We start from the raw sequence: 72,089 nt of genomic DNA on the forward strand, positions 1-72,089 counted from the left end.
GTCAAATTAAGCACATTTTTTTTTAAAGTTACATACTCTTCAAGTAATTTTAATACTTGTAGACTGCAACATGTCACAATATCAAAAGCAGGGGTAAGAGTCCGAGGAGTCTCGGATTACTGCCGATCGATCACACCCGCCGTGTGCTTCTTGTCATGATCGAGAAATATCGGAAGAATCCGTCCACAATTCAATGCGTATAAGTATTGTGGAAAACGTCAGTCTGACAGCATTTGATTCGATGATAAATTGTGTTTGCCGACAAGGTCATTGTATCGGCCATAGCACTCATGAAATAATGACGTTGAACAAGACTATTGATATTCCTGTTTCATTAACTTGTTTGTCAATAATTTACTAGCACATCGTTTTAGAAAATGTATTTACATACACCATGCTCCTGTGTATCAAATCTTGCTGCATAAGTATGGGAAGTTGACGATTGAAAAGTTTTGAAAGTCATCACGTTTATCATAAGCTTGGTTGTTAGTTTAACATTAACGTCTTTTCAAGTAAAATATATCCAAATATGAAACAGATGTGTCAGACTATGTGGTATCTTTTGTTTTATCTAAAGCTCACCGGGATTTATCGTATCGATATAAAAATGGAAATAACCATTGCTAATTGACATTTACGTCCACAATGTCGAGTTGGAGGCCAAAGCAATTTTTTTTTCTTTTAATATATAAGATTTTGGACAAATTCTGCTTCATGTGAATACAAAATGCGTCTGCCATTAGTGAAATTGGTAGCCATGAGAATTCAATAGATTATTGAAAGACCTGGTCTCCAAAAATAAAAACCACATAGATACTGTCAATCAGAAACCCAAGCATCTTTTTGATGCAGAGTACTTGTGTGTGCAATCAGAATGTTTTTTTAACAAAATAATTTTGCAAATGTCCAATGACAAGGAAGGTATAATTGAAGAGTTCCATTTTTATTAAAGAAGCAGCTATTCTTGACTTGAAATTGATTTTTTTTTTTTGGTTGTACTTTACAGAAAAAAGCCATTTAAATTTGACGTTAATGATAAACTAACAACAAAGCTTTATGATGAACGTGTAGACTTTTAACGTTTAGATCAACTTCGATTCTATACGCAATTTCTAAAACGGGGTAAGTTATTGATAAACGTTGATGAAACAAGCTAGAATATCAACAGTTTTGTATAAAGTCATCATTTCATTAGTTCTATAGTCGATACAATGACCTTTTCAGCAAATACAATCTATCATGAAGTTAGACGCTGACTGACGTTTTTCATGCAAATTATTTACACACCGAATTGTCGACAAGTTTCCGTTATTTCCCAATTATGACAAGGAACACAACAAGAATCACATGGTGGGTGTGACCAGAGTCACCAGACGGTAGGGTGATGCTCACTACTGGCTCCTTGGTACTTGATTAAACTACTGATGTTTAAGAGGTCCTCGTTTGCTCTGCTCCTGATTTTTATTGTTTAATGGACTTTTGACTTGAATACCGTTCGTTATTTCCATATATGTCATGAAATACCAAGAACTTTGAGCATTTTGCTAACTTTATTCAAATCATTTAAACAATACAAAAATGGTCATGAAAATCAATTCATTATTTCAATATTAAGGAGATTGATAAGCATGCAAAAAAAAAAAAGAAAATTAGATTATTCACAAATTTTTGTACTAATTCAAAAGTAATGTTTCTCTTTAAAAGTAACTGTATTCATTCAAGTTTATTTGACAAGATTTTTAAACACGAAAGTATTCCTTAATATATTTTATTAATTCATTTTATTTCTATTCTAAGCGACAGTAATGAGGATTGTAATTAATTTGTGGTCAATTGGACTAACAATTTAAACGGTCTTTTTGAGTTCTCCCACTCTAGCGTACGTGATGTCACGCAGATCCTCCTCCTGGGGATATAAACTTATCCTGCCGTCTGACGCTGATGCTGATGGAATTCCATATCCCTTTCTTTCTTTGGCGTACTTCTTTAAAAAGTCCATGGTTGTATCATACCCTCTCTAAAAGAAGTACATACATGTAAATACTAGTATTTGAGCTTGATTACAGTTCGTTGTCTTTGTTATTTCACCTCTGTCCCCTTTCTTGATATAAGCCAGCCTGTTGATTTTATAATAAACTGCATACCCGTATAATGAAATTTTCTAGTCGTCTTTATTTTTTTTAATTAAATATAATGGAGCTTAGTCCTATTTCTTTATATTAGTTGAGAAGATGTCTAATGTCGTGTGCTTAAATTTAAATAATAAAATCTTTTTTCTAACGTTTGTTACAACGCACTTTGAAAAATTACGCACTTTGAAAAAATTTTTCAAAGTGCTATATAAAATTTGGGACCAAGCTAACGCACTTTGAAAATTCTTGCTTTTTTTTCAAAGTGCGTTAATATCGACCATATTAACGCACTTTGAAAAAAAAATGTAAAGATTGATCAATATCCCTTCAAATAATCGGTATGATAAAAAACAGATTCTGGTTTGATAATTTTTTCATGATAAAGTCACAGTAGGACCTGAGATATTGACGTTTTAAATATTTAAGGTTTTGATAAAATGAAAGGGAAAATTAAAGGGTCTTGAAAAAAAGAGTGACGATTGTTTAAGTTCATTAATTCGTTTCTTCTTTTTGTTTTAATTCTAATCTTTGATAAGTAGAAGTAAAGGTGTATAGGGGGCACTAACAGAGGACAACTTCAAGCAACTTAGCATTTATCATAATAAAAAGGGGCCAATTTGATTGTTCAAAACTATGAAAATTCTTTCTCTCTCATACGTTTTACTGTACTTAAAAATTTCTTGTTTTCATCTGTTTTAATTAACTCATTTATTATTGAAAGTTTTCAACGTCATACCAGTTAGGTAAATACATAATTATATGAATGCTATGAGTATAGCATAGACATCGAGACTGGACGAAGGGCCAGGGGAGGGGATGGGGGGCTAAGCCCCCCACTTATTTTGGAAAGATATATACATCGTATAAGCATTGAAAATGCAGCGTACCCTTTTTAGGTTTATTGCTCCCCTCCCCCGTTTGTTACCGACACCTATGTATTGGAAAGATAAAGACTTGGACTGAGATATCTTATACCCGTCTTCTCTTCTTTCCACAGGAGTAAATCAATTCATTTTTGTGGTTAGGGTTAGGCTTAGTTTTTTGAAAGATAAATAAGTAAAATAACAAATAAAATCTTTCCATGACTAAAATATTATTTTTTTTCATTTTTATATTTTGCGTAATTTACATTCTGAGCATGTGAGTCTGATCCCCTCTTTTGTATGTGAAATTTATTGCCTTTGATTTCGTCATTTTAATAAATGACATTATTCATCTCTAAGAGCGATTTTTAGTCAACTTTATATATAGTTAGCAAAAACTAGCTGCGGTGAGCCTGATGAGCATTGGAAGACATAAATATTATTTTTTTTCAAAGTGCGTTAAGTGTCTCCATGGTAAAATATATTGATGCAGAATCTTAACGCACTTTGAAAAAATTTTTCAAAGTGCGTTGAGTTGGTCCCAAATTTAACGCACTTTGAAAAATTTTTTCAAAGTGCGTTGATAATGTCCCAATTTTAACGCACTTTGAAAAATTTTTTCAAAGTGCGTAATTTTTTCAAAGTGCGTTGCCACAAACGTTATATTGATTGCGTTTGTGTTTATTGTTGTGTATTAGATATTTATCCCTGCATAATAAATCTTCGTCCTCTTTCTCTTTATATAGTTTAGATGTCGTCTATTTATTCTTGCTTTCTGATATTATTGAGAATGTTTCTATATGCTGTCTTTTCATACCTGAATAATGAAATCTTTGTCTTCTTCTTCGATATCCATTGAGAATGTTTCTATATGCTTTGTATTTATTCCCACAGTCCTGTCAAGATCTCCTTTCTACAATAGACCAATGTGTCAATTTCTTTTTCATAGAAAAAAAAACAAACAACATATAATTAGGTAGAAGAATATTATCAGCACAAATATTGTACGACCTTTGGTTGTGCATGCATGTATAATAACTGAATTCCAAGACGCATGCATTCAAAATCTGCATATAAAATCTAAATTGGTTTTTAAGATCAAAAGCTTTTGTAATTTGCATTTGTATTGACTATGTATTTTATTAATACCTTTAAGTAGACTCTGTCGATCGTTCTACTCATGGTCCCAAGTACAGAGGAACCAAATGATAACACTCCGTCTATGTCGTTTGCCTTGCCTAGAAACTTTCCATGAAGTATATCATACCCTATCCCTTCTAAGAACTTAACAAACTTCTCGTTAGTCTGGAGAAATAAGTGTACATTACATACTGATAGAAATATATTTGATCAGATTATAACATGTACAATTGCTTGTTTTCTATTCATTGTATGTATGTTCATTTAAGAAATAAATAAACTTCAATGGGAATTGAACTGGGTCGGTCACGTGATCAAATCCTTCGGCCTTCACAGGATTTGATCACGTGACCGACCCACTTCAATTCCCATTGAAGTTTATAAACTTGTTATTTATTACTTATATATACATTTGAGACAGACGATTGAATACTTTCAAATTTGAATTATTGCACTAACCGTCCGTCGTAGATTTTGAAAAATGACGCAAGGTGTAAATCGGCTTGCATGGCGGTTACGCTTCGAATTCATTAGGCTAAGGAATCTATTTCGAAGGGAATATTTTGTGAAAGGCTACTTGTGATCAGTAATAGTGAACATAATGTTGTCTTGGAATATTTTATTCGTGAAAAATGATAATCGATCCTGAAAAGACACAAGAAACACGTCCGAAGTTTGATGATAAGAGGTTGGAGGAATTTCGGTCGCTGGAAAGGGATGGATGGATCCGATGGATTGAGACACTTGTCCGAGCCATTTAATTTGCAGTTTGATCAAAAACTTTCCACGGTTTCAGTATCTAAAGGCATACTTATAGTAAAACACTGATAAACACGGAGACAATGGCGACAGCTTTACATTGAACTACGAAAACGCCGAGGTGTTTGGCAGCTGTTCATGGCATGATTGCAAATATGTTTTCCAACAGATTTGCACATTTATCGTGAGTAAAATTTAAAGATAAAATAAAAGTTTATCATGAAAATTTAACCAAAGGTCTTTCCAAAAAATAAGGATGAACGTTAGAGACTGTGCAGCTGACAAAAGTGAAGAAAAATGTAAACAAACGCTAGGCTCCTAGTTTTCTCTATGTACACGGGTTGAATCGATAGCCCCAAAACTGTATGAAATACTTGTTTACATTTAAAATAAAATAATTATCATTATACTTGCTTCTTTTATTCATTTTTGTACATGAAAAGCAAGTAGAGCTGGTCATTTTATAATTTATTTATCGGTAGATATTATTGCGCCGTGTGATTAGGTCACGTATTGACCTCTGACCTCTGACAAACTTCATACAGAATTGAAGATATTTTTTCTCTGTATGTTTATATAATGGAGAGATACCACAAATGTATATTTAAGTTTGTATTTTCACGTGGAGACGAGACGTTCCTCAAATATCTGTTGTATATATCTTCGTAAATGCCCGGTACTTAATTTTTTTTAATGACTTATGATTTATAAACTGGTTTCGTATCGTCTGTCCTAATTTGCTTTAACTGATATTTAACTGAGTCATTGAAATTCTATAACGGTACCACCAAAGTAAATTATAAAAAAATCTCATTATATTATAGGACGCACAGATCACAGCGGGTCTATCACAACCTTGATTTTCCTAGGCATGAGTTCATAATTTTTTAATATTATCGTCATTTCCTTTCCGGAATTTTTAGTAATTATCAACTTTTCATTTCCGACATTTTTTAGTTTTCATTTCCGACACTTTTCAGATAGTACCATTAGATACAGATTTGAAGACTTTACCTATGAAAAATGTAAAGGAATACAAATCATGAAAAAATCATTGAAACCCAATTTCTAAGTTTTTGTATATTTATCAATGAAACGACTGTGAAAATGGAAAATGCAGGCAACTATCTAAATTAAAGTTCGAGTGATTGACACAATGTTAACTCTGTGCAGATGTAAAGCAGAAAAAGTTCTGTGTAGAGCAACATAATAAATGCGTTATCAAGCGGAGTAAAAACTCGAGTCGAGTACATCAAGTGTCTTGGACATAAGTTTGGTGCTGTCACCGATATTTATTTTACGATTTCGCTGTAGATATATCAATTTAGATTGCCTAATTATTTATGAACGTTTTCAGCGGTAGTGAAGTGGAAATTATAAAGACGGAAGGATGAATTGCCGTTATCTTGACTATGTGTTTGCATCCGATACATTCATTTGATATTTACAAACTTCATCAATTTGCTTTTTTTCGCTTCCTTCAAGTTCGTACATTTCCGATTTTAGTGCATATTAACCGCAAGCTAATATTCTGGCAAGTTTCTTAAATACTGGACATGCAAACAAAAAGATTTTGCATACTAGTATTAGGTTCCCCTACATATCTTTTTTTCCCTTTGGTATTTAATATACATGTTCATTTAAAGAAAATATAGCTTGATGCTTACAACGAGGCAAGAAAAAAATATAATAAACTTTAAAAACTACCCAGCCGCTGTTATGGGTATCAAATCTTTTTAAAATATCTTCAACCAACACGCCTTTTCCAAATAACGTCTCCCTATGTACTTTTGTAAACTTTTCCTACAATAGAAATAAAGAATCGGTTTATTTTATTTCATTTCATCCTAAATGTATATAATATTTTTATAGTAGCAGTACTAGTAATCATTGAAAAATAGTACCAACATTTATTCTATTTTAAAGAATAAGGAATATTTATGAAAAAATAAAATTAGAATTTTTTTAATATCAAAATGAAAATCAATTACGTATAGACATAAAACTCAATGTTTTTGCAACGTGGGAGATAATTATGGAGAACAGCAATTTTTCAGATACTTAATTAAGGACAGATGATACAAACAAACTTATGTCAAAAAAGTTGGAAATAACAACTTGGGTCATGTTTAAATGAGTAAAATGAATAATTTTTACCGAGTAGTTTTTAATTTTTTATTCAAAAATCCAAAGAAATGGGATTTGAAGTGAAAAATATTTGTATAGATTAATAAGGATGGTCTCAGAGGGGTAGACTTTTGAACATCACAGAAGGTTTACAATTTCTTTATATTCTAGAAATTTGTTATTGGGATCATTTGCAATGAAATTAGGCCAAAAAATATATACCGATCCAGGCATCCATTTTTTGTTTGTATCATCTGTCCTTAAGCAGAAATAAATCCTAGTAAAATCAGATTATCTTAAAAGACTGATACCTTGCCTATAAACATACCACTAATTATCTACATATGTATTGAACGGAACTCACGTCGTTTAGGATTTCACTTAATGTCGGTATTGGTATAGCCTCGTTTTCATTTACATTTCTCTTCCTCATAGCCTACAAGAAGAAAATACCTTTAGGCTGTGTAACACCACTGGGCGTATTCGAAAGTTAAAAGTTCACTCATCGTCAGTATATTTTATTTCCTCTATCAAACCACATGACGAACTTGTATCAACCGTCTGAAAGCTTCTTTTACACACATTTCTTCATTCTTCAACTGTTGGTTTTTCTGTGCTTTCCTAAAATGGAGATAATGAACGGTATTCAAGCTCAAAAGTCCATAAAACAATTCAAAATTGGACCAGAGCAAACACATACCTCCAAAATAAAAAGAGATAATTCGGTCCAACTGCTCATACAGATGTAAACTGAGAGAGGACTTGATAAAGGAGTAAAGAATATTTTGAAAACTAGCTCTTTTTTACAATTGAAGTAAGAACTTTTTTGTGCGCAATAGATATATATTTTTTTCAATGAATCACTGTAGCTCTCCGGTCTGTCAATATATTTTTTTTCGGAGAGCTACAGTTCTGCAGTTACTGTATATAATGACCTTACAATTATGATGAAAAGCATCAGTCAGCGTTTGACTTAATGATAAATTGTATTTCCTAACAAGGTTATTGTATCGACCATAGAACTTACGAAATGATGACTTTAAATGAAACTGCTGATATACTTGTTTCAGCAACTTCTTAGTCCATAGTTTACCTCGTCTTAGAAATTGTTCATACGTAGAACATGCTCTTGCGTATCGAATCAACTGAGAGATATAAACCACGTATGCAGGTGATGAAGGTATATCACTATATTGCTGCATAAGTATGAGAAGTTGGCGATTGAAAAGTTAAAGTCATCACGTTTATCAAAACTTGCTATATTTATAGATTCGTGTAGGTTTACATGTAGGTATCGGCTGCGCCTCGGGAAATAAACCTACTCTTGGGGAACTGGGATCTTGCCGACTCCATTTACTAGTACTTTAACTGTATATTGTCTATCTAAATTACTGAACACAGATGGTTGGTTTTCATTTTTCCCGTCAATCGCTCAGTATGTCCATAAATGAGGCAAAGAGAAATGTACTGCGACACTGTTAATATTTAACCAGGGAACAATAAAAGAAGTAAGCACGGTAACTCCCGATTCCCGCCTACAATTTACTACCATTTAATTCAATATTGATGATAATTTGGCCATAAAATCTTTGTTTAATACAAAGAACAGTTCAATTGTAATTGATTAATTATTTTAATTCCAGTGCTAAATACATGTAGTAAAATAACCCTAATTCCAGCTCTTGAAATAAGGAGAGTAGACGATACATGTATTTTCTACTGAATTCGGGCTATAAAGCATCACGAAATTTCTGAAGTAGTCTTAAAAAATGTGTATAAATTTTTCTTCGATCTTTTCTAATGTTTTATGCATATAAAACTAAGCATATATATTAGTAAAATATAAAGTTTCAGTTGTAAAGCACTTGGAAATTGCTGAAAAAATTAGCAATTTTGTCGTTTTTAGTATATGAACATATGTCCCCCCCCCCCCCCCCCCCCCCCCCCCCGAATCACAAAAACCTTTGGTATGAATTTGTGAAATGAAAGTCCATATAATACCCGTAAAAAGAAATTTTTATTTCACCGGGGGGGGGGGGTAAAATATTTTCCGTTTTCCCTTGATTTTTATATTGAAAAACGCGAGTTTTACCAAAATATTAGAGTTATCTAAAAGAAGTAAGTTTACTGAAAATCCATATATATATATATATATATATATATATATATATATATATATATATATATATATATATATATATATATATATGTCAACATGATCAATATACATGTAAATATTAAAAATCATTCGAATATCTTAACTTTTGAAAATTGACTTTGAGGTAGTCAACTATCGTTCGCAGTTCATGAGACTGAAGCAAGCCACTTACTTGCCCTCTGGAGTATCCGGATATTTGACTGCTTCGTATCCCGGATCGTGTCCGAAAAATGACTTCAACACATCATCATCAGAATCACTAAACTAAAAAAGAAAAAAATAGAATTAATACAAAGCATCAAATTAGCCGCAAAAATTAAAATTAAGCATTATAAAATTTTATAACTTTATTTGTAGTCTTGAGCGGAAAAGGCGCATGATATTTTAGGTTGTCATAAATCGAATGCAGACATGTGGCGCAGTGGTAGAGCGTCTGCTCTAGGGTCGCGGGTTCGAATCTCACTGTGGGTGGTTTAGACCGGTACTTTGGATGAGACTGGGCGAAATCCCGTGTCGAAGTATAGGTGTTGGCACAAAAATAGTACTCCTTACTCAATGGTCTTTAGAACCGAGAATTGGTCAAAAAATGTATCTCTCCGCCGCAAGCGTCTCCATATGATACATGTAGGAAAACTTCTCGAGAGAAATGTTAAACAACAATTAAACAAACAAACAATAAGAATGCGAAAATTACAGGATAAATACATGTAGAAATGGCTCTGGCTCGTCAGCTTTATAGAAAAGTTCGCGCAGAACCAGGGTCTTACTTCAAGACTATTCGTAATTGATTATAATTCAATTTTTATAACATATTAAAATTCAACAATGTTGATTATTCAACATTCGATGAAAAAACTGCTCAAAAATCCACAAAGAAGCAAGATTTATGAGGGACTATACCTTGTGGTGGAAGGTTATTTAGCAGAAAATTCTGCAAATCTGCACATTTATTAAATTGAATATCTTGGAACTTTAGTCTCACATACTTTTACCCGGGGAATATTTTCCGTTATGATATGGTACGAATATATAATAAAGGTCTCAATTTATATTTTTAAAACAAATTTTACACCTTCCCTGAACAAACTCGCCGAAAAATGAAGATATGTTAAAGAAGTCAAGATAAAATTTACACGTTTTTTTGTTTTTGTTTTTTTTTTTTTTGTTTTTTTTGCCTGAAAATCACATGGTTTGACCATTATTTCAAAATTAACATCACTGACCCCAACTTTTTCTTTCGTTATTTTAAACTACTCGATACTTTTGACTGATCAGCACTTAAGTCGTAAAAAGTTTGGTACAAGAAAATATTTTATTGCCCATTTAGATTTTTAATAATACCCCAAATATATTACTTTTTCGTGCAAAAAGGTCACACAATAATTTAGCGCATTAATTTGCAAGATTTCTTCAATGGCAAATATTATTCAAACTATTTTACGTAAAATAAGATGATATTTTTTGCCATTGTTACATCTAAAATATAATAAAGGTTAAAGTAATTTATCAAAAAGTTAAAAAAAAATTAAGTGCAAATTTAAGTGCAAAAAGGCCAACTTAATTGTACTGTAGCTCATTAAGATGCACACTGACCCCTCTACTTTCTCTGCAATTTTGAGTCATAGTTTATGAGTACTTATCCAAAATATACTTCTCAAAAAATCCTTGATTTAACATTTCACGAGTGACATACCTTATTTGTCAATCGATAAAAATGAAAAAAAAGGCATACTGTATGTAATACCGGTATGCCATCAAATGATATGGTATATTGTGATTTTCTAACCACTTGTTGGATTCAAAAATAACAATATGACACAATTTATAATTATTACATATCTTTAAAAATGTCTTAACTAATAGTTCAAACCTATAATGAGTGATCTTTTGCATTATGTCAAAATTCCAGTTTAATCTAGTATGTCTTGTTTTGTAAGATAAAAATTGCTGGACAATAGTATACCACTACAAATCCTAATGTTTTGTTTCTATCTTCGTCTCGTAATCTGAATCTGTCCGTTTTTCCGACAAAGGGAGTATCAAAGAATTCTTGCAACTTGTTGAAAAAAGTGTCTTCTTTTTCCATCGACAACCACCACCCTAAAAATGAAAATAGATTTATTTTACTCTATTAAATAGCAGTATTATCAAGATATAGTCTAATGATGTGACAAACGTAACGAAGCGCTTGACCATGTCAAATTTCAAATGCTAGGAATAAAGGAGATGGTTGCATGGCATTTTAAAAGTTTTAACAAAGCAGTGAAAAGGGATGAGAACATATGAACAAAAATGAGAGAGAGAGAGATCACCAAAGGTTAAAAGTATAAAGACTTAACATACCATCATAGCAGTGAAGTGGATAATTGGATATAATGCCACCGTCAGCCATGTAGCTCTCCACTCCGTTTTGTTTGTAAATCACAGGTTTAAAAAATCCTATAAAAATGTACACAAATTAATCTTAAGTTAATTTCGTAACAAATACCTGCATATTGCATAACAGCTAAGCAAAATCTTAAAATCAGAAGTGGGATCAGGTGCCATGGCGGAGTGGGCATATCCTGCCGACCGGTCACACCCGCCGTGTGCTCATTGTCATGATCGGGAAATAACGGGAAAATTCCGTCGACAATTCAGTGTATAAATAATGCACTAACAATTAGTGTGAAAAACGTCTGTATTTGACTCAATGATAAATTGTATTTGCTGACAAGGTCATTGTATGGACCAAAGAATTTACGAAATGATGACTTTAAACGAGACTGCTGATATCCTTGTTTCATCAACTTGTTTGTCAACAACTTACTTCCTTTTAGAAATCATTCATACGTAGAACATGCTCTTGCGTATCGAGTCAACTGAGATATAAAAACTCCATATGCAGGCGACGAAGGTAATTTCAAGAAATAATTAGCCTATAACCTACCGGTTTAGGTTTGTTTCACAATACCTCTTAACTAACCTATTAAACTTAGATACTATATACAGGACATAGTTGCATTGCATTTACTTACCTGGGTAGCTATTCGACATACGCACGGCATCTCTGATAGGAACGTTTGGTGTTGTTTTTACATGCATATATTCCTCCTCCTTGTTGCTGATATTGGTAATGACAACGCAGAGTTCTTTCTTTTTCTTCATAAACAACTACAGGCAAAAATACTTTAAGCATATAACTTAAAATACAATTGCGAAATTTATTGTTTGCAATATTTTCCAGAAATTATTTGTTACGATTACATTATTCGCTGTAAATCTTTGCACATTGATTAAATTAGCTTCCATAACATAACTTTTACGTTACCTCAGTAACCTCACATTACTGAGATTTTACTTTGGAAGCATCTTGTACAGCAATTAAATCGTTCTGTTATTGCAGCCCGGAGGACCGGGCTGCTCTATACATACAAGTTTAAGTGTTGGTATGTGGGGATTGAGGTGGGAGAAGTTATTCAGAATTAAAGGTTTTCTAAACATCAAAAAGATTGTTAATCAGAATGTTTTTCCATTTATAAATAACGATATACACAATATATTTACTTCCATAAAGTGAATCTGTAAAAATATATATGTTTTTCATATTTAATATATAAAGTTGCGTATCATTTACTATCAAAAAACGACAGGTTCCTTTTTTTTTTTTTTTGTTAGAATATCGAATTTTACTTATCGCATAAAAACGTACTTTACACAGTTCGTGTTTTATATTCTTAAAGTTATATACATTTTTGAAAATAGGTGATGCATGTGTCTGGTTTCAAGTTATATATTATGCAGCCAACATTTACTTGAGGAATTAAACGGTATCTTTTTTGTTCGATTTTCATCCGACTATAAGTTTTCAAAATATTCTCGACTATCGTATCATCATTTACACGTATGTCTTTTATATATATATCGAAGTGGTTTGATGAACAAGACTCATTTCCATTGTTTACTTTATTTATTTCCCGAGCGACAATTGATGGTTACATCAATGTTTTCTTGTTTATAAAAGAAACAAGATTTCTCACGTCTAAGAATGTAGCGTCCTTGTCCCCCAATTTTTCTTCAATAATTTTTCCGTAAAAGTTGTATTCATTTTCAAAAGGCTGCCATCCATACTGCGACAGAATATTACAGGGCATGCAGCATCGAGGGGACTCTAAAAATAATAAATAAATAAAAATATATCTATCAATTTTCGTATTATTATATCCGAACAATTTAAATATACAACAGTCGGATTAGATTTAATTTCTCTAATGCATTCATGTTTATGGAAATATTGGCTCACTTCTTTAAAATATTTATGTGTGAAATGTTAAAAAATTATTGACCATAATGAAAGGTTGGATCTCTCCGAATCATCTTTTCCATTTCTTCTACGGAACATTCCAAGGCTAAAAGCATTGCAACAAAAGAGCCCGCGCTTACTCCAGCAAATCTTTCAAGTTGCATCAAAATGTTTGCGTCATCCAACGCCTAAATATAAATTATTGATAATGAAAATTATTGTTGTTATTTACATATAATAATATTATAAAGTATATACGAGGGTTGATGGGTAATGAAATACAAGGGGTTGATCCAAAAGTTCGTGGAATTTCTTTCTAAATTTATCGTGTTTTGATGAAATCAAACAATAAGCACATTTATACTAGTAATATAGAGTCATAATGCAACAATACTGGAAAATTTCACCACGTTCCAATCACCTGGCCACACGAACTTTCTGAACATGGATAGTTGATTCGTCGAAAACCACGACCAAAGTGTACTATCTTCTCCCATTCTGAGAGAGCTATACGCGGACTCCGGACCGTGGCTTTAGACGATGGGACAGTTGTAAAACCCAGGGAAACCGACGTAACGTCAAGGTAGAACACAATAGATAGACCAAATTTTTCCTCAAATTCAATTTTTCTGAAACTTTGATATTTTGTTCTAGGATACAAAATCTCTCTTTATATATGATAAGAAAGAAATTCAAGCACTCATTTTTTGCCCACTTAGTCTGAAATATGGCCTATCAGATCTTTGAAGAAGACTGTGAAACTATGATCAGACATTCGACTTAAGAATGAGCCTTATTTTAGAATTATCAATTGATCTATTGCAAATTTGTGTAATACTTTTAATAAAGATAACCTTTTTGTTACTTTGAATCAGTAATTCACATTGATACTGGAAAATTTGATTAAAATATTAAGTAAAAATAGAACATACATAGCGTCGGAATTAAAAATTCACATGTAAATATCCGACAGTTGTTTTTTTAAGAGAAAATGTATAATTCAATTTTTACAAAAAATGAACTGAATGATTCAAATGGGTCCTAGAATAAAATGTGTAAAAATAAAGAAAATTGAACCAGTGGTTTCAGATATTTTGGCGATTAAAAAAATTTCAATGGCAAAAAAACTAAAAGATTCAGTAGATGACGTCACAATATTTGTCCTTTGACCTCATAAAGAATGAAGACTCCTTATATATGTGTCCAAATATCAGCCCTCTATTATTTATGGAACAAAAGTTACACTGCATTTTATAACAGACTGTTACTTGCTTGTTGCACTTACATGTAGATAGCGTACCGGTAATTACATTACAGAATGTAAGCTCCCAAGGGACCAATATATAGGATTCTCTGATTTTTTTTCCCCACAAAATATGACGCAAACATGCCAAAACTTATTATTTTTCTTACAGGGATAAGTATGTCACGTCACGTGATAAGCGCATCACACCATGTCTAATTCGACTTAGTAATTCTACAGAACGTTGCCTTTTCCTCCATTTTTTTTTTCTCAAGAAAAACCAGGGTACACCGACTTTATTTTCATATTACACCATATTTCAAAAAATATCCTATTTTTCAATATGATGTTTCAATATCAGTAGCAGCGTCAAGCACAGTACATTAGCAGTCATGTACATTCAAGCTAAATTTGTCTACAAGGAAAAATAGACCCTCCAAAGGGACCACAACTTTAATCAACCTCCATGGAAGTTCTATATTTTTCTTAAATTTCCCACGCCACTTTAAAACCAGTTACTTAATAATGCATTTTTCTCCAGCCTGCAACTATAGTATACACGTTTAAGTCAGTGTTCTCGAGATTTTCACAAAATTTTATGAATTGGCCAAAATTTTACACCGTCTAACAATTTAAAAATGAACACTAAATCATCAAATAATAAACTAAATATCCAGTTATTATAACTCAGTAAAACTCTCAAACAACGGTTTATATGATGTCAAGTAATCACAATAACGACATAATTTTCGTTTAATAAGCTAATTAGTCCGGGTTTTTTTTTTTCAATTCACGTATTAAGAATTAAAAATGTAATAAACAAGTAAATATCTCCGCATTTTCAAGCATCTATTTCCATGGCAACTGTCATAGAGTTACCATCATAAATATTTTCTTTTTAAATTATTTTAAAAAATTCAATAAGTGTCTAAATTCTCATTTGTAATTTTAAACCACTTTCACTTCCAAATAAATAAAATATGAAGAAATTCCACGAACTTTTGGATCAACCCTTGGATATGGAGAAAACGAATGTGGTATTCAAGCTTAAAAGTCATTCAACAAAACATAATAGGGGGAGAGCAAACACGGACCTCCAAATCATCAGAGGTGAGATCAGGTAAAATGTACAGGCACCTGACCTGATACTTATTTTTCTTTTAATAAAAAAAATATACCTCCTCCCTAACAATAAACGTTTATTATTAGGTAGGGGTTATTTTTCCTTTTATTAAAAGAAAAATAAGGAACGTCAGGTACCTGTGTTTTTCACTTGTGTTTTTCAACAAATAAACTGTGTTGAGGAAAGATAAGCGGGTCTTCTGCAATTTACGTCTAATATTCGCCCCAAAGTATTTCTTCTGAACTTATCTATGCAGTCGAAATAGAGAAAATAAGGAGACATCAGAAAGTTTTGAAGAAATTTAAAAAATAAATTCACAGGGCTGAACTATCCCCTTCGCTCTGTGGCCGATAAGTCATTGTAGCTACAGACGCTTTATCCCTAAAACACAGGATGATTTTGTAATGTCGGGTTTCAGGGAATGTGTCAGTGCCTTTTTAACCATCCCTTTAAAAAGTATTCTAAGGCGTTAATGTCATGCATGGGTACAAAGACTTATGACATCCAAAACAATTAACGGAAAATACTTTGGAGTTAAAATATTACATGTTTATAAACTAACTCTCCTGATTTTCAGACTTTCAGATTTGCATTCAACGAAAAACTAGTGGAAAATCCAAAAAAAAATAAGTATTGAGGAATATTAAAAACTTAAATTACTGATAGAGTTAGAGTTGAAATGTTTTTACTGTTTAAAAGATTGTAAATTGATGAATTTACAATACACTGGCAGGAAATTGTTCAAAATTGTAAGAATTCAGAATCATTTTTATAAATATATACATGTAGTGTAAAAAAAAATCAGTACGTCCTTTCATAATATGTACATGTACCTTGATAACCCCCATATACGACATAGTTTTAACCCCTCCGCCTTCAAAAACAACATTTTCAAATGGATACTCCTCTGCTGCAGGGTTAATGTTGACGTCTGGTCTTCCTTCAGCTGAAATACAAGTCAGATATAACTATCTCAATAAAATCTTCTGTCTTCAACCCTGATTATTTAATTTAGAGCTTGATCATAAATAAATGCTAAGTAGATGACATGTCCCTAAGAATTGAAATAGTAGGGGACGTTAATAAAGTAGAAAGGACCGGGATTTGGGATTCATCTCCTAGAGATTAAAATAACATCATTATAGGCGGAGAAATTCCAACCATTGACGTGAGAGATATCTTTAAATAAAATTTGTTAGCTAGAAATATACATCAAGTGTACAGTGTATATTCCAAAGAATTCAAAGGTCGGAGTTTGTAATTGGGGTTATGATGTTAAAAAACTAAATTCTGAAACTTAGTAAACTTGCTTTGTGGCAACATGCATGATCAACCGGTAATATGGAAAAGAAGTTGACAGTGTGAGAAGTTTTAACACAACAGAAAAGCTTAATTCAGCCTTTGGCTTAGATGAAATAAAACTAATTATTAGTTATTTTTTAGATCTATATCTGTAGACTTTAATCCTCGTTGACAAATTTTGCAATAAACAAAATGTGTTTGTGGAACATTGATGCCCCCCCCGTATGGCAGCTTTAAGCGAGGGTTGAAGTCACAAGCCAGAACGTTAAAACTGTTGGTATCGTTTTAAGTCATCATCTCGTAAGTTCTATGGACGATACAATGACCTTGTCAGCAAATACAATTCATCATTAAGTCAAATGCTGATTGACGTTTTTCATACTAATTGTTAGTCGATTATTTACACCATGAATTGACGACGGAATTTCCGTTATTTCCCGATCATGACAAGGAGCACACGGCGGGTGTGACCGGTCGGCAGGAGATGCTCACTCCTCCATGACACCTGATCAAACCTCTGATGTTTCATCTTCGCTAGCCAAGGGTTTCTGATACGCTACTCTCCTCAGCTGATGTTTCGGAGATACGTGTTTGCTCTGCTCCTATTTTGTATTGTTTTATGAACATTTTAGTTTGAATATTGTTTGTTATCTCCATACATTTCATCAAAAGGAATGTTTTATAACAAGGATTACACCTGTGAAATATCAAAGTTCTAGTACTCTAAGACTCTAAGGTCAAGTTCAAAAATATTTATACCTATTTAAAGGTCTTTTCACAATGAATATACATGTGAGATAAAAACCCCTGGCATCAGCTGTTATGGCCAAGGTAAAAGTTTTGATATTTTTGGAAAAGTGGATCAACTTCAAGATCAAGGTCAAGAGGTCAAATGTGGTGACAGTACCCTCTGAAAGGTCTTATCACAATGAATATATCTGTGAAATATGAAAGTCATAGTCCCACCCACTGAAAAGTCATGGGCAAGATAAAAGTTTTTGTGGACAAACAGACAGACAGGGTACGGACAAGTCAAAATCTGTATACCCCTGAATCTTCGATTACGGGGGCATAAATATATGAAAATAACGAAATTAAAGCATTTAAGCGCAAAATGTCAATTCAAACAATACCTACCAAGAGTAGAGCAACACGGGACTCAAAAACATCAGAGGTAAGATCAGATGGTATAAAGGAGTGAACATCCCCTGCTTTCCGTGTGTTCGTTGTCAACATCGGGAAAACAACGGGAAAATCCGTCGATAATACATTCGGTGTGTAAATGAAGGTCTAATTAGTATGAAAAAAGTCAGTCAGTATATTTTACTTAATGATTGATTGTATTTGCTGACAAGGTCATTGGATCGACTTTATATAGAACTTACGAAATGATGATTTTTATAAACGACACTGTTGTTATTCTTGTTTCATCAACTTGTTTGTCAATAAATTGCCTCGTTTTAGAAATTGCTCATACGTGCTCTTGCGTATAGAATCAACCGAGATATATAATTCCCATAAATGCGTGTATTAAAAATATAATTGTTCAAAAGATCATAAACAAGAGGGCAAATAATTAAAATAAGAAAATAATAACTAGAAAAATTGTTTCTTGATTACTGTAGTTGGTTTATATGCGACAAAGTTTTGTTGTAAACACACCCTATAGTATTATCGTACCTGCAACACAATCAATGCCATCCCCGAAGCCTCTCTCCGCTCTCTTTAGGGAATGTTTTACATAGCGGGATCTCTCGTCGGAAAACTCACAGACTGATTGAGACCCTCCCATTTTCCTCAGAGATTAACGTCACACAATAACATCAGATCATTCTTGGAGATGTGTCTCCATGCCTTGGACCTTTTCAGATGTTCTAGTCTATCCTGAATAATAATGGGTGTCGTTATTTACATGAATTCAAGAGCCGTGATTTGAAAATCCATATATAAGGATATTGTAAGTCTTATATATAAACGGATGTAGCATGTCCTCGCATCCTTGAATGATATTCAGTGATTTAAAGTTCAGGCAATATATGAATATTACATGTATAGATGACGGAAACTAACATTGAATTTTTCATCAAAAGAAAATCATCGTCAAGCAATGTAATGTTTGACTTTTGTTGATCAGCATTATTTTAGATGAATATTTTCCCCCTTTTTTATGTGATGATTGGTTATGATCAAATTTTGACCTTGGCAGTTGGGGCTTGGGCATATACCTCAAATGATATTTTTAGGGGTTACGTACATGTATCTTGTTCGCGTATTAAGTTAGAGCTATATAACGTTTTATGGCGTATTTGAGCTATAAGAAAAAGGTTGTGTTATAATATGTTACATCAGGGTTCCTTTTTGTTCCTGGTGGAGCATAGTGTAGATTAATTTACATGATATTTGTTATTTATGTCCAAATTGAATTTTTCAACGATTTTGAACTTAAATATCCCCTCGTTTTTTTAATTAATTTTTTTATTGTGTGGACCTGTAATTTTTATCCGAGTCGATAAACATACTCAGTATAATTAAGAAAATTTAAGCGTAAAAATTTCCAAAACTCTATTCTAAATCAACTTTAAGCACTTCAAAATAAACAACCAAAACAATATTGGAAATTAATCAATGACCTAAAGGATGATAATAAAGATAATTCTGCAGCAAACATAGATCCTGAAACATGGGTTAATCATTTTCGCAATCTTCACTCTGTGTGTGATAACTCTTAATTTTATGATACAAGAGCTAGATTTAATTTTGGCTGACATGGAGAATAAACCATCCTTTAATGAATTGGATTACATGATTACAAATAAAGAAATAGTTGATGCAATAGCAAATTTAAAAAAAAACATGGAAAAGTCAAGGGACTTGATTTGATATCTAATGAAATGTTAAAACATAGTCAATCTTATTTACTTTCCTGTATACGTAAACTTTCTAATAGCTGTTTCACATATGGTTTTTATCCTCAGGCTTGGTGTAATGGGCACATATATCATGTAGTAAATTTTGAATTTACTAGGGAGAGGTAAATGTAAATTATGCATTTACCCCCCTCCCCCTAGAAAATTCAAAATTTACAGCATGATACATAAGTCCAATTTTTAAGTCTGATGATCCAAACAATCCTTCATATTATAGGGGTATTACAATTACCAGCACTCTTGGAAAGTTATTTAACGGTGTTTTGAACTTTAGACTAGATAAATTTCTTTAAGAACATAATTTAATTCACCAATCTCAAATGGGTTTTACAAAAAATGCAAGAACATCTGATCATCTATTTGTTCTAAAATGTCTAATTGATAAATACTGTAGCACAAATGAAGGAAGACTCTATGCATGTTTTGTTGACTTTCATAAAGCTTTTGACAGTGTTAAACATATAGGATTAAAGCTAAAATTACTTCACATGAATCATGGATCTAAATATTATGATATCATTTAATAATATATAATAAGATTAGTCAAGCATGTGTGAAAATTGGAAGATTCTTCTCAGATCCATTTCAAATAGCTACAGGCGTTCGTCAAGGGGATAATTTGAGCCCCTCCCTATTTAAAATATTTATAAATGATTTTTCAGCATATTTAGATTCATGTATTGATGAAGTATCGCTTCACACACAAACTGTTAATTGTTTTATGTATGCAGATGACATTGCTATTTTACAGACTGTTAATTGTTTAAAGCAATATGAGCTGCATGTTTGACATCGGAAAAAAAAATTTGCAAATTTGTAATTAACTATTTCAATGACAGAATAATAGAACATTTATAAACTTCTGTTGTTCATATTTGCTATGGAAAAACTTTTTATAAGCTTTGATTGAAGCAAAATTGAATTATTGTCGTCCTGTATAATAATGATTTCTTATATAATACTGTGTATTCGGTTGTACAGAAATATTTCTTCTGAAACATTTTTAAACTTTATTTTGGTCTTGTTAAATATCAGATCATTAAAAGCATATTATAAGTTAAGAAAGGATTTCATTGATTTGAACCCTGAGATTAAAACCAGTATACATGTATTTGACTCTACCATTAAACCAATTCTGCAGAGGTATGGGGTGCAAGTAATATAAATACTAAAAGATTCCTAAACTGCCAAAATTTAGCAGTTGAAGACTGCTTTAAAAATCTACCCAGTGAAAGAATAAATTCTGTAAATATATTCTCTGTGTTCATAAGAAAAGCACAAATTGTGCAGTATTGTCTGAATTGGGAAGGTTCCCCCTGCATTATGATATTGTCAGGTTGTTGATTAAAATTTGGTATGGATTTGAAAATTTGTCCATAGAATTTCCTTTACTTAAGGATGCATATGAATGTAGTAAAAAACTTTTTGTGAATGGCAAGAGCTCATGGTTTGCATTTATACAGAAATTAAGAAAAATACTAAAAGATGAGGTTATTTGTTATGGGAAATATAAATTTAAGTCATTCTGTCATAAAACTTTATTAGATTATTATGTGAAAAAATGGTATACAAGTCAACAAAGTTATGCTGATGGCAAATTAACCACATATGTGAAACTCAAACAAAATCGAGGTTGTGAGAATTATTAATCAGTTGTTAAAAATTTTCATCACAGAAAATATCTACGTAAATTAAGAATTTCCTGTCACAGATTACAAACTGAAGTGGGAAGATTTACCAATATTCCCCGAGAAGATCGATTATGTAATAGATGTAATTCTAACAGCATAGATGATGAAGCTCATTTTTAATAACATGTAAAAAAGAAGATGGGGGATAAGGCAGTCAGAATGCCTATAGCGACAGATATTAAGAAATCATATTTAATAGGTGTATTGAGTATTTAAATTTACCTCTCATTGTTGAAATTTATGAAATTATGAGAAAAAAAAACATTTCCTGAGAGAAAATAAATGTCTTTAAAAAATTTCAGTTATAAAAATATTAGATCGAACCCCCAGCAATAAAATACCGAAGTATCATACTGCTTTGAGACTAACGCGCTAACCACTATGCTACATGCATGGCTCATGATAATTAGGAGCATTTAAATTGTGTTTGTGATATGACCCTTGACTTATGGACTTGAAGTATTTCTCGGAAAGAATTAGATGCGAATGTTTTGTCATAAAAGTGTACTTTTAAGGTATAGTGGGTCTTCTCTCCATTTTTTGTAAACCAAAAAATATTTATTTTATCGCAAACTTTTAGGATTATCTTTCAAAAAAATGGAGCGAAGACCCACTCATATTTAAACAATTTTGTTAAAGTATGAAAAAATAATCGTTTTTGTTCTTTTAAGAACAGATGATATAAACAAACTTTTGTCAAAGAATTTGAAACTAACAACTCGGGTCATGTTTAAATGAATAAAATGAATATCTTTCACCGCCTAGTTTTAATTTTTTATTCAAATTTGCACAAAAATGGAATTTAAAGTGAAAAATATTTGTATAGATTAATAAGGATGGTTTCAGAGGGGCAGACTTTTGAACATCACAGAAGGTTAAAATGTCTTTATATTCTAGAAATTTATTATTTGCATCATTTGCAATGGAATTAGGCCAAAATATATACCAATCCAGCATCCATTTTTTGTTTGTTTCATCTGTCCTTAAGTCTGTGTATGCTTTTTCATAGTATAGGCAAATGTTTTCAGACTTTGTGAGATTTTTGTAAATTATAGAGATTTTACATTAAATATACTTTAATATTAGATGAAATATGAAATAAAATTTTGATATAATTGAGATTAAATTTTCCACTTCTTATCTGTCGCGCTATAGACATTCTGCCGCCTTATTCCCCCATCTTCTTTGATCATCAAAGAAAAGAAATATTTCAGTTAATTGATAATAAATTTCCACAATTCTCAGCTTTAGATGATGAACAAAAATTTATTGATTACTCAATACAGAAGATAAGGAAACTCTTATATTTTGTAGGCACATTTATAAATGATAACATATGTTATAGTAGTATTGGTCTTTTACACATACATGTATGCATATTGTTGTATTCCTTTTAATTGAAATAGGATTATGTCAATTACTAACTGTATAATTGTTTTGCTATTCATTAGCTTCACTTTTCCTTATTATTGTAATAATCTCATACTTGTCTGTTATGGGCTCTAAATTAGAAATAAAATGTTCTGTTCTGTTCTGTTCTATATGGCAAGAAATTAGTGCTGACTTTCACCTATGTTCATTTGTAACCGGCAACACAGGTTACATAACTTTTTCACCGGGGAGCTAATAATTTCCATTTATTCCGTTTTTAATTGGTTACAGTGGTTAGACCCCTTTTCGTTTCAGATGATCTGTAACCATTGTAACTATATGTCATCAAAGAAATATATTTGTAACCAATGCAACCTAAAAAATATTACACCCTGGTTCTTCTAGACTTTACAGACCAGCATTCTTCAATTTAGAGATAAATATGTAACCTATGTTACTGGATGAAATAGTCTTGTAACAGGGTTACAAATGAACATAGGTAAAAGTCAGCACTATACTTTCTCAGTGGCGGATTTAAGGGGGGCGCGCCCCCTGAAATTGTCAAAATTAACGTAAATCACAGTTTGTCTAGAAAATGTAAATATGTATACTTGGTAGACCTCATTTTTAGCCTACAAAATCTATAGAATCCAGGAGCTTCCGGGGGCTTCGCCCCCTGGGTCCCCACCACGCTTTGCCCTGGACCCACTGGGGGCCTCAAGGCGGCCCCCAGACCCATTGCCTACTTTTGGCGCCCCCTCTAAGTTCAATTCCTGGATCCGCGCCTGTTTCTTGCCACACTATCGGCAAATAATCCGTTATTGTTTTAAATCTCGGATATCTACAAATTCTACATGTATGAAACGCGACTGATTTTCCAAATATATCTGTAATTCACATCTATTTCTAAAAAGGCAACCATATATAGACCACATAACTAAATACACCACCATCCCCTTGTAAAAAAAAAAAAACGATATCTAGATATTGAATAATTTACTGAAAAGCTGAAGTTTAAATGCGCACATTTAAATGATTAATTTTAAGTGTAAAGTTGGTACAAAATGATATAACCAATACACTATTTATTTTCTTTCGATTAACATTTTTTATCCCGTGGGGGGCCCCAATTACTATTAGCAACTGTCAACTAAAAACCGGAAGTGTAAAATAGCAAGTAGGGAATTCGCAATGAATTGTGGGATACAAAATTCCGTAGGAAGAAAACGCAAGACTGCTTTAAAATCAATGGAACCGATGGTTTACAATTGAACTGTCAAAAGCTTTTCTCCATAAAGACTTGCATTGGATTTTTGACGCATATCTTTCATAATGGATGCAAGAATAGTCAAGAAAACCCAGGACACTTTGGGGAAAATAATCAAGAAGCCACCACTCACTGAAAAATTGTTAAATAAACCACCGTTCCGATTTTTACATGATATAGTGACTTCGGTGAGTACAGTACATCTATTCTAAATGTTATGGTTTTGTCCTAACAAAATCTGATAAAAAATGTTCAAACATTTGTTTTGATATTTGCTTTGTGTAAAAAGGAGGGGGGTTATAATCTAGACAGTGTGTACATACTTGTATAAATGTAGATCTATACCTGATTTAGCTGCAGCACTGAAGCTCTCTGCTTGAGAAAATTTAGACAGATAAAGCAGAGAGCTACAGATCCATGCGTTGTAAAAACCTTCGATTTACGCCGCCGATCATTATACGCTCCTTTCAGGTATTATTTCTTGTAGTTTATGCTTTTCTTTGTTCGTAGAATGGTATCCGATATTTACTCATATATTTACTTCAATTATTGATACTTTATTTACCTTTCAACGTTTCGAAACAGTCCTGTCAGTCTGTGGTATTGGAATGTCAAGTTTAACATCTCTACGAGACTATGTCCACATTGACATTCACAAATGGCCCTTCTTGAACAGTTGAAAGGTAAATTAACATTTAGAAATAGGTGTGAAATGTTACTATGTATGACGAATTATCGAATATCATTTATAAAGCGAGGGAAAACATGAAATTTAAAAAATAATACCTGAAGTGAGCAACAAAAAAATTGTGGCATAAATCGAAGGTTTTTACAACACATGAATCTGTAGCTCTCTGCTTTATCTGTCCGAATTTTCTCAAGCAGAGAGCTACAGTTCTGCAGCTATACCTGATTATAACTGAATTTATAAATTAAATTTCTTTAATTATCACTGTTTTGTTTTAGGTTATTAAAACTACAGGGTTTATGAATGGACTTTTCAAAGAAGAAGAGCTAAATTCAGAAAATGTAAAGGTCGGTAAACTTACTCATACTTAGTTAGAAAACCTGCAAGGTTTCAGGTTCCTTATTTGTCATATCTGGAATCAAAGAAGAAACTCTGTGAGGGTAATTTATTGTGGTGATCAGGCAGCTTCCTTCAATGGTGAACAGTTAGCCCTGACATGATTGTTAAAACTTTTCAAATGTCAGTTTAATTGTTAAATTTTTTTTTTAAATCTCAACACCACAAGCATTTAGATGAATAGATTGCTTCAATCCAATGGACAAATTCGGACTTTTTGGGAACATAAGAAATAAAGTAGTACTTGTCAGATAAACATACCCAAAACTGACTGTGAAATACAAACAAATAAAATGAACATAATGATGTAGAATGATACTTTCTTTTTATTTCCATTTGACATCCTGTTCATATGCACATATTGTGCCATTACCATGATTACTGCCAAAATTTATTATGAAATTCCACATACTTCTCAAGATATGCTGGAATTAATTCCAAAAGTGATCCATTTTTCTCAGGTAGTTTTAGCTTGGTTTCTGATCATTTACACTTTTTTTGTAAAAGAGGATACAATCATTATAGTGATGGGAATTGGTAAGAATTTCATAATCGATGATTGGGTTACCATAAATAACTAATCATCAATTAAAATCAGCCATTCAAAACTTAAATCTATCAATTTAAACAGGTAAATTAAGATAAGAATAAATTGAGTACTTTCTGTGGCGGCCCAGCTGGTCCTCCATTTATTTTGTAAAACCCAGAGTACGCCCATACCCAGGAAAATGCTTTGTTTTCTGGGTATATAAATACATTTTCAAGTTAATTTACACCATTACGTTGCACAAATAAGTTAATGGCTATATGGAGGCTGGAAAATTTTGCTTCAAAACTATTACGCTTGTAAAATAAATTAATAAACCGATTAATCAGAATTTTAAAAATGCAATCTAGCACTTGGATTATGCCAGCAGTCGACTAATTTTCGTTTATAATCGATGACTGGAACACCACTAACAATCAGGGGCTCAAGCTAATTTCAAATAAAGAAAAATAATTGATTTCGGCATATTTTTAAGCATATGGGGTTTCTGCATGAACTTTGGTAGTAAGAATTTTAGATTATTTACACATGATTTTAAATTATTTGATTTCTAGTATTTTTGGCCAATTTAAATACCTTTATATCTGGGAAGACTATACCTTTACTTTTGTTTGATACTGCCCTTAAGCTTTATACATGTATCTGAATACAATTAAATTTCTCTAGTTGTTTCTCTTGAAATAGTTTTTCTTTATTTTTAATTACAGGATAAAGACAGTAAAATTGCTTTCCTACAGAAGGCTATAGACTTTACATGTAAGTATATATATCTTAGTTATCCTTTATTGTTACTTATGTCACAGAATTACATATACATGATATAGGCATACTCTTCAATTGGTAATCATGGTAATGAAAGTGCTGTAATTGACTGGACAATGAACTTGTAGCATATCAGTTAGATGATTTCAGTTCTATAAAAAATTATTCAGTTGCAAGTTACTAAGAATGATTCATTAATCATGTTAATATTCAAAATTTTAAGAAGTAATCAATGTGTGTAATTAGGTAACAAATTATTACTTAGGCAATTAATGATCATTATGCATTAAAAACAAACTTTTTAGAGTTAAATTAATTTCTAAAATAAAAAAATGTTTAATTTCTACATTTTCTAGTAAAATAATCATAGAGTTCAAGCTTCTACACTTCGAGCATGACATATTTCTCCATTTACTCATGTACCATACATTATGATACATGTATAAACATGATACATATATATGGGAAAAAACACAGGGGCTGGTAACATACATGTACTGTACCGGGGGGGGGGGGGGGGGGGGGGGGATTTGATTTTACGTAATCACTATATGTATACAAAAAGGTACGTATATTGATTACGTAAAATCAAATACAGTATGTTACCGGCCCCTTTGGGAAAAAAGTCTAAATATTAAAAAAAAAAATTAGGCAAAAAATTTTTTTTGGAAGGGGGTAGGGTTTATCTTGTTCATTGATACAGTGAAAATGTGAAATTTATTTTCTATAAAAAATGAATTGGAGAGAAGATATGGATCAAAACATACTGCCCAAGATCATATGAATCTTTAAGTTGAACAAGTTTTCCCATTCCATTTCAGCAATGGTTGCAGGGAAGTCTTTATCTGTGAAGCCAGCCAAGATTGTAGCAGGTCATGAACCTGAGAAAACAAATGAGTTTCTACAGGCTTTAGCTGCTGCCATAAATAAAGGGGTTAGTGTCATTATCAACTGATTGTGAACATGTAATAGTATTATTGAACTTCTGTATCCACAACTCCAATGTCTACCATAGCATGGTTATGTTGAAGTGAGGAGGGAGGTTCTTACTGCCTTCCTATTAGTATTTTCACCTCAGTAGATCCAGCAAGTTCCTGTTCATGGGTTTTGTTTTTGTCAGTGATTTACATTTGTAATTGAAAACATTCATGTACAAATATTTACATTCAGTGTAATTTTCTTTAAGAAATCCATTAGAAGTCTATGGCGTTCAAATTTCTATAACACACACGAAACCTTGTCACCGCAAGGTAGAATACACAGTAGGAACTATATGCATTTTTCAAAACTCTGACACATCAAAATTACGATGTTTTTTGACTCAATTTAATAAAAAAATATATATATAACCACGTTAAATTAAAGTAAAAAAAAAAAAAAAAACAAATGTGTGTTTAAAATTAATTTGTCACTTTTTTCCTCACAATGTTCGTTTGCATTATTAAACTTTGCAACGTCACAAATGGCTTTTATGTCTATATAGCACACCAGTTTTTAAGGGCGCTTAATTCACATTAAACATTACCGAAATTAACAATTATGAAGAAGAAAAGTTGGAGAATGTTAACAAAAGCATAAAATAACGCACGGTATTCAATTTTTTGACACAGCCAGGTGTGTTATAGGACCAAAGACATCCCAAAATATCAATTCAGTGCTTAAATATGAGTAGGTAGTGTTAGACTGATTCAAAAGAAATGAAACAAAACCTCATCTTTGCATAGTAAAGGAATATAGGAGTTAGTTATTGCAAATCAGTTTAAAATTATATGTGTTTATATTTAGGAAGTGAAAGTGCATCTGATCTCTCTGCATGTGTGAATAATATACATTTATTGCATGATAGTGAGGGAGACATGAAGATTTCTTTGCCCATGAAAAATCATATTCGCCGAGGGCAACACCCCAGGGGAATATGATTTTTCATGGGTGAAGAAATCTTCATGTCTCCCTCACTATAATGCAATAAATTGTTTATTTTACAGAATTAAGCACAATTCAAAAAATATAAAGAATATCATGAATAAAGTAAACATTTTATATGTATGTACAACATGAAACATATGAAGTAAAACCATTAGCCGCACGTCATTAACAAAAATCTCTTGACAAGTCAATGTGTTTTAATTATACACCCTTGTAAAATTCAAAACCCACCCTCATTAAAATCTATATTCTAAATATTTACAATATACTTTTGAATCTACACAATAAATCAACGAAGTAAACAACCTAATGCAGTATATTAAATATCTTAGTCACTGCTTTGTGAAGTCACAATCATGAAACACAACGTTTTGTTGCAGGGCAAACACGACGGTCACATGCCTGTCTTGGCCAATCAGATTCTATTTTACTAGTGATTATTTATACCGTATGAGTGGATATTTTACATTTTTAGCGAGACACAAATTTAGCGATTTTCTCTTTAAAAATGGTCATTTATTTTTAGCGAGATGTTATTTTAGCGATTTTAGAATGCATAGTGAAGAAGCTATTACAAATAAAACGCAATTAATTTTTAGCGATATTCAATTTTAGCGACCTCGGCACCCTTGCTAATATTGCCAAAATTAAATCCTCGCTAAAAATTCTACTTATACAGTATGAGGTATAATAATACATTTTGTATAATGCAAGGCAGTAAGTGACTGTTTAATAACATATAGCTTGTGATTGAAGGTTGACAATGATGAGTATGTGGCCAAGATGAATAAAGGAGGAGGTGAACCAAAGGAGGAAAAGAGGGATAAGTCAAAGGAGGGCAGCCGGGAAGATCGCAAAAAGAGGGACTCAGAGGTTTGTCAGGTTTTTCTTTTCACTGAAGTATAGTTTATCCTCTTTTATTGACCTGTCATGTATATGGCCAGGGCAAATAATGATTTCTCATTTCTATCATCTGCTGGTCTATCTGTTAAAAGACAAGAGCTTTATATGAATCTCTTTTTTTGATTAGGATAAAAAAGACAGAGATAAAAGTGCAAGTAGGGAAAAAAGTAGGGAACGACACAGAGACAAAGAAGAAAGACATAAAGACAGAGAAGATCGCCATAGAGATGATGAGGATCGTCATAGAGACAAGAAGGATCGCCATAGAGACAAAGAGGGTCGCCACAGGGACAAAGAGGAACGTGATGGGGAAAAGGAAGAGAGACACAAAGACCGGGAGGAGAGACACAGGGAACGAAAAGAAAGGAGGAAGGTAAGCATACAATAACAAGGCTCAAAGATGAGTGTTTACCCGGCCTCTCTTTGGTAAATTATATATGTACACAGTACATGTTCATGCTCATATTCCGATATGTTAATTAAATATAGGTCTCTGCATATTGTGAAAAACATGTACTACTATTTAGCGGGAGTCTTGGAAAGTCTTAAGTCATTTATACTTTGAGTTGTGCATGTAGACTGAATTAGTACATTGAATTTGATGTATGATTGTGCCCTTTTGTCTTACATTTTATCTTTAAGTTCTGCTCTTCTTTAATGGTTGTCATTTATGGTGTAATGTGGTTTATAACTAAAAATAAAATGTAGGTTGTACACTGACACTAGCTCACAGAAATGGTAATTTCTGTCAGTTTTTATTTTTAAAGAATTATACCTTTCCTGTAGTTCTGTCACAAAGATGCTATTAATTGTCCTGATAAACAGGCCCAGATTGAATCTTTGGAGACTGTAGGAGCTGCCAGGCTGGATTCTGATAACAGCACTGCCTCAGACATAGATCAGTTAGATGGACTGTCTCAGAACGAGGCTACAGAGCTAGACATAGAGTCCCCACCACTGGATACAAGTCATATGTCAAAACACAACAGACCAGGGGCTGCACGGCCTAGAGCTTCAAGACAAAGAGAGATGAAGGTGGCAGCTGAGAGTTATCCTCCAAAGGAGGAAATACAGGTAGCTGTCTTTGATGGTGAACAGAGTACACAATCAAGTAGTGAGCACTCAGTCACTGGAGAAGTAAAAACTGAGAGGAATAGAATGACAGGAACTAAGAGTCGAATGGCAGTTCGTCAACGGAGTGACAAACTTGATCCTCATCAAGGTGGAACAAAGAGTAGAGCAGCAAGGAGACCTGCTGAAATAGTAAATGATGATCCACAGGGTCATGTTGGGTCAAAGATCAAAGGTCAAAGAACAGGAATAATGGTACAGGTGGAGAAAAATGCAAGATTGGACCCAGCCCAGACGAGAGTCAAGGATGAAGTTGGGGGGTCATTAGAGCAGGGAAGACAAACAGGAGAACAGTATCACAAAAAACCCAAGGAGAGTGCAGGAGTCCAATTTACACAGAGCACAAAGGAACCAGAACAAGAGCAGAGCCCAGTCATCGAGAAGAGTCCAAAAGAAGGAAAACATACAGGCAAAGTTGTTACCAAAGAGGGTTTATTGAGAGACAGAAAGAGTGGTAAAAGAGGGAGTCCTGAACAGGCGTCGCCTAAATTCATCCCCAGGAAACAATCTAGAATAGCATTTGATCAGGGATATATGGAAAGAAAAATTAGGGAAAAGAAAAGGCAAGGTTCTATGTATAGCATTCAGAGAGACTGGAAAAGGGCTGAGAGAGCAATGCATAGCCGTGAGATTGATAGACAGAGAGGGACTTCTAGAAAAGAGTCAGATAAAGAGACAGATGTAACAGTTGATACTTCTGTAGTTCTCATTTGTTTGTTCATCAGTTGGTTTGTTTGGAACTTATGAGTTTCCAAATTTTGTGTTTTCACATTTCATGCAGTTATTCTTTGATTTTAGTGTTTCATTTTATTTGGAATGTTTTACTAGAGATGTTCAATGGTTTCTTTTTTTTCTGGTTTTTAGCTCACCTGAGCCGAAGGCTCAAGTGAGCTTTTCTGGTCACATTTTGTCCGGCGTCCGTCTGTCCATCTGTCTGTCTAGCTGTCCGTCTGTCTGTAAACTTTTCACATTTTCGACTTCTTCTCAAGAACCGCTGGGCCAATTTTAACCAAACTTGCCACAAAGTATCCTTGGGTGAAGGGGATTCAAGTTTGTTCAAATGAAGGGCCACGCCCTTATTCAAGGGGAGATAATTGGGAATTAATGAAAATTTAGTGGCATATTTAAAAAATCTTCTTCTCAAGAACCACTGTGCCAGGAAAGATGAAACTTATGGGGAAACATCCTCAGGTAGTGTAGATTCAAGAAATTTGTTCTTTTAAAAATCATGACCCATAATTCATCGGGGGTAGTTTGTTCAAATCATGACCCCGGGGCCAAAATGGCCGACCAAAGTTTTACATAGAAATATAGAGGAAAATTCTTTAAAAATCTTCTTCTCAAGAATGACAAAGCCCTAATTCATCATATTTATATGGAAGCATGTTCAGGTAGTGTAGATTACAAGAAATATATGAAAATTCTTTAAAAATCATGACAAAGCCCCAGGTAGTGGATTCAAGTTTGTTCAAATCATGACCCCCCGGGGTAGGGTGGGGCCAAAATGGCCGACCAAACTTTTGCATAGAAATATATAGGAAAATTCTTTTAAAAATCTTCTCAAGAATGACAAAGCCATAATTCATCATATTTATATGGAAGCATGTTCAGGTAGTATAGATTCAAGTTTGTTCAAATCATGACCCCTGGGGGTAGGGCGGGGCCAAAATGGCCGACCAAAGTTTTACATAGAAATATATAGGAAAATTCTTTAAAAATCTTCTTCTCAAGAATGACAAAGCCATAATTCATCATATTTATATGGGAGCATGCTCAGGTAGTGTAGATTCAAGTTTGTTCAAATCATGACCCCCCGGGGGTAGGGCGGGGCCAAAATGGCCGACCAAAGTTTTACATAGAAATATATAGGAAAATTCTTTAAAAATCTTCTTCTCAAGAATGACAAAGCCCTAATTCATCATATTTATATGGAAGCATGTTCAGGTAGTGTAGATTCAAGTTTGTTCAAATCATGACCCCCCGGGGTAGGGTGGGGCCAAAATGGCCGACCAAACTTTTGCATAGAAATATATAGGAAAATTCTTTTAAAAATCTTCTCAAGAATGACAAAGCCATAATTCATCATATGTATATGGAAGCATGTTCAGGTAGTATAGATTCAAGTTTGTTCAAATCATGACCCCTGGGGGTAGAGCGGGGCCAAAATGGCCGACCAAAGTTTTACATAGAAATATATAGGAAAATTCTTTAAAAATCTTCTTCTCAAGAATGACAAAGCCATAATTCATCATATTTATATGGGAGCATGCTCAGGTAGTGTAGATTCAAGTTTGTTCAAATCATGACCCCCCGGGGGTAGGGCGGGGCCAAAATGGCCGACCAAAGTTTTACATAGAAATATATAGGAAAATTCTTTAAAAATCTTCTTCTCAAGAATGACAAAGCCATAATTCATCATATTTATATGGAAGCATGTTCAGGTAGTGTAGATTCAAGTTTGTTCAAATCATGACCCCCCGGGGTAGGGTGGGGCCAAAATGGCCGACCAAACTTTTGCATAGAAATATATAGGAAAATTCTTTTAAAAATCTTCTCAAGAATGACAAAGCCATAATTCATCATATTTATATGGAAGCATGTTCAGGTAGTATAGATTCAAGTTTGTTCAAATCATGACCCCTGGGGGTAGAGCGGGGCCAAAATGGCCGACCAAAGTTTTACATAGAAATATATAGGAAAATTCTTTAAAAATCTTCTTCTCAAGAATGACAAAGCCATAATTCATCATATATATATATGGAAGCATGCTCAGGTAGTGTAGTTTCAAGTTTGTTCAAATCATGACCCCCCGGGGTAGGGCGGGGCCAAAATGGCCGACCAGAGTTTTACATAGAAATATATAGGAAAATTCTTTAAAAATCTTCTCAAGAATGACAAAGCCATAATTCATCATACAATGTATTTATATGGAAGCATGCTCAAGTAGTGTAGATTCAAATTTGTTCAAATCATGACCCCCAGGGGTAGGGCGGGGCCAAAACGGCCGACCAAAGTTTTTAAAGACATATATAGGAAAATTCTTTAAAAATCATTTTCTAAAAAATAGCAAGTCCATGATTGGTCATGGGACTACTTTTGGATTTAAACTTTACAATAAAAAGCCATTTTCTACTTTTTCCTACCCTTAGTGCTCAGGTGAGCGATGTGGCCCATGGGCCTCTTGTTTTGTATACAATTGTCTATACTTGTGATGATATTGTTTAAATTATAAATCTTTGATTTTAAATAATGTATGAAAATATGCAAATATTTCAAGGAACAGCATGATTTTGAAGGAAAAAGTGCTAATTAAATAACATTTTGTGCTAAGGGATATTAAAACATTTGCAGAACCAGAAGTTATATATCTTTAAAATGTCCAGAAGAATATTTTCTATTCATGAATCTATTTGCATAAGAATGCCATTTTAATTAATATCTTTAATTATATATGCTCTATTATTTTAGCACCAAGATGAAGAAAGTAAAGAGAATGACCCTTCACAAATGAATGGAGAGAAAGAGGTATGTATTTACCACGTTAACTGGGCCAATTTTTCATGACATTGGGTGATTACTATAGTTACACATTAATCAAGCCATATAGAAGAAAAAGCTGCAGCATCGTTTTTAAAACTTATAATGATTTAAATGTACTTTGTTTATGTGGAGTGGCAAGTTAAAAAATACTTGTTCTTTTTTTGTGTAGTATAGACACAATTTTTATCAAAAACTTCATATTTGTTGCTTATTTGTATATATGCATAGTATATTATATTCATGACAAATCAATTTAGATAGATTCTTTAAATGAATGTACAAACACATGAGCAAGTAACAACTGTTTATATAACATTTATAATACATTTTACATTAAAATGATAGAAATAAAAACTAACAATTTATTATAATAACTTTTCATTTGTTAGGAGAGTCCAACCAAGTTAGCCCGCCCTTCCTCTGCCAAAGGTTCTAGAAGGCGACGTGAAGGTTTGTCCTATTTAACATCCCATCCATGCTTACAAGTTTGGCCTTTATCAAGCAATAATTAAATAACTGTGTGATTCATTAATTCCTTCAAAATTCTTTTTGTTATCACAAAAACCCTACAATTTATAAAAGTTTATTAACTAACATCTTGCATAGAATTAGTATTGAAAAATGGAATGAAAAAGTAGAAAACTGAATGCTCTTTGAAAATTTCTTTAAAATATTTTTTATAAATGAGAATAAGATAATATGAGAATCTGGAAGCACTGCTATGACACTAGAATCCACCCTGTCTAGCCTGCATTGTGATTCACTTGATTTTATTTATATTAGATGTTCACTTTCTTCTTCTCGTGCTAATCGTGGCATGTTTATTTACCGCCCACTTTCAGGACGCCGACACTCGAGTGATGAAGGTAGGCGTACGTCACCAGTACTTGTGTACTTAATCACTGGTGTTTCTCTAGTATTCTGTTAGCGCACCTTCTTTGCTGTGGATAGGTGTTTCATAGTTTATGTATTTAATCTAGTTCTGTCTGACTATAATCAAGATATCATTCTGTGTAAAAATTGTCTGGCAGATTTATGTACTAGCTACAGAATTTGTACACATACATTCCTGCTTGTAGAAATAATACACATAGGCAGAGTATATTTCTAGATATAAAAATAAAAAAAATTGTTTTTAGTTTATACTGTGAGAAGAATTGTGGTCTTGGTGAATAGTTTCATGTAACTCCACTAATACTATTGTACATGATTATTATTTATACATGTATATACATGTAGTAGATTTGAAATTGTTTTGATTATCATAAGTAGAGAAATTAAATAGTGTATAATAGATTCATAAAAATTAAATATGTAAAAAGAAAATTTTTTTTGTAAATAGACGTATAATTTTGATATGAGAAGTTTGTAATTAATAAGGGTCTTTCCTTTTTGTAGATACAATACCCAAACACAGTAGTAGAGTCTATAAAACACAGGGTATAATCTGCAACACTACAGTTTTAAGTTAATCCTAGTCCTGTCCAGAAAGAAGTGGTGTTACTGGTGATTAAAACACATTAAAACATAATATTTATATACGGGTTAATTACCCCGGTAGTCAGTTAAAGTGAGATATGAAATGAGTAAAATATACACTGTACTCCAGACATGTACATCTTAAAGCTTACATTAGACTTGGCAAGACTGAATCGATTTTATTAGAAGAATACTTTTAGCATGCAATTTTATTTTCAAATATCCGAAAGATTTGTTAAAATAATATATAATTTTGGATTTCTTTATGCAAAGGGAGAGAACATTGTAATTTATTAAATTATGACCACTTCTCATTGTTCATATATAGACTTAAATGTATGAAATTTATAATGAAAGTAGAAAGTGATATAATTATGAATATTGACTTATTAAATAGTAAAATACATCATGACCTCACTGTGTATTGTACATGTACATTTAATATTGAATTGTTTCTTGGAATTTCTCCATGGGTTAAGAAGTCTCTATAATAATTGTTGAATACTGTGGTAATACTTATTCACTGTCACATAGTAAGATACATACAGATAGATGTTATGGTGAATATTAAAAAATCACATGATTTTAATGCATTTATTTCAGCATTCTCACAGATAACAATGTCTTAACACTTAAATTGAGGGAATGGCTTGTTATTAACTCATGTCTTGTCTTTGGTGCATGCCACTGCATGATGCATTAATGTATGACATGTTGCATGCTGATAAGCTAAATATAAAATGTATGGCTGGCATATTGTGCCATGTAATAATCTGACATTCAGGCTTAATTTTATTTACTACATATGCATGTTATTCACCAGAACTTTATGTTCCACAAATCATGTACTGTTTCATTTTAAAATAATTATATATAAAGAAATTAACAAGTATATGCCAGTCTTCTATTTTTTTTTTCTGGCATAAGTTTGTATATCATTGACATTGTGTTCTCACGGACAATGAGAGATTATAATTTTTTTTTATTTTTTTGACAGAAGATGAACCCCCAAAGACAATGCAGGCCTCAGAAGGTGGAGAAGAAAATTTACCTCCCCAAGTGTCCGCCTCGTAAGATTGATTTATTGTTTAGCGTCCCTTTTAAGAATTTTTCATTCATATAGAGATGTCACCATCTACCAGTGAAGGTCTTCAAATTTTTACTTTACTCATCAAGCAGGGCTGTTGAGCATCATTTTTATGCCTGCCCTGACACAGCTTTTTAAGGTCTCATCTAAAAAAATAAAAACATGTACATGCACGTAAAGTTGAAAAATTGTCACCAATATTAAAATATCTGTTGTAAATATCATGAGAATTTATCTACTTGAATAGTCAAAGTTACAAATTGAAGAGCCTGGAATTTCAAACAATTTTTTACCTATATATATATATGTCAGACCCATTAAAATTGTCAAATATTGAGGGGGGGGGGGGGAGTATAAAACGATTACATATATGATATCTTAAGTGGATGAAAGGGTTACACATAAATGATAAGGCTTAATTATAAAGTTATCAGTTCTTAAATATTTCTATAGTTAGTGTTCAGATCAAGCGTGGATTCTGGAAAAAAATTTTGTTTCAAAATTAAGATTTCCCCCTCCTCTTTAAAGATTAAGTTTTATATGCACCTTTATACATATTATAAAATAATACACCACATTGTTTTGTCTTGGAAATAGGTTTACTTTAAGCTTTGATAGTGAAGTCATTCCTGTGATATAGGTATTGAAGTGTTTGATATATTTTGTAGGAGATCCCTGGCTCGACCAAGTAGTGCCCGCCCTGCTCCACCCAGAAGGAAACAAGAAGTCATAGAGAATGAACCAGCCATGAGGTTGTCCTCACAAAATTAAATTTCCGTCATACATTTACATGCATATTAGATAATCTAGCCTAAAAAGTAGAACAAAAGCAAGTGTATTGATTGAATTTTTTCCTGTCCTTTTCTTACATTTACCATCATATTCATGATGGAAAAAGATAGTGAGATTCAGTAAGTAACATTAAATTGTGGTTTTTCCTGTAGACTGGGCAGTGGTAAGCCGAGTAATGTGATCGTGGACGGAGGTCAGGACTCAGATGAGGATGAGGATGAAACGTTTATGGTGGAGGAGACGGCAGCTCCTCAGGAGCCAGAACAGGTGAGGACCCAGTCACACAGAGAATTACTAAATGGAAGTCTGGCTTAAATTTGTATGATCAACAAAGTTATGTGAAGTGTGAGTTAGCAAGGTCCCAGCCATGCAAGGAATTACTTAAAGAATGCCCAGCTTAAAACTGTATGAGCAATGTTAATTATGTGAAGTGTGAGTTAGCTATGTCCCAGGCACGGGGAGAATTACTAAATGGAAGTCAGGCTTAAAATTGTATGATCAACAATGTCTGTTATGTGAAGTGTAAGTGTGAGTATAATTTACAGGCCCCGCCCCCTCAACAGGACGAGGATGAAGAGGAGGACCATGGAGGACTGGTCAAGAAAATGTTAGAAACCAAGAAAGAACTGGAGTCAGGGAGTCAAGTCAAAAAAACAGAAATCGTGAGTTTTTTTTTCAATTTGACAATCATGTACTCCACAAATTGATGGCTCATAATGAGTGTAACTTAAAATGACAATTGAAAGTTACACGTTTTCTTGTATCAGGTATTTTCTTGTTGAATTTAAGTTTCTTGGATAAAAGCCTCACAGAAATAAAATTACCATATAGATCACAAACTCCATGCTAATTTTCAGGAAAGACCAAAGATCACTGATGCCCAGCGGATGAAACAGCGACAACAGGTTCAAAAGGAAATTGATAAGTTAAGAGTCAGTATCCAGACCCTGACTCGCAGTGCGAACCCCCTGGGTAAAGTGATGGATTACGTACAGGAAGATTTAGACTCCATGCAAAAGGAGCTACAGAGATGGAAACAAGAGAACAAGGAACACTCAATGGAGCTGAAGAGAGAGAGGAGGTACTGTCTCTAATACAATGATTAGTAGTTACTTAGTTTTATAGTGATACATGGTTAGTAAATTTTAGGGATGGGTATCGCCAAAAATTTCGTATCGCGATATATCACGATTTTTTCGCACCATATCATGATAATATCATGATATTTTTAAAAGCAGTATTGACAATGATTTTATATGAAAAGTCATAATTTTTCTTTAAAAAAAAATACGCTAGAGAAATGAAATTTTACTTTCTTGAAAATTTTGTGTATACTACAGCTTACTCCACTTATATTGAACTCGCTTATTTTGAAATTCCGCTTATTTTGAAATAGAAATAAATCCCCAGTTTTTGCCTCTCATATTCTTTGCATTAAAATAACGGTTATATTGAAATCGGATATATTGAAATTTCGCTTATATTGAAGCCACTTATAGGTCCCCACAGGTGATAATGAGTTGTTTTCATAACGGTTATATTGAAGTGCTACCTGGCAGCTGTCGTTACGCTTGGTGACAGTAATTATGTCTGACTGACCAGTTGATATACACAGGTGTGAATAATTAAGTTTTCACCTTATGTTTTTTTATACTGCATGCTCTTACGAAATAAAATTCTTCACTATTAAATTCTTTGCGTCTATGTATATAATACGGACATATTAAGGCTAAGCAGCTAAACGTAATATAGTAACCCCCACAGATCTAGGGAAAAAAACTTAACTTTGAAATTAAATACGTACTGTTAATGGCTATTGATATGCCTAAATTCGAAATAACTAAGGGATTAACCCGAGTATACATACGATGAAATACAAGCAGCGTTCGGTAGTACTCAACCGTTTATGTCCGGTAAATTTTCTCCAAAACGTAAATAAATGCAATCGGGGAATAATAATGAGGTTGAAGATTGTCTTTTCAATGAAACAAAAATAAAAAAAAAATATTTAAACTTTTAAGGACCCATATTCTATATAATCTGTTCACTGTTATAGATAAACGATGACAACATTAATTTGTTCAGGTTTGTTCTTCTTTATTTTAGATCGGGATTGAACTTGTAAAAATGGCGGCTTCACAATTTCCCTTATATTGAATTACGGATATATTGAAATAATTTGCATGGTCCCCTGAATTTCAATATATCCGGAGTAGGCTGTATATAAAATCAATTATGTTTGGACGATAAGATGCCGTTCTTTTCACTTTTTACAGCATTTTTTATACTTTCTGTAACTGTAATTTGAAAGATTGAACACATAAATGAATAATTTCTGGACTTTATAGTATGTACCTAAAGACCGGTATTTCGGTCTCCGTATCACGATACGTATCACACAACAAAAAATCGCGATAAACCGATATACCGATTAAATCGCACATCCCTAGTAAATTTTGTACCTGGTGAGTTGAATTTAAGCTTACATTAAATCTCAGTTATATTGAAAAAAAAATTGAATTTTTGTTGTAACGCATCATTTGATTGGATAAAACAATTAATCTAAATTGTTTAACCTAGGTTGCCTACTTCACAGTGACTTATGTCAAAAACGTAACAATCCGCTTGATGTTATGAATAAAATAAGAACAATTTGAGGATGTTTTTTAGGGAGAAATTTTCTTGTTTTCTATACTTAATGATTGAAAGTTAAATTATAAGGAATGAATTAAATAGCAACTCAAGTTAAACTGGTATAACCTGGGTTGGCGCAGTTTATGCTTTATAAACCTTTAAGCTGTTTATAAAAAAACGTAAACTGCTCCAACCCAATTTATACATGTACAGTATAACTTGGGTTGCTATATAATTCATTCCTAAAATGGTCCATGATGATAAACATGATAAAGATATTAGGTTTTTATTTAAATTGATTGATTTTTTTTTCCCTTGCAGTATCACAGATAAAGCTATAGAGCCTCTGAGGGCCCAGCTTACAGAAGTAGACCAGGCCATTAAAGACCAGCTGGATCTCATCGCTGCTGTAAAATCCAACATCATCCGTAATGACCAGAAAATCGACAAAATGCTCCGGAGTATAGCCAAGTCTTGATCTACCCCAGATCTGTTACAGTTATAGAAATTTAAGCATTGTTTGGCAATTGTAAACTCAAACTGTGCTAGAAGGACCAAGATTTATGTATGAGTGTTATAATGCATGTGTGTGCGAGTGTGATATGCGAGGAGCATGCAAGGACAGTACTGTTATAAGTGAGGTAGGGCATTGATATTTCAGGGTTCATGGATGAAACAGGTTAGTGATGGTTTAATATTTAGAATGCTTTTGTCACTGCCTGGTCAGCCTGAATATTTGTGTAAATTTATAAGGATGAGAAAATGTTATTTATGTGTAAGAGAGTTTGGTATGCACCTGTCAGATCTTTAAACTGTTAAAATAAATTAAGAATTCCATTTTTGAAATTTATATTTTTCTCCTCATGTATTTTTCCTTTTACAATTCCTTTGTCATTCATCATGCATTTTCCTAAGCACTGTTTTAATGGCAGTATAAAAAGATCTGATTAATTCAGTTATAGTTCTGTTGTAGTTTTATTATAACATATAATCCCTATTTACCGCCCCAGGCACATAGAAAACTGTAAAAAGGGGGCGGATTATAATTTTGGTACTCTATTTATGATATTTAATGTCATATTTAACTTCAAAAAATCTTTTGAAAAAAAAATAAATACAAGGAACTACTAAAATAATGTCTAACTTTACTTAAAGTGAAGATAATCCACCCAAATTATGCTAATTTATTCATTTCCCACTGAAAAAATGGATAATAGACAAGTTTAATTTTCACTTTCTTCAATATTTTGATATGATTCTCCTTGATTTTAATCACTGTACAGGGGGTCCTTATTACCTGACAATTGAAAAAGACCTAAGGGGGCGCTTATAGGGGCAGGGGCAGTTAATAGGGATTATACGGTAAGACATTGCGATGTTTTTATTTTCAATCAGAGTAAATTGGCATTTTACATTGATAACTATTTGTCCCCAATAAATAGTTAATAGACAATACATATTGCCTGGTCCAATAAATATGTCACCCCCCAAAAAAACTATGCATGAAATATACGGTAACTACAGTTTGTGTGCTATTAGGTATCTCAGTGGGTAGACATTATATTTTCCTATGATCTGATTTCATTATGTGTTTTACTAATTTTCTTCCTCACAGATGTGCTAGATGCTGTGATTAGTCAAGATATTACGTATAACAGTGGGTAAACAACAGACATATCATGCTATCTGTCTTATTCTGTGTTGGTATATGTTTTTCAGCAGCATTATGACACTGTTTTATCTTAAATACTGTTGAGATACTATTGGTTGCTGCATTGTGCATTTTTTGACATTGTGTAAAAGTGTGTAATTTTTTTCCATAGATGCATTAAGTGCAAGTTTCGTTTCAAGATTTTTTTTTAGAATAAATCATTTCCTTTGGTTATTTGTCTTATTTATGGTGTTTCTATTTACTTTAGTGGGGTTTAAGACAGCAATGGATTAATAAATCTATCCCTAGTTTTATGCACAGCTATTACAGACACAAAGCCATTCTATGCCATGCTCTTCATTCTTAATCAGTATCTATGTATTTACCAATAGATTTTGCTTATTTATACCAGGATTTTAAAATTATTTCTTTCAATTTATTAAAGTAAGTGTTTTGATTTTTTTTTTATCTTTACATTTAGTAGAAAGGTTAGAATTTTGTCTTGTCACAACTTAATGTATACTGACATGTTGATCAGTTGTGCTACATGTATAATAAGATAATTATTACATTGTTAGATATTTCAAAGATGTTGGCGTTTATGAAACATTTCCGTCCATTTTTTAAAGACTTGTTTTGGTCATGAAATTGAATAAAATGTTTAAGACAAGTATTTGATGGTTATTTTTGTTTGTTTGTATTTTGTATTTAATCCAAGGCAAAGAGTTCATTTGCCAGAAGTTCATTAAAAGATTGTCATTGTTGTCCTATACACGAAGTCGTTTTGTACATATCATCTGGTATATTTTCCCACCAAGAAAATTATTATTTGATAAGTAAGATGCATTTTATCTTCCATTCTGCAACGGGAATATACCTTTCAATCATCCTTGGAATAATTGGATTACAATATCTGCCAACTTCAACCTATAATTTTTGGGAACTTATTGTTAACTGAGTAGAAATATAATGAAGCTTTTTGGAAATGGAATAAAATTGAATACTGTTAAATTTCCAGCTAGTTAAGATTTTGTGAATTTATTTGTTGGTTATAGAATGACTGTTTTCCATTACCTTTTCTTTAATGTCCAAAAACTAGATTTTCAAATTATTTGTTTTCAAAATCATGACCCAATACATCAACAAACAATGACGATTCCAGAGTTATGCTTGGAGTATTATCTTAAATTGAAACTTTGCCGGAAGAATGATATTTTTTTTTTTGGTAGTTTCATTGACCTAAAGTATCTCCTTTTAAGGTCTATGATTTGAATTAAAATCCACTTGTGACGCCACTCTTTTTTCTTTGAGCGCTGCATTATTTTTCAGAAATAGAGAGTTGCAAAATACATGAAAATAGATGTTATATTTATATTCTCCTTCCTTTGCCTTCACCAAGGAAGGAACTTTGAAATTTTTAGTTAGTTTATTTTCATATAGTGAAAGTAAATGAGGTACTGTTCAGAATCGAACCCAGCATCTTCATCTTTGTAGCCAGGTACTCATCTCATCTCAATACAATATCCACACTGTTGAATGACAGTGGGTTTTAATGACTCCAGTACACTTTTTCTGCATTCCTTGCTCTCTCTAGCTATATAAATAAAATACTTCTTATATGATAATGTTTTCAAACAATAATTTCAAGCGTTTAAATTCTCACATGTATATTTAAATGAGGATATATGATCATAAATTTTAAATTAATTATTCAATTTAAAAAGCGTACAATAGAAATCTTTTCATTGCATGTTAGTATGATTCAAAATACTTTGAATGAAACATATGAAGATAACGAACATTATTCAAGATCAAAAATCCATAAAACAATACTAAATAGGAGCAAAGCAAACACGAACCTCCAAAACAGAGGTGGGATCACGTGCCATGGAGGTGTGAGCATCCCCTGCCGACCGGTCACACCCGCCGTGTGCTCCTTGTCATGATCGGGAAATAACGGACTAACAATTAGTATGAAAAACGTCAGTCAACATTTGACTCAATGATAAATTGTATTTTCTGACACGGTCACTGTACCGACCATAGAACTTAAACGAAATGATGACTCTAAATGAGACTGCTGATATTATTGTTTCATAAACTTGTTTGTCAATAATTTACCTCGTTTTAGAAATTGCTCATCCGTAGAGCATGCTCTTGCGTATCAAATCAACAGAGATATATAAACTCCATATGCAGGTGACGAAGGTACATGTATATTGCTGCATAAGTAAGGGAAGTTGACGATTGAAAAGTTGAAGTCATCACGTTTATCATAGAGCTTGGCTGTTAGATTACCATTAACGTCATTTTCAAGTAAAATATCCAAATATGAAACAGATGAGTCATACTCTCTCTAGTATAGGGGAAAACACAAAAGGGACAGTAAAATATTAGTAAAAAGGTACTGTGCTTCTTTATACCTTTTCCGGGTTTCGATTCAGAGTCTGATATATGATTCATTACAGACTCTTTTACCTATAATGAGAAGAAACAAATCGGCAATATCTTCTTGTTCAAAAATTTATTCTTAGGTAGAAAGTCCTTTCATAAAATACTGAACTTTGGAGTAACATTGTGACAAAAACTTGACCCCTTTTATTCCCTTCGAAGTAATATTTCTCCATTAGAACAATTGATTGCAAAGCTTCTAAACTCTGAAAATTCACAGCGGAGTGATATTCCTCTGGGAATATTTACAGCTCTTATATATAAGAACCGAAGGTTGTGTACAGTTCTAGTAAGACAAAAATATCATCTACGGAGCAATATTCCTCTAAAAGGACTTTGTGGAAGTCTGATATGAGAAAATATGAACTAAGGAGTAATACATGTATTCCTCTATGTACAGTTCTACTACGAAAAAAGCTTATTATCTACGGAGTAATATACCTCCAGATGGCTAAATATGCTCAATACTATTAAGACAAATGACCAAATGATTTTTCTACAAGACTACAATTTTGATAAGACAAAAATAAACCACAAAGTAATAATCCGCTGAAAGACTGTGTGCAGTTCTAAGAAGATAAAATCTTATCTAAAAAGTAATGTTCAATTCTACATGTTCTAAGAAAACAAAAAAATTAACTACGGAGTAATATTCATCTACAAAAGCTACGTACAATTCAAAAAAAAATCTTATCGACGGAGTAATATTCCTCTAGAAGACTATGTACAACACACTGAAAACAATCTTATCTATGAAAAAAAAAAAACAACATAATAATATTCCTCTGAGAGAATTTGTGTACAGTTCCAAAAAGAAGAAACATTTCAGAAAAAGGCTACACGCGTGCACAGTTCTATTCAGAAAACAAATTGAACTACGGAATTTATATCTCTAGAAGGCTTTGTACAATTCTAATCAGACAAAATCTGAACTACGGAGTAATTCAAATTTCCAAAAGTTCCTTAGAAGTTTTACGTGTCCACATCTGATTTTCACCAACACTAAAGTATATTGTTGCAGAGTATTCCTGAAGGTGTTTCTCCTTCACTACTGTTAATATATTAGTGGAGAGGGAGGCTAAGTATGCACTTTTCTATTAACAAGATTAAAACAAAATCTGAACCATGGAGTAATAATTCTCTGAATTCTAGGTACAGTTTTATAAAACAAAATATGAACTACGGAGTCATATATATCTAGGAGGCTTTGCACAGTTCTAGTGCGTAAGACAAAATCTGAACTACGGGGTAATATTCTGTAATGAGTAATGAATAAAACAATAGGCCTATACTATTCAAACGTTGGTGTGACCTGGACTAATGGAACAGCCCAGGAACCTGTTCACTCCCGTTTGAATGGTATAGCCTTTTGCTACATAAAAGGCTGCAGAGGCAATTTCGGGCATTCTGAAACCCGTAGAAGAAGCGAGAAGCTGAATAGAAGATAAAAGGTAATAATAGAACCAGAAGTATTTAAAGGGCAAAAGAAAGATAAGTAAGGCTGGGGTACAGAGCACTGGTGTGTATTTAGCCAAGGAATTGATTTGAAGTACAATGTGTAGTAATCCTGAGTAAGGGTGAGACACCGAGTGCCCATTTCAATAGGAACTTGGTTTCGGAACCAGGTGCAAGGAGCCTAGTCATAGTACCCGGTTACAAAGAACATCGAATTGTATCCCGCTGTTTATATAAAAATAGAACAAGGACAAGTATCCCATAGTAATAATAAATAATTATTGTTGTAAATAATATTGATTCCCCGTATTAATTTTAGGCTCAGATAGAGCCAGAGGAAAAGTTTACATATATTTGGCTAATATTAAGACACTGTATCCCTTGAAAACGGACCCTTAGAATACACGTTACATTTTGGTGGCAGCTGGTAAAGGGATAAAGGGTACATTCAATTGTTAGAATCTGTCGAATTAAGTTTATTTAATAGTGTGAACTGTGTTCTGTCACCGGGTTCTCGTAAACGCATATCAGTTACTTGGTTCAGATACAAGGTACAGAGTTCTGTGTGCATTGTGTTAGATATGTGCACAACAGTAAAATTCAATATATTTGAGTACTGAGTATTATTCTTAGTACTTGGTATATAGTAATTAAAAAAGAAGAATGAACAAGAATCAGAACTGTGAGCAGATCTTGAAGAAATCGACGTTAGACGACGACAATTAAGAGAAACGTTTGAAAAGTTAAAGTCTACGCCAAGATCATTGAATGTTATTAGGCCCTCTCTAGTTATTGATGCTGGTGTAGACTTGAGGCAAAAGACTGATGACGACAGCATAGATGAGTTGATGGGTAAAGTTAACATAAAACCCCACCACAAGAGCTAGTCATGTCAAAGGTGCCATGGGTGGATATGAAGAACACAAGACCCCAAGTTATGATTTCCATGTTCCTGGAAACAAAGATATGTGGGGAAGAGGCGATGTTTATGCCACACCGAAGTCAGCGTACACAGGGATGTCACTGGGTAAATCAGCATATACGGATTTCACCGCCACATGTACACTGGAGTACGTTAGGTGTAAGCTCAATGTCAACACCCACAATTTAAGTGTTACATGGAGTCTTGCAAAGGACAGAGAACCTATGCCGACTGTACCCAGTACACCATTAAGTGCAGCGTTACCAGTGAATGAAAACAGTGGTTATTGTCCTAGCACTAACACATTTGGTAAAACTGTGATGAAGCCTGTGACATTTGATGGTACTGGGTCCTGGATTGATGACAAAGCTCATTTCGAGGCATGCAGTAGCATCAACCTGTGGAATGATAGACAAAAGGGCTTGTACCTGGCAGCATCATTAAGAGGCCAAGCACAAACAGTTCTGGGGAGTATGAAAACAGATCATGCTTGTGCTTATAGAGATTTGTGTGAAGCGTTAGAGGCTAGATTTGCACCGACTAATCAGACGGAACTTTATCGAGCCATGTTAAAGGAAAACATCAGAGGCCAAAGGAGACACTGCCAGAATTAGGGAAAAATATACGACGACTAGCACATTTAGCGTACCCGACGGCAACACGTGAGGTTACAGAGATGATTGCTAAAGAACAGCTCATCGATGCCTTAACGGACTTTGATATGCGCCTTAGAATACAGCAGTCACGGCCCAAATCCTTAAATGACGAAGTTCGGTTGGCCGTTGAGATTGAAGCCTTTTGTAGAGCTGAACGCCAGAGAAGACACGATGTTAGTTTTGCCAGAACAGCACATGGTGAATGAGAGGGGCAATCGGAAGCTGATATAAAGGTAAGGGAAGATTTGAGACAATTACGATCGAGATGAACTTCGGTCGTCCTTGCGAGACCTCGAGAACAAAATAGCCACTTTGTCAGAACGCAAAGAGACCAGTAGACAACAAAAAGCAGATGAATCGAGTTCAATACAAAGTTACGACCAAACAAAGTTCCCTTTTAAGTGCCATAACTGTGGTAGACGAGGCCACAGGGCTAAAGACGTATGTTAAAAGGAGAACAGAGATCCAGTAGTAAAACGTGCAATGCATACACGACATCCTCAAAGGAGGCAGTAGAACAAAAATAGGTAACCGAGGCTAAGCCAAAGATTAGAAAGTCAAATACGAGTTCAGTCACTCAAAAAAGAGTTGATATACGGTTGCTACACTGACGATTTTGTCAAATCAAGTACTTTAGAACATGCCTAGCACTAAAACTGTTGAGCTAATGCCCGTAACCAAGAAAATAATACTTGCAGATGGAAAGCAATTGCAAGTGCAAGGTGAGTGCACATTGGACTTAATTTTGGGAAATCATGAGTTCACTTTTGAGGCAGTGGTAGCAGATATTGGCAATGACGGCATCCTAGGTTAAGATTTTCTGAAATACTTTAAATGTTCCATAGATGTTTCTTCGGAGAAAATGTATGTTGGAGGAATTGAACATGATGGACAGTTAGGGTGTTTCAGAGTCAGTGTGAAAGAGTCTGGAACGATTCCACCAAGGAATGAAAAGATAAGTCTCAAGCAATTACTTGCACCCATGGACACAAATGAACGAAGATTCGAATGTAACAATTGCGACATGGCATTTGCTAAGCATTCCTATTTAATGAGACACCGGAAGAGGTTACACTCAACTACTGGTTTGCAAGATGGAGAAAACAATGTACTATTGAACTCCAAGTCGGTAGTTGTAGATAATCATGATTATGATTCTGACTGGCGAGAAGATCCAGGTGATCTTATTTATGAGACAGGCCTTGAATTGGTAGAACCATCAGGAAGAAAACTTCGCCTATTCTCCCTGGAGTCACGCGCAAGGCAGACGAACTTGTAGACAAGGTGCCTGACCAATTTGATGACAAAGGTTCAAGCCTGGTAGATGATGGTAAGGATCTTTAGGCGCAATGGTTTTACATCACTGCCCTTGCTGTACAGAACATGCTACTAGCTTGGATGTCAGAACTCAGACGGAAACAAGTCGTCACCAGACGACATTCAGAGTTGTGAGAAAATACCAAACGGATGGTGAATGTGTGGAGAGAGTTGAGGAAGACATTTGGAATGACTAATTATAGTGAAGTACTTTGGAAAAGAAACAATGTACATGTACATAAGTCTATTGTTGCAAATACTTAAATAAACGTTTAACTAGGCATAAGAAAGGAATTCTTAACCTCCTTTTTGTTTATCTTCTTTTCATTGTCTAAAAAAACGTAACCAATGAACATGATGCAAGTATACAGAGGCTAGGGTAGTGTAATGAGTAATGAATAAGAAAACAGGCTTATATAGCCCTTTGCTATATAAAAGGCTGCAGTGGCAATTTCGGGCATTCTGAAACCCTTAGAAGAAGCGAGAAGCTGAATAGAAGATAAAAGGTAATAATAGAACCAGAAGTATTTAAAGGGTAAAAGAAAGATAAGTAAGACTAGGGTACAGAGCACCGGTATGGCAAGCCCTTTTACTATTTATTCGTGAAATTAAATTTTTCTCTCAATAAGAGAGATATCTCTCTAACATAGAGAGATATCTCTTTCGCTCATAGAGATATCTCTTTGACTAAAAGAGATATCTTTATACCTTAGAGAGATATCTCTTTAAACAAAAGAAATATCTCTTTTTGTAAGAGAGATATCTCTTCTACTTAGAGAAATATCTTTATAAGCTGGAGAGATATCACTTTAAGCGAGAGAGATATCTCTTAAAGTTAGAGAGATATCTCTTTAACAAGGTACAAAGAGATATCTTTCTTAGTTAGAGAGATATCTCTTTAGATTTTCAAAAAGAGATATCATTATAAGCTTAAGAGATATCTCTTTTAATGAAAGAGATATCTCTTTTCCAGTGATGCTTAAAATAGAATAATTAATTCTCCACTTAAAAACGAATTAAAGCGAAACAGGAAGTAAAGTCTCTGGAATAGTTTCGATGTTATAAGAAAAAAGACTGAGCAATTAGCATTACCCAGAATAATACATGAACTGTAGACAAAAATGATATAAATCCTTTACTTGAAACAACAAATAACAATGGAAACTTCGTTGATAAAAATGCTAAAAGTTGAATATTCAGGAAAACGAAAGTAAGCATATATATAATCGCAAATGCAATGGACCGAATTTTCTCAGCTTATGAAATAATTAACTATTTCTAATTTGAGTAGTTCCGTCAATATAAAGCTTACTTCCGGTACAGGGATAATTCATTTGAAATGAAGTTTAAATAAAAAAAAATATGAAGAGAGGTATCTCTTTGCAACAAAGAGATATCTCTTTTTGCTTGAGAGATATCTCTTTTAGACACTTTTGAAAGATATCTCTTTCACTTTAAGAGATATTTCTTAAGATAAACTAAGAGAGATATCTCTTTTACTTAAAGAGATATGTCTTTAACTTGGAAAGATATCTCCAAAAGTAAAAGAGATATCTCTTTAACGTTTAGAGATATCTCTTTTCACGAAAGAGATATCTCTAAAGGAGAAAGAGATATCTTTTCAAGTGGAAGAGATATCTCTCTAATAAAAAGAGATATCTCTCTTAGTATAAGAGATATCTTTCTGAGTTTAAGAGATATCTCTTTCTCATAGAGATACCTCTTTAAGTTGAGAGATATCTCTTTAAGTTGAGAGATATCTCTATTTTTTAAGAGATATCTCTCTAAAATGAGAGATATCTCTGTAATTTTAAGATAAATTTTATTTTCCGAATAAATAGTAAAAGGGCTTGCGATACACCGGTGTGTATTTAGCAAAGGAATTGATTTGAAGCACAAGTTGTAGTAATCCTGAGTAAGGGTGAGACACCGAGTGCTCATTTCAATAGGAACTTGGTTTCGGAACTACGTTCAAATAGTCCAGTCATAGTACCCGGTTACAAAGAACATCGAATTGTATCCCGCTGTTTATATAAAAATAGAACAAGGACAAGTATCCCATAGTAATAATAAATAATTGTTGTTGTAAATAATATTGAAACTCCGTTTTAATTATAGGCTCAGATAGAGTCAGAGGAAAAGTTAATATATATTTGGGTAATATTAAGACACTGTATCCCTTGAAAACGGACCCTTAGAATACACGTTGCATTTCCTCTGAATTCTATGTACAGTTTTATCATGTTTATAGGACAAAATGTTAACTACGGAGTAATATTCATCTAGGAGGCTATGTACAGTCCCAATAAGACAATATCTGAACTACCTTTGGATTCTATAAAGATATTTTATCGTAATTGTTAAGGAAATTAAAAAAATTAAGTAAATGCATATGGTTACGTGTAATTAATTAAACACGGAAATAAAAAGCACAAATTAAACCATCATGATTAAACCGCGGATTGATTTCAGTCGGAAAAGATTCTTGCGATGATATTCCTACCACCTCAGAGTTAATGCATTTGTTTATTATTGAAAATAGAAATCTCATCAAGTAACGGTAGTCCTTCTAATTAAGAGCTCCCTGACAAACAGATCTCCGCTATCTGAATGGCTGTGATTAACTTAAATGTAAACGCTCGATTCCACCTTAAAATGACACCGCAATCAAGTGATGAACAATATCGAGATGGACTCGCAGCTTCATCTTGTTTCGTTAAAATCTTTATCGGGTCTCTGGGTGTCATCTGGTACCAATTTTCGGAACAAGGGGTTAATTTGTAAAACCCAATCCCCAATTAAGTTCTTTATCAACTTCCATCTCAACTGAAGCAGGATCAATAAAAAACGAGTTCCCATCAATTACCGTAAACGCACAAGTCGACCATTGAGGGCTGTAGATTTTTTTAGACGATTTCTTAGTTTGATCGAATATTAGCTCGATCATTTAATCCACCTAAGCCAAAAGTTGCTTTAGTCGGATATCAATTAATTTAATATTCAATAGAAATAATGGAAGTCTCCGAAGTAATTTGTTCAGCCAATCTCCAATAATGCTGCACCATCAACGTCAGTAAAGAAGTTTTAAAATGAAAAAAAAAAAATATTTACACAGACAAATTCTCAACAATGATCATAAAAAATTGCAGTGTCATATGATAAATAGAAAGAACACTGATTAATGATCAAAACATAGTTTCAAAAAGAATATATACATATAAAAAATAATAATAAGTGTCATACTTCTTAAATTCATATTAAAAACATAATGAAACGATGCCTTCATGAAATATGGAAATAAAGAACAGAAATCAAGCTCAAACGTCCAAAGGAACTATACAGATCAGAAACTTTGGGGAGATCGCCGTACTAGAATCCGACAATGAAAGAGTCCTTTGTGCTAGACACGGTCCAAAACCTTGGATAAGTCACAAAAATCCTACAAGATTTGCCTTCATCAATATTTCTAACAATGTTATCATTTGTTTCTAGCAATTGATATACCGTAGTGACCAGGTAAGAAACCAGCCTGGAATTTATATATAAAAAAAATAATATTGTTAAGATTAAAGTAGTTTTTGAAGTGTTTGAATAGATGTACAATATACGCTCCATAACCTCGGTTAAGAATAAAACAGTTCTATAGTTTGATGAAACAGCAGGATCATAATTTTTTAACAGAGAGATTACAAAAGCTAATTTCCATTTTTTTTTTTTAGAAAAACACAGCCTTTCAATGAACGGTTAAACAGTAAGCATAGAGGTTAAACAACAATTGATTTCGTTTATTTTAACATTTTATGACTAATATCGTCTTCTTTGAGGTAATCCGATCATCAGGTTTCTAAAATTAGCAGTTAAGTAATCAAAAATGCTCATAAAAGTATCTCTGAATCCACAAAGTTATGTAAATTTATTGAGTTAAATGCTGACTGACGTTTTTCATACTTATTGTTAGTCCATTGTTTAAACAATGAATTGACGACTTATTTTTCCGTATTTCCTGATCATGACAAGGAGCACAAGGTGGATGTGACCGTTCAGCAGGGGATGCTCACTCCTCCATGGCACCTGATCCCACCTCTGATGTTTCGGAGGTCCGTGTTTGCTCTGCTCTTATTTTGTATTGTCTTACGGACTTTGAGATTAAATATTGTTCGTTATCTCCATATCCTTCTTCCACGATATTTCTTTAAAGTTAAAGATTAAAGTTAATTATATTTGATATTATGTAGGGAAAATTGTCAAATCTCCAATATTTTTGCAGAAAAAGCGAATTGGAATATCAGCTATGCATTTTCTATTTGCAAATTGATCAACAAATATATTTTAGGTTAAAAAAACCATAGGTATCCAGGCATTCAGAGAAATCGTCATGATTTTTATACTTATTTGGTATTTTTTGTCTTCTATTTCCATCATGTATTCTATAATACATAGTGTAAAAGGTTTTTGCTATCATTGAAAGACACCAAAAATCACTTATTATTTCAAATCATGCTAATAAGCATTGGTATTTAAGGCTGGATTCAAGAAGATCTTATTTCTCTAAAACTGTATTATTTTTTTTCCTTTAAGTGTACACATGTCAACTTTTATAAGACCTTTTCTAAGACTTCCAAAAACCTTGATCATGAATCTTATAAAGATGAATAAAATGAAAATTGTTGCATAAAAAATTTCATTTTCAAGCTTCATTTTCATGCATTTCAAATTAAATAGTTATCCTTCCTGGCTGAGGATCGGATATCCTTAATGACTTTGTCATCAAGTGGTACATGTATGGATAAAATCATTAAAATGTCAATAATTTCTTGTTCACAAATAGAAATATCGTCAAAAACACTAAATAAATACAATAAATAATTTCTAAGAAGTTTCAAATAAAGTTAAGGATTGTTTTACTTGAATCAATGAGTTGTAATGCAAGAGTATTTTGATCATTTTCAATAGCATGCTTAAAATAATACATATTGTTGAATTTATTTCTTATATGCAAATTATCTATGGAGAAAATCTTCCATTCTGATTCGTTTTTTATGACTACATGTAAATACTACAAACTTAGCCTGCTATATTGTTTAATCGCATTTAGTATGATTCAAGAAATTTCCTCTACAAGATAACACCATATTCCGTCATTTTTCCCTATAATGTTAAAATTGCTTTCAAATTATATACTTTACTTGAAGTGAGTGATCAGAGTTTTTTTTAATATCTTGAAAGTTGTTATGTCTGAATACCTTTATCACACACTCAATGATTTTCAAAATACAGTGCCGACCCTCAAGTCTCTCTTTCTTGCTTCTTCCATTAAATACATGCCTCATCACCTCACTGGTTAGCTTTCACGGCTTTTGAAGTTTCAATATATATTTTGTTTGCTAATTTACCGTATACCTACATTGAACGAACCTCTCGCACCAGTACTTCCATAAGTTGGAAAGACATTGTAAATAGCAGACGATTCACGCTTCAGTGGTTGCTTGATGGTCGAGGACATAGGGCGCATGCTTTTGCAATTGATTGAACTGTGAAATTACGCGTTTGTACCACACTTAAAGTCTGATATACGTAAAATGAGTTAACTACACGATCTAATATCGACAGTTTCTCATCAACCAGCGTAAAGAGAGAATTAACTGCTCGACAAAGTCTGTTTTGTTTAGTTGAGACTCATGCGAATACGAGACAGTCAGACTAATTGAAAGCTAATGTTTGAGCGGTAATTGTCATTCTACAAATTTCCTTCTTGCTTTTATTATTGATGATTAAGATGTAATTTTGATATAATTGATTTTTTGAATGAAAAGTTACGAGGAATTTAATGTAAATCATTTTTTGTATCTTATCCAATTTTAGAAAATGAACTATTAGAGTATTGGTACACAGCTGATATTTGGAATTCATACAATTATACCATATTAATTATTTTAAAATAATATACTATTATGGCGTACAATTTTAAACAAATGTGTAACCTTAGCAGTGCGTTCAGATAAATAGATAAAAATGTAGAAATAAATGGTCGAATTTATATTTTTTTTTTTCACACTTATTTTTTAAGTACAAATTTTTTTAGCATTTAATTATTTTATCCTCCAATTTCCTAAATAACCCTGGCCAGGGCATCCAAATCCTCTTAAGTTTATCATCATTTGACAATGCTGACTCCCAATGGCAAAGGTTTTGTTTCCTGAAATGGATAAAGGAAAATAATTTCCGCTCCATTTTACTTTTTATCACATTAAACTCTCTCAATCCATCATAATCTGGGCATAAATGGGCAGTTTATAGCCGTCATCCCGACAAAATACACTTCTAACATGGGTCGATTTTAATTCAACGACCAACCATCTATATTGGCGTCAAGTTTAATGCAACTCTCTGGACCTATGGTGGTTAAATTGAAAATAATAGACACGCTCCATTGATCACAATAGAAGTCTATTAATATTCTTACGCTCAACTGAGCAGAGAATTTGCCAGCTCTATTCGACAGAAAGAAAAAAAGGCCAGATAAAGAAAATGAAGAGTAATATCAGAATATGACGGTAACATTTTAACATCTGCCAAATCTATGGTAATTGCTAGCCGATGTTCATAAAAGCTGGGGTGAAGACTTCAATTAGAGAAACCACCTCACGTGGACTTGCAACTTTGCGGAAATGGGTGTCTATTTAGCCAGGCAAATTAGTGTTTTGTACTAAGTTGCAAAGTCTATATCGTAAATGGAACTGACGCTTTTGAGTCAGCATGATGCGTCAATTTTTTAATGTAAATCATACAATCTGTTGCTTCTAATGAAATTAATCTTAGATTAAACGCAGTTAGATTTATTTACCACCTATCCATCCTATCATAACATGGTTAATGCAGAACTCGAAATTTCGACATAAATATAGCAATACTGGACAATATATGTCTTCGACATGTAAGCAATCAATATACAATATATTAGCATTACAGTCTTTTACTATTTCAGCGTCCATTTCCTATCCCACTAGATGTTTGGAGCTTGCCAAAAAGAATTTTAGATTTCGTTTAACGTTCGAAAAAAAAGAGTTTACAATTGGTCGATCTTTCTTAGATTTATGAATATTGCCATATTTCTTTGAAAAGATGTGTGTAATATCACATTCTGTAGATCTTTGCCAAAATCGCCAAATTAAATATGTTAAAAAATATCTCTTTCGCAGATTGGTTCAAACAATTTAATTTTTGGAATATAATTTGTGACATATGTAGCTAGACAACGAGGTTCTAAAGTTTTCATAATAACACCCATACTTTGGTGGGGTGGGTCGGTAAATAATTGGTAGAGAAAGTTTAATTTTGTTTGTTTGTTTTGTTTTTTTTTTTTACAGAGAAGTCTAGTTTCCATAAGTCCTCTTTATACGAGTTTTGCAGTATCCAAATAAACATCTAGAATATGACTGGTAATGTTTTTAAAGGCGACACTAGGAATTCTTTACAACCGAAAAAAACAACTTACATGTATTCCCAGAACAACACTTATGTCTTACAGATTATTATTGGTGGTCTCCTAGAAATGTACATAAAGGGCTTTGACTTTTCATTTCTTCCTTAGAGCTTTTATCTGGGATCCCAAATTTGAAGTGCCTTTTCCCGTTCTTATAATTTTAGACAAGTAATGAATCTTAAAAATATTTGAAATATCATAAGAGAGGCCCATTGGCCACAAGCTTACCAGAGAAATTAAGCTTTATCTAAGGCACTGTTATACTCACTGTTGTGTAAATTGTAGAACAAATACTGCGATTTCTTCACTAGTTATCTAAATTTATTAGAGGGGAAAATAGCTGCATCTTATGACAGTTTCAAGTTCTTTTCTTCCAATGATGTGAATATGAAATAAATCAAGAAATGTAAGACCGATTTTTTATCTTATTTGTTAATATTCTTTGTTAATATTTACTAAAACCTGGAAAATATTTTCCAAATTATTTCCTTTATTTAAATGTAATCATATTTTTAAAAAAATAATAATAAAGGTAATGTGTAGTTTAAGAAAAATCTTATATGTTAAAATCTAAAACATAGTATCATGTTGTGAATTTGATAATATGACATTCGTTCAGCATTACGGGGAAATTTTATCGTTGCATGCCTTATATACTGAGTATTTAGTTAGATGTAATGGACTTAAAAGATAAGATTTTTCTTTTCCTCATGTCATGTTGTAAATTTTGAATTTACCGGGTAGCAGTCAATACAAAATTTTAAATCTGATTTTACGATCACTTCATAAATTCAAAATTTACAACGACACTTATCACAACTGTACAATTTAAATTAGAGATGATAAACAGAGATTGAAATCTTGCAGGAACTATGTTTTTAGATGAACGGCAGTGTATGAAAATATATCTTCTTTTCTGCTTCTAGAAATTACTATAGAACAGTGAAGTTAGTTAGAATATGTACGCAATTCAAGGCCTGAATAAATTCTTAAATGTTTTTAAAATTAATTATTAAAGGTTAAAGTTTTGAAATAAATCAAATAAATATTTTCCAGACAAACTGCAATTATGTTAGCCTTTAAAAGTTTCCAATCTAAGTACAGATTTTAGTCCAAAATCCGTAAAAAGTGTTGTCAGTCACGGTGAAAGCTCAAAACTTTTGTATCATTTTGAATCTTTATTTGACTATTTTACCTTATGTGAAAATGAAAAAATTAATAAACGAAGCCTATAAAAAAAAACTAATATATCCTAAAAATTTAAGAAAGATAGAGCAAATTCAGCTAAGTAAATATCCATTTTAGTTAAATTATTAACGTCAGTTTGGAAATATCATCTGATAGACTCATATGGTTATATCTTTTATACAAGAAATTTCAATCTTTTGAAATCGAAGTAGGCATCGCAATTTTTATTCTTAAGATAATGTACAGGGAAAATTAAAGACAAATTACCTTGACCTTCCTTCTGATATAAAACGGTCAGATGTAACTGATACCATCCCTTAGTGATATTGTCTTCTAGAATCCATGAAAATTTCATCAATTTTAAAATAAAAGACATAGGAGAAGAATCCCTCCTTAAATGTTGTATCGCACAATGGCTTATTTATATATTTTTTGAATTTATAAAGCAAACTAATTGATTTCTAGATGACAACCGTATCACAAATGTCCATTTTTTTCAGAACACAGGAAAAGGTAAATACTGTAAAATACCAAATTCTTACTGTTCAGAATTGTCGTCAACAGCTGATTCCAAGGTAGTTATCAATTCAGTTACGTAGATAGAGTATATATGAACAAGTCTGTTCTCCATGATTATTAACAAAATATTTTTAATTTTAATAAAATTACATACATCTCTATATTTCTTACTTAACATTCATTAGTTCTAGTAATGAAATGTTTACACTCATTGTACATGATTTGTTTGTCCATCGGTACATAGCGACATGTATATATCTTCCTTTAAGTTTCAGTTATATTTTTATTTTTTTAAATCAAAATTAGTTTCTGATACGTATTTATAAAAATTCAAATCTATTTAATTGTTACGTTTGTATACCTTGATCTCAAATGGAGAGAGTGTTTGCTGAGCTCCTGTTTTGTAATGTTCATTGGACTTTTGAGTTCCAATACTGTTCTTTATCCCCAGATATTTCATAGTCCACTTTTGCCTGCTGTTCAATTAATATTCATTGTATACTTCTTTGTATATCATGCATAAAATACTTCTTAAAGTATAATATGACAATTTAACTATAGGTGTGACTATAGTTATTTGAGAAGTTTAGTAGCATAATCTTTAGAATGGCTCACTCTCTTTAGACACTCTGTCACTGTACCCATACAATGTAATCCTAAACAGCGGTATTACTCATTTATTATGCAAAATGCGAATTGAAATTGTTATGTTCATTTTGAAATGCAAAATAAATAAAATCTAAACAATAATAAAAATACTGACTTACTGTTATTTAAATTATTCCTGATCTGGTTTCAATCCAACATATTTTTTTTCCTATAGCTATTATGTTTTTTCCAGCAGATATTACAGACAATGTCATTAATTAGAAACAACTTTTTTTTAAATTATTTTTTGCAATAACTGAATCATATAAATACAACAAAAATAGTAAAGATAAATAGGGGGGAAAAAGTTTGTAAAAATAATGATCAATTTGTATAAATTCAATACAAATTTTTATTCAATTTTATTATTTATTTATACTAATAACCAATAAGTTTTATTTGTAAGCATTCTTTTAAAGTTACTTTTAAAGAAAGAAATCGGATTCATAAAAATATATGAGCTGTTTACTTTTTTTTTTAAAACCAGATATTAATCAGTGATCATGGTTGTTACTAAAAGGATTTAGAAATTGTGTAAGCAGTAAAGAATTAATTGGAAAACCCTATGAATTTTCTTGACTGTATTTATTTGGAATGAGAAGGCAGTATATACATATAAATCCATGTATAGGCATCATGTCGAGAATAGGAGACATTAACTTCTCCAAATTTCTCTCAAATTTTCTGCCCGAATTCCCTCGATGTGTCATGGAGAGCGACCATTCAAAGCCGCCCCGCCGAATGACTTTGAAGTGTACTTTAATGAGAATAATGGTTGAAATAATTTGATAACATTCTCATTTTTTCCTGAAATTTTTCAATTTAATCTCCTGTCGTGTGGCAGTCAATAAAATTAAATTTGATGGATAGTTTAAATATATTAAGAAGCACTCGTTAACTTCATCAGCCAAACGTGAACATCTTTATGGCTTAGTTTACTCTAATTATATTCCCCTTCTTGACATATGTTGCTTTGAAAATTAATGTACGTAATGTCATGTTTATTCTTTAAAATATAGCAAAATCTAATTTATTTCAGAATATATTGTATTTTGCTTTGAATTAATTTTAGTTAAGGCTATCCGATCCTCAGGTTCAGAAAATCAGGCATTGAGTAATTGAAAATGCTCACAAAGATGTCTCTAAATTCTCAAATTAAAATGTATTTACCCGCGGTGTTTCTTTAAACTTCATCTTTAAATTTAATCATTTTATATAGGGAAAATTGTAAATCTCAAATAACAGGAAATGCGATTTGAACTACCTATTGCATATTTTTTGATTGATAATTGATGAAATACATTTTAGGAATAAAAATTATAGGTACAGGCTTTTAAGAAAATTGCATGAATTTTACACTTATTTAGTTTACTTCCATCATTTCATAATGCATAGTGTATGAAGAGTTTTCTTTCAAAGAAAACACCGTAAATCATTTCTAATTTCAAATCATGCTTTAAACATGGTAACTAAGGCTAAATTAAAAGAAATTTATTTTTTTTAAATTGCAAGGTTTACTTAATTTTATGAGGTTCAAATGTCAAATTTTTTAATACCGTTTGTTAAAACTTTAAAGAACATTGAATCATACGTAGAATAAAATGAAAATTGTTGCAGAAAAAATTTCAATTTCAAGCTTTATTTTAAGACTTTTGAATTAAATTATAAATTAAAGAGTTATCCTTCCTGGCTGAGGATCGTATATCCTTAAACGTATATAAAGTTTAGACATAGTAAGTGACATGCCCACCGTGCATTAAGCAGAGTGAGCCACATTTAATTCTTACTCAATCAAAGAGGGCTAGATATGGTTTCCTTTATTGCAATTATAAATTTAGTTTAACAAATCAATTGTAATCTGTTGTTTAAAGAAATAATAATAAAATGCTGAAGACAATTTAAATTATTTTATTATGTTTCACAAACACAGGTGTAACATGTTAATAATATGAGAAATTGATACATGGGTCTTCTGCAACTTAAGGACAGATGATACAAACAAACTTTTGTCAAAAAATTTGAAAATAACAACTTGGGTCATGTTTGTATGAGTAAAATGAATAAATTTCACCGCGTAGTTTTTAATTTTTTATTCAAAGTTTCACAAAAAATGGATTTGAAGTGAAAAAATATTTGAAGGGCAGACTTTTAAACATCACAGAAGGTATACAATTTCTTTATATTCTAGAAAAATATTTGCATCATTTGCAATGAAATTAGGCCAAAAATATATATACCAATCCAGGCATCCATTTTTGTTTGTATCATCTGTCCTTAAAGTAGAATGTCACAGTAGCACACCATAACTATGTTTGAATTATTCATAGTCATATCTATGATTCTGTATTCAGAAAATGAATCTGTAAGTAAATGGCCCTATGTCCATACTCCAATAACTTTAGACGTTTATTCTTCTTTTAAAATTAATTTTAACAGCAGATTACTTGTTAATTCATGTGTTTATTTATTACAGAATATTCCATACATAATAACTAGTCCAGTTTTACTTCTATAAGTTGAAAAGGAAAAAACAAAACGAAAAAAAATATATACCAGTATTATGTATATATTCTATTTCTAAAAATTAAAATTATGAAAAACAATCATGCACTGCATACTAAAATGTAAATATAACGGTTTTAATAATTTGTAAATTTCTAAATTGAAATACGAAAGGATTGTTTTTGGCCTGCGCATTTGGGAAAAAAAATCTCTATGAGAGATGACGCTATTTCGAGGTATGGAAACACACACGAAGAAAACAATGTAATTGGCAGATTTCTGTGCAAACATACAAGCTTACTCAAAAGTGAAATAAAAATCGATTGTTGAAATTTACAAAAGTTGAAGGATTTCTAGAAATAAACACCATTTTCATCAATTCTCGTATACATCTTAGGTACCATGCCTGGAAACAAGCTCTGTTGCTATTCAGAACAAGCATGCGTCGATTAGAGAGGACACGAAACTTCAAATTATGAAATTATCTGACACCCCCCAACCGATTAAGAAGGGGGAAGGGATTAACTATCTGTCAACAAATATGGATCCCAACAAGAAGTCTGAATCTTACAAGTGTTTGATTGATTTACACGCCGACTCTGGTTTGTCATGTAAGATAAAGATTAATTGACACACATTTAAAATTATGACGAAAAATTATTTGATTAAATTTTATGATGCAAGAACCTTCTTATAACTGGTTTTAATGCTTTGAATTGAACCATACATTTCTGAATTCGTCTAAATACTTTCTATATTGGGTTTAGATATATTTGTATATTTTAATCTTTTCATTCAGAGAATATAAGTAAATTAAAAAAAGAAGATATAAATATCTTTATTTTTAAAGAAATTCGTTTAACCTAAACTTCTCTCTGTTATTGCATAACAGCTCAGATTGGAAAAGATCATAACACACATATAATAAAAAAAGATATTGATTTCAAAGAAATAAGGAATATCAAAGCGATTTAAATATTGGATTAAATGTAAAAATAATTTGCTTAAGGATTATGCTAATTGGACCCAGCAAAGATGTGACGGTCCCATGTACACACAGATAACTTTGTGCTTATTTACCTGTAAAATTTTAAAGCCTTAATAAAAAATTATCTCGCCTAACCTTAAGGGTCTTCAATTTTTATCAGAGGTGGCGCTCAATGGTATTTTATGGCTGTTGAAAATGGCCGCAATCTACTGGTATATATTAACAAGAGTAATTCAGACGGTGTCATCTCTAATCGGCGTGCATTTATCATGATTACTTGTGCCTCATTGAGTCGATTTGACTACCTATTTTGGGCCAAAAAACCATGTTCGTCCAATGAAACTTCTACCGTTAAGTGGCCGAAGCATTCAAATGAGTTCCGAAGGAGGAGTTGGGTCAAAGGTCACTTCATAGTCCAATAGAATCACTTGAATTAATTAAAAAGCTGTCAGTAACAAAAATAGCCCCCATGTTTGCGAAATTGATGATGAATTGAAAGCGATACAAAGACTCTTCCCAAAGAAATTCACTCCTCACCATTTGGCGAAAGGGTATCAGTATTTCATATTATAAATCAACCAGCAATAGTTCTTAATTGACATAGACAGGACCAAGTTATATTGAAAAGAACGGACATACACCCGATAAATTTTTACACCTGATTTTTTAAAATTAAAATGGGAATGTATCTGAGCGAAGAAACAGCAACAAAGACAGAATTTTTGGAAAAAAGATAAAATGGGAATTTAGATTAAAAAAAATTAAAGCTTCTTAACGAACAGAATGTCTCAGCCTTCCTCAGGAATAGGATCCTTTTCCATTGACTCCCTTATAGGGAATGGAGCGAATTCTCCCCGTTTGGGACGTTTCTTCAGCAACCCTCTGATGTTCATGCCAACAAACACCGTGCCGCCTTCTCCGCTGAACTTCTCCCAAGAGATGGCTTTCCCCCTCCATCATCTCATGCACCAGCAGTACTTCGGGTCCAGACCCATGTTTCCCGGAAACTATTTCCCCGCCAGAGGTCACCCCCTGGGGACAACTCAGTCCTGGCCCGGGATACAGCAGCTTTGTGCCGGGAAATCTAAACTGCCGCCAATGCCATGCGAGAGGATGCAAACTCCATCCACCGGAAGCGACTCTCCGACCGGTTCTTCTTCTCCTGTGGGAATCTTTCAGAACAGGGCCACAGAAATCTCGGAGAAAAGACAGACCCTTCACGGTAAGTTTTTAAACAAAGAATTACTATATTAGGGTTAAAATGTAGAATAATTACTCAACTCTCAATTTTACAAGAATTGATAAATTTAATAAACATATTTAAAACTTTAACACAAATGTTTAAGTATATGACATTTAACATTTTGATTAAAAAGTTTTAAATAAGGTTTTAACTTACTGATCATCTGTATATCAAATAATCTGAACTTTTTAAGAATTTTTTTTTTCTTTCAATCTATGGAGTTTTTCAATAAAATCACATTAAATATTTCAGAAAAAGAAAGCACAGGATCTAACTAATTTTGTTAGAATTAATAACTGAAAGAATTTCTTCAACAAAATATCTATGGTTGTAGAAAATATTATTTACTCTAAATTACAAGTTCGTTATTTTATTTATTCATTTCTTTTGTAAAAATATGGTTTATCAAATTATTGTACTTATTTATGGCTAGTTTTTTTTTTCTTCAAATAATGTTCAGCTTCATATAAAATAATAACATCATTATTTGAACGCTACCTTATTTTCCGTTTATAATCACTTTGGATATTCAAAATATGATATTCAATTAACTTGTATAATAAAGGGTTTTATCTTTTGAAACCACCATTTTGTTCAATTGTTTAAAAAAGAAAAATTGTCATAGTAGGAAACGTCTTTCTTTTTCACAAAATTCCCCATTTCAAATCTGGCAGAATAAACGCTCAAAGCAACACAGACTCATAGCATCGAAATTCACGGAACAACTGCCTGCTAAGTTCCAAATGAATCTTGTATTTGTCAGTTATATAACAGTACATTCCAATATAGGAATTTAAGTCGTCCTTTTTTACAGTTAAATTCAAACGAGTTCATTGTATAGCAGTGTCTTCTTCTGAACCATATTCTATGAATGACGGAAAATAAATACCGAATCAGATTCACTTGGAAATTAGACACAGGACCCTGAATACAACAAATAATTAACCAATTAAAGAACGGTGCTTCGGGGAACAGCTTAGGGAACATGAAATAGGTACCACACTACCGGACAATGCAGGCTGGACAGTGGTCAAGACATTGTAATGAATTATAGCCTTCATCCGGTGACAGATGACTAAATGAAAACATCATGCAAGAAAACCAAAACGCGTGGACTCTTTCCCTTTCAATTTGTCCGAAGATTTTTTCACTTTCAAATATTTCTTTTTCTTTTTTTTGGTTTTAAAAGTTCAATTTAAATAATTTTGGTTTTAAAAAGTTATTTAATACTGAAACAAAGACGTTTCTCTGAAAATAGAAATTAGTAATTAAATCAATTTTTTTATTTTAAATCAGTATATTTTAATTTCCAAACAAAAAATTCATTGTTCTTAAATTTAGTTTAGTTTTTTAATTGTGACATGAAATGAGTGTACTTACGTTTAAAGATTTTTATACAAATATTTATATTCATGGAAACCTTATACTGTTCTTTTTTTTTTAAGCTCGCGTGATTTAATAATTCCTCTTCTTTCTTTATTTAAAAATCGAATTAAGATGTAAAATGCACGAAGAAGTATTGCTATTTCTGTAATGAACACAATTTATTAAAACGGTTTTATTTATTTTTTTTTTTAATTTTTCCCTTTTATTGAAAGACTTGTTTTAATTAAACTGAAAGGGAAAAATTGTTTCACAATTTCAGGAAATATGATTACATTGTTTAAAAGAATTGAAAAAATAAAGGTCTTTATCTTGCCAAAACATAAATGTATACATATGTATGAGTCTGTATAAATCAGTAATAGTTATATTTGTTCACATGATTTTTTTTAAAGAAGTAAATATTTTTTCTTTCTTTCTTTACCCTTTTGGAGAGGACTTATACAGGCTTAATGACTGATGTCCCATATTAAATGGTTAAACTAAAATTATTTATTCAGTTATATTTTAAAAACACACACACATTTTTTATCTCCTCCGAGTATTATTAAATTTTAATTTCATGTGTTAACTTAAAATATTTTTTAAAAGTACTAAATCCTTAATTTATTACAGTTTATTCTAAACGATCCGAGTCTGACGATGATGTAAAGAGTTTTGAACAAAGCATGGAGGAGAACAGCGAGGACGAGAATGAAGACATGGAAATGACGTCAGTTTTTGAGGACTCTCGATTGCCATCGGAACACACCGAAAGTGATAACAAATCAACGATTATTCCCGAAAGAACTGGTACCGTGTCCGTCAAAACACGACGGAGAAGGACTGCATTTACAAGTGAACAGTTACTTGAGCTAGAAAAGGAATTCCACAGCAAAAAGTACTTATCACTAACTGAACGATCTCACATTGCGCATAACTTAAAGCTTAGCGAGGTTCAGGTCAAAATCTGGTTTCAAAATAGGCGAGCAAAATGGAAACGAGTAAAAGCTGGAATGATACACGGAAGGGCGGGTCCAGAGGTTCCAAACAAACCAAAAATAGTTGTACCTATTCCAGTTCACGTCAATAGACTCGCCATTCGTTCACAACATCAGCAGCTCGAGAAAACGATTCGAACACAGCATGCACATGCGCAAACATTTGACCACCCAACATTTGATCAACAATTAAAAATACCTAACCAATAGTTAAACAAATGCATACTCTATATTTTCTACAAACAAGAAGATACTGCACTAGTGATCATTTTTTGTCGTTTTGCATCCTGTAGAAGATTTAATTTTATTCTGACGATTATGACAACTCCGCCCAAGACGTAAGCTGAACTATCGGGTTACTTTAATTAAGGAAGGGAATGGGAACTTTCAGGACACCCTCTTTATTCTTCTAATGATCTGCGTGACGATTTGTAGAGAGCCGAACTATCCGGAGTTTACACAGAGTGTTTGACGAGATAGCCATGTTCACAAATCTAAATATCACAATATTTATTCTTTTCTACAAAAAACCTCCCCAACGTGCACTGTACAGATGGAAATTGCATAGCAAACTGTCAAACAGAGAAAGGCGTCTTTTTTACAGTGTACAGCATACAAACCCATTGCACACTCTTACACGTGTTCTTCAAAGCCGACTCTGGTTGTAGATCCTGAAATGTATGTCATATCTGGCATTACACTGGCGTACATTGTATGTCACATGATCATTGACAAAGACAATGAAATGACATCTTTATTCTTCAGCATATTGTGTACAAATCGAAATAAAAACATCCCATTATGATAGTGGTTAGGGTCTGTTATAACTGTTATTACATTTTTTTTCTCTAAACAACCACTCATATTTATTTGTTTCTTTGAAAAAAAACAAAGCAAAACCAATGCAGACATTCTTTTGAAAAATGAGTTAAAATGCGAACTAACTAGGGGAAATATACCCTGGTATCGCATCCTCCTTCGTGGGAAAATTTTATTTTTTATTTTTATGTGGGTCTTTTGGTAAGTCTTTGAAAGTGGATAACACTGTAAATGTACAGTCAAGTCTGTGATCTCGGACTCTAGCGATCATTTCTTAACCCTAAATGTTGACAGTCCACAAAACGAGGCGACAAAAATATTTAGATAAACTGTTTGCCTATAAAACATATTAATGCAGTCAGTGCTTGCTGGCTGAAGATGGTTCTCACATCAAAACGCCAAAATCAAGTACTACTTTAGCCGGATTAGGATTGTTGACCCAAGGGCCAATATTTCATTGCTATTGTTAAAAAGCAATCATAATTTGCCATCGAAAATAAATGACCAACACGGTCACTCTGATAAGAGACGGGCGCGTGGGTCGGTATTTTGTCTCTTCTCTCTGTACCCAACAGATAAAGGAGTTGATTTCTATCGTAGACATAAAATAAAAATCTTCAGGGTGTGAAATTATGGCCGAATTCATAAGGTTGAATTAACTTTCTGTTTTATTGGAGTGATTCACGTCCGTGGTTATCGCCGCATTAAATGTTTTATGCTTAAAGGGGAAAGTTGTAACTGTTTCTTTATGTATACTGTTAACTAAATAAATGTACTTACCAAAAATGTTTGATATTGTGTTCCACAAACTACTTGGGTACCACATGTATAAAAAAAAATTAAAAGGAACTTTGAACAATCAGCTGCTTAATGCTGATCGACTAAACTGCTAAAAAGCGTTTTCTCTTCTACATGTATTTCTCATAAATGAATGAATAACATATTTATTATTCTTAGAAAAAAGGGTGATAACATGTGTACTAAGAATTCTTTTACAAGGGGATCGGATTCCGAATTTGTCTATATTGTTTGTTTTTTATTGTTCATTTTATTGAATATGTATGCTTTTTTGTGTAATATACCTTTATAATATATAGTTTGTTGATCCCGCATAATTCAAAAATACAATATTACTTATGAATATCCTCTCCTCAGCCAGAAAGGATGATTCTAAAATACTTACACTGTACATGTATGGGATAGTTTGTTGTTCCACACAGTCCAAAAAAGATTTTTGTATAAAATATTTTTTAAGAACATCCTCTCCTTAGCCAGAAAGGATGATTCTAAAATTTCTTGGGTAAACAAAAACAGTCTTAAAAAGAAGATTGAAACTTGCAAGAGTTTTCCATTCATACATCTCACTATAATTCAAGGTTTTCTGATGTCTTAGAAAAATGCATTTCTTCCCAAATAAAGAACAAAAATAGATATGCTATTTTTTTTTTTAGAGAAATTGATGAAAAAAAGAAACTTAGTAAGATATCAGAAAGTTTTAGCATGATATGAAATTACATGAGAATTGTGATGTGTTGCAATAATAGTGCAAGCTTTTTACACTATACATTTCATAACAACTGAATGAATATATATGGAGATATTTGATCTCAGAAGTCAATCAAACAATAAAATTGGAGCAGAGCAAACATGGACCTAAAAAAAATCAGAGGTGGGGTCAGGTGGCATCATGGAAATAAAAGAACTATAAATACTAGACCTATAATTGTCCCCCGCTTGAAAAGTGGGGGATATTAATTTGGGTTTGTCCGTCCGTCCGTCCGTCCGTCTGTCCGTCCGTCCGTCCGTCCGTCTTTCTGTCTGTCTGTAACGCTTTCGTTTCCACACGATACGAGAACCCTTTGAGCTTTTGCAATGAAATTTAGCATAGCAAAAGAATATATTGATTTTGAGGATCAAAGGTCAAGGTCATTAAGCAAATTCTGTCTGTTAAAACACTTTCGATCTCTAGAACCATTTGAGCTATTGCAATGAAATTTTACAAAACAACTCCCTGTGGCCTAAAGAAGACCCCTATTGATTTTTCAAAAGGTCAAACAAGGTCGTAAATTTATACATTCTGTCTGTGTGTAACAATATATATCAAGAAGATTTTGAGCTTATGCAATGTAATTTTATACCAAAACTCCCTAGGACGTCTCTCGCCCCTCTCAAAGTGCCCCGCCCCGTTTGTTTTATTAGTATTTATAGTATTACATGTCGCTATTTTTAGCGCAGGGGCATGAGGAGAGTTATTGCGTATAAAACAGGTTCTCGGCGGACTTTATGTTCTTATTACATCTATTAGAACTATTTAATAAAGGCTAAATAAATCAAACACCATGGATTGTGTATAATTTTAAGAATACCGAACATGAAAACATGAATATATACATGTATGTGACTTCGGTTCTGCATATACTTCACTCCATTTATAGCGACTCCGTGGTCTTTTGGTTTTTTCACTCGATTCAAATGTGTGTGGTCCCGGAATCGAATCTCGGGTGAACCTTTTTTTTTTTTTTTTTTTTTTTTTTAAATACTTTTTTTTTTTACATTCAGCATGTGAAATGAAAAATTTATGAGTTATAAAATCATCATTACAGTGTGATAAAAAATAAAAAAACTATACACATAATAAAGAATAAGCAATCAAATCTTTATATGCATATTGACATACATGTATTTTATTTCCTTCAGTATACATGTATACATTTAATAATTTTTTTTTTAGCGGGGGAAGAATTCTCTGAATTAGCTTGTTTTTTTTTTAAGCACCTTCTACGAATGCTTGGATATATATTTATCCTAAGTTATATTTGTTGACCATTTAAAAAAAAAAAATTTTTTTTTTTATTTGCCTTTCCTAAAAATATATGAGATTTGATAATTTTCCATATTTAATATGATTAATCATAATTATGAACTTTGAAAAACCACAGGTAAGTAAAACATTACCTTGTGATTTCAGACGTTTTTGTGAAAATTTTCACTCAAAAGCAACTGATAAACAGAAACTGATGATCGAACTACCCTCAAGTATATAATGAAAAAAAAAACAACAATAAATTAACCAAAGAATCTTTCATGTTCAGATAAACTGTTGAAATGTAGAAACTGAAAATAAGAGCAAGAAATAAGGCAAAATTATTAACCTGAGATTTTTGTTGCTAATGCAAGAAACATTTCAAAAATGTTTATAGTGTCCAAACATTTGACTGGGAATGTCTAAAAAAATAATTAGAATGTTGTCCATCCTCTGGGGACATCAAAGAGAGCTGTATGTAAATGACCGCACTATTACTTTAAGCCTTATTTACTCGCTTTCAATGGGGTCGGCTTTTTAAGATTACTGGGGCGGAGTCAAGAGAGGGCTGTTCTTTTTATCTCGGCAAATGTCTAGTAGTTATCAATATGTTTCGTGGACCGCAGGGAATTTAATAGATTAATATACCTTTAAATGAAATCTCTGCCAGGTTCTGAATTTAACAGATATACCTTTTTTTTTTAAATATAAAAATAAGGGAAATAGATTTACATTACAAGTAAATGGCCAAGTTTAAGACTGAAATATGTTTTTCTCATGTCCATTTGTCAATTACCTCCCTTTGAACAGCAAAGCACACGCAGTGGAGCAGGTGGGTACACGTTAAATCAGGTGCTGGCTTTAGGTGTACGTCATCGGTCTTTGTTTTAACACATTGCACATGAATCTACCAAGGTTTTTAATAATTTAAGAAATAATTTTTTATAAGTTTTGTTGTAGCATAAAGAATTGAAAATTTATTTGCGTCACTCATGTTCGGTTCACTGTTCCGTCATTTATTTGAAAAAAAACACAATCATAAAAAACAGAACTATGATTATATGTTGTTGTTTTTAAAATAGATACAAAGTCTGACGTGCAAGAAAATGCCAGCATATGTATTGAATGAAAGCGTTTCGTGAAAATCTTTTGCATTTAACGAGCAGAATTGCATTATTATTCAAAAACAGCCGGATTTACGTATCAATCTATTAATTAAAATGCTGCTATACATTATTTCAAGTGTAACTCTAAGAAGTCTGATTTTAATTAGATTGATTTACGTATGCTGCTATCAATTCAATGAACTCTCAAATAAAATGAAATCATCTATCCTTGAAGTGAAGCAATAATTGGATAAATTACACGATCAGTACGTATTTTTCCCATCTGACAAAGAAGACATTATCTTTGTTTGTAAAGCTCATAATTTTTTTTAATTGCATGCGTTTTCATGGAAATGACATTTTAATCTGCAAATCATAATACAATTTATACCAAAATATTTTTTTCTAAGAAATGAAATGAAATTCTTCGAAACTATATGTCAGTCTTCAAATACTTTTAGCATTCCTTTATTGTCAATTAACAATGGTAATTTCCATTCCTTTGTCGATATGATATATCCTAGTGAGCTTGAGATAAAAGATACCACAGAGTCTGACATATCTGTTTCATTTTTACTTGAAAAAGACGTAAATGGTAATCTAACAACCAAACTCTATGATAAACGAGATGACTTTAACTTTTCTATCATCAACTTCCGTTATTTATGCAGCAATATACCCGATACCTTCATCACCTGCATACGAAGTCTATATCTCTCAATTGATTCGATACGCAAGAATATGCTCTACGTATGTACAATTTCCAAAACGAGGTAAATTATTGACAAACAAGTTGATGAAACCGGAATATTAGCACTTGCGTTTAAAGTCATCATTTCGTAAGTTCTATGGTCGATACAATGACCGTGTCAGCAAGTACAATTTGTCATTGACTCAAATGATGACTGACGTTTTTCATGCTAATTGTTAGTCCATTATTTATACACTGAATTGACAATGGATTTTTCGGTTATTTCCCAATAATGACAAGGGACACATGGCGGGTGTGACTGTTCGGCAGGAGATGCTCACTACTCCATGGTACCTGACCCCACCTCTGCTGTTTTGGAGGTCCGTGTTTTTTCTGCTCTTATTTTGTATTGTTTTATGGGCTTTGATATTGAATACTGTTCGTTATCTCCATATCCTTCATTTCAATCAAAATGAGTTTGAATTGTCATATCTGTACTGGATTTCAAAAATTCCTAAAATCATTTTAAACAAAGATACATACTAGTTCGAGTGGTTACAGTGAATGTTCTACAAGCCTCTTTCTTTACTCCTCAGTAGAATATTATACAGCAGCCAAGGAGAAACTTCAAACGCACTGTACACCAGTGCAGTAAAATCAAGAAACAGTGTGAATCAGATGTGGATACATAACTCCTTGGAACTTTGACCTTTGTCATACTAACAGATTTTCCCGATCATGATAAGAAGCAGACGGCTGCTGTAATCGGTCGACAGAGGTTGCTCACTCCTTGATGCCATATGTTCTCACTTCAGGTGTTTTTAGACGTTTATGTTTGCTCTGCTACCTATTTTTGTTGTTTAAATGGATTCTGAGGTTGAATACTGTTCGTTATATCCTTAATTCATTAACATGATCAAAGCGTATGACTTTGCAATACTGTTCAGTCATTCCCCATGATAAAATGAAGTCCGGGGCTGGGATTCATAACTTTGATACGTAAGATTTGTGCTA

The 72,089-nt window shown here is 32.6% G+C and overlaps 3 protein-coding genes across 4 annotated transcripts; 2 read left to right on the top strand and 1 right to left on the bottom strand.

Moving 5' to 3' along the window:
- Positions 1-1,573: 1,573 nt before the first annotated feature.
- On the bottom strand, positions 1,574-18,934 carry LOC134232860 (uncharacterized). The gene is made up of 14 exons (XM_062714836.1): positions 18,810-18,934; positions 16,661-16,773; positions 13,505-13,649; positions 13,199-13,329; positions 12,197-12,332; positions 11,523-11,618; positions 11,143-11,279; positions 9,352-9,443; positions 7,570-7,642; positions 7,386-7,457; positions 6,602-6,697; positions 4,145-4,300; positions 3,813-3,908; positions 1,574-2,017 (listed from the first exon to the last, which is right to left on the bottom strand). The coding sequence occupies exons 1-14, from the start codon at positions 18,919-18,921 to the stop codon at positions 1,847-1,849; spliced, it is 1,626 nt and encodes a 541-aa protein (XP_062570820.1). The 5' UTR covers positions 18,922-18,934; the 3' UTR covers positions 1,574-1,846.
- Positions 18,935-24,304: 5,370 nt separating this feature from the next.
- On the top strand, positions 24,305-42,591 carry LOC134232847 (TRAF3-interacting protein 1-like). Of its 2 annotated transcripts, XM_062714823.1 has the most exons (16): positions 24,305-24,573; positions 25,352-25,420; positions 26,724-26,772; positions 27,600-27,712; positions 29,461-29,577; positions 29,735-29,980; positions 30,433-31,419; positions 34,207-34,263; positions 34,668-34,728; positions 35,121-35,144; positions 36,755-36,827; positions 37,513-37,596; positions 37,789-37,903; positions 38,182-38,298; positions 38,494-38,717; positions 40,592-42,591. In XM_062714823.1, exons 1-16 carry the CDS (start codon positions 24,451-24,453, stop codon positions 40,746-40,748), a joined length of 2,616 nt encoding a protein of 871 aa, XP_062570807.1. In that variant the 5' UTR covers positions 24,305-24,450; the 3' UTR covers positions 40,749-42,591. The 2 variants fall into 2 exon arrangements, with proteins under 2 accessions (XP_062570807.1, XP_062570808.1); XM_062714824.1 differs by lacking the exon at positions 35,121-35,144.
- A 20,242-nt stretch (positions 42,592-62,833) lies between these two features.
- LOC134232861 (homeobox protein GBX-2-like) lies at positions 62,834-66,431 on the top strand. Its single transcript, XM_062714837.1, has 2 exons — positions 62,834-63,272; positions 65,292-66,431. Exons 1-2 carry the CDS (start codon positions 62,834-62,836, stop codon positions 65,864-65,866), a joined length of 1,014 nt encoding a protein of 337 aa, XP_062570821.1. The 3' UTR covers positions 65,867-66,431.
- Positions 66,432-72,089: the final 5,658 nt, after the last annotated feature.

The sequence above is a fragment of the Saccostrea cucullata genome, unplaced genomic scaffold, assembly GCF_032062105.1.
Source record: "Saccostrea cucullata isolate Sc308-1 unplaced genomic scaffold, CSIRO_AGI_Scuc_v1 ctg307, whole genome shotgun sequence".
In the NCBI taxonomy this organism is placed as follows: domain Eukaryota; kingdom Metazoa; phylum Mollusca; class Bivalvia; order Ostreida; family Ostreidae; genus Saccostrea; species Saccostrea cuccullata.

Excerpts from the sequence above, each read along its gene's own strand:
- LOC134232861 (XM_062714837.1), top strand. The coding sequence starts at position 62,834 with ATGTCTCAGCCTTCCTCAGGAATAGGATCCTTTTCCATTGACTCCCTT. Across the intron at positions 63,273-65,291 it reads GAAAAGACAGACCCTTCACG|TTTATTCTAAACGATCCGAG; the intron begins GTAAGTTTTTAA and ends AATTTATTACAG.
- LOC134232860 (XM_062714836.1), bottom strand. The coding sequence starts at position 18,921 with ATGGGAGGGTCTCAATCAGTCTGTGAGTTTTCCGACGAGAGATCCCGC. Across the intron at positions 13,650-16,660 it reads CGTATATGGGGGTTATCAAG|GCGTTGGATGACGCAAACAT; the intron begins GTACATGTACAT and ends ATTTATATTTAG. Across the intron at positions 4,301-6,601 it reads ATACCCATAACAGCGGCTGG|ACTAACGAGAAGTTTGTTAA; the intron begins GTAGTTTTTAAA and ends TTATTTCTCCAG.
- LOC134232847 (XM_062714823.1), top strand. The coding sequence starts at position 24,451 with ATGGATGCAAGAATAGTCAAGAAAACCCAGGACACTTTGGGGAAAATA. Across the intron at positions 26,773-27,599 it reads GAAGGCTATAGACTTTACAT|CAATGGTTGCAGGGAAGTCT; the intron begins GTAAGTATATAT and ends ATTCCATTTCAG. Across the intron at positions 29,578-29,734 it reads GCAAAAAGAGGGACTCAGAG|GATAAAAAAGACAGAGATAA; the intron begins GTTTGTCAGGTT and ends TTTTTTGATTAG.